This window comes from Ahaetulla prasina, chromosome 3 (assembly GCF_028640845.1).
Source record: "Ahaetulla prasina isolate Xishuangbanna chromosome 3, ASM2864084v1, whole genome shotgun sequence".
NCBI lineage: Eukaryota > Metazoa > Chordata > Lepidosauria > Squamata > Colubridae > Ahaetulla > Ahaetulla prasina.
The window spans coordinates 104,144,975-104,217,063 of NC_080541.1; the positions used below are offsets into that span (position 1 = coordinate 104,144,975).

The window sequence follows — 72,089 nt, forward strand, 5'->3', positions numbered from 1 at the left end:
AATACTGGCGACGAAGGTGGGATTTGCCCATTGTTATAAGATCTGAGCGATTGGCAGAGGGCAAGAACGAGCCGTAGCTGTGGAAAAAAAAAATTTTTTTTCCTCACAACTTTGGGGATACAGCCGGCTGCCTGAAGATGGCCAACATGCTGCCCGTTTTCTCTCCATTCGTCCCATCATCCGATAAATGGGACGAATATATTCAGAGGTTTGAATGTTTCCTACACGCTAATGACCTAGCGGACCTATCGGGCCCGAGAAAACGAGGCTATTTTTTAAGCTCATGTGGCAGCGAGGTTTTCAGTACCGCTCGAGCCCTCGCTGCCCCGCAACAAGTTTTTGACGTGACATGGGAATCCTTACTGGAGAAGCTGAGGGACCATTACTCTCCCGCCCCATCCCGAATCGCCCGACGCCGCGCATTCCGGAACTGCGTCCAAAGAGAAGGAGAGACCGTTAACGCATTCATGGCGTCCCTAAGAGTTGCCGCGCTGCAGTGCGAGTTTCAGGACCTAGATGACATGCTTCTGGACCAATTGGTCTGTGGACTCCGAGACTTGCGCCTTCAACGGCGCCTCCTTGCAAAGAAGGACGTAGATTTGGCCACTGCGATAGCTGAGGCGAGGGCAGCAGAAATGGCCGACGACTCGGCCGCTGTGCTCCAGAAGGGATCCCTGGCAACTGATCGGCCGCTAGGCGTCCACTATGAGGAAACCAGCCGAGACGACTCATCTACGGATGATGTGGACGTTCGCCGTCTAAATCTCCGTCAGGGGCGGCGACGGGACCTCCCTGACAAGCGCCCACCAACACTATGCGTGGGCTGTGGCGGAGACCACCCCCGAGGCGACTGTAGGTTCAAGACAGCTGTGTGCCGCCGCTGCGGTAAAAGGGGGCACTTAGCACGAGTCTGCAGGGCCGCCCTGCCGGCCTACGATGACACCCAAGAGCGAACCAAGGCACGGAAACCACCTGGGAGGCCTTTGCCACACCAACGGGACTGTTTCACTATCTCCCGTTTTGACGATGAAGCCGTCAGTTTCGCTACCACCGCGGCACCCGCCAACAAAATACACCTGACGGTGCGGCTTGAAGGAGCGCCGTGCGATATGGAAGTGGATACCGGATCGTCACGGTCGCTCATCGCCTGGTCCACCTTGAAGCGACTCCTGCCGCAGCTGCAACAAGAATGTCTTCAACCCTGCCCTGTCACCTTGCGAGATTATCAGGGCAGAATGATTCCCACCCTGGGTGTGGGCCGATTCAGGGTAGCCTACCATAAATTTGAAGGCAGCCTGCCACTGATTGTGGTCAGGAGTAACCTGCCATCCCTCCTGGGATTGGACTGGTTTGCTGCCCTGGGGTTAGATGTCATAGGGGTTCACGCCACTCACCTTGACAGAATGTCGGAATTAGCCAGCGAGTTCGCTGACGTGTTTGGAGACAACCTTGGTAAATATAACGGCACTCCGGTATCTCTTCAATTAGACCCCCAGGTGTTGCCTATTCGGCTGAAGCCACGGAGGGTGCCCCTAGCGCTCCGCCCGAGGGTAGATGAGCAATTAGACAAACTGATAGCCCAGGGAGTTTTAGTTCCCATAGACCATTCCAAGTGGGAAACCCCCATTGTAACCCCCCTTAAGCCGGACGGATCCGTACGGATCTGCGCTGACTATAAGGGGACTATTAATAAGGCCCTCCAAGCTAACCCATACCCTGTCCCGGTCGTGCAACATTTACTCCACTCCCTTGGGCAGGGGCGAATTTTTGCTAAGCTGGATTTAGCACAAGCCTATCAGCAGCTCCCGGTGGATGAGGAGACTGCGTTAGCGCAGACCATCGTCACCCATCGGGGGGCGTTTAAGTGCACCCGACTCCAGTTCGGAGTCTGCGTGGCACCGGGGATTTTCCAGGGGCTTATGGAACGCTTGCTCCATGGGCTCCCTGGAGTTGTCCCTTACTTTGATGACGTTCTGGTGTCCGGAAGCGACATGCCAGACCTAGTCTCCAAAGTAAGGGCAGTGCTAACCTGTCTCCGCAAAGCTGGATTGAGGCTTAGAAAGGACAAATGTCAGATAGGGGTACCCCAAGTTGAATTCTTGGGGTTCCTTGTGGATGCCAACGGCATCCATCCAACTCCCTCAAAGGTCGAAGCAATTCAAAATGCTCCAACGCCCACCACTAAATCTGACCTTCAAGCTTTCCTAGGTCTCCTCAACTTCTACGCTATCTTTCTCCCACACAAGGCGACGGTGGCTGAGCCACTACATCGCCTCCTAGACGCCGGTGCCCCCTGGAAATGGACTCAAACCGAAGCAGCTTCTTTTGAAGCTGTCAAACGGCTCCTCACATCTTCCGCCGTTTTAGTGCAGTATGACGAGAAGCTGCCCCTGTCACTCACTTGTGACGCTTCCCCATATGGGGTGGGGGCTGTCCTCAGCCACCTGCTCCCAAATGGGTCTGAGGCCCCCATAGCATTCTACTCCCGTACTCTCTCTCCAGCTGAACGGAATTATAGTCAGCTGGATAGGGAGGCCCTTGCAATTGTGGCGGGAATCAAGCGATTCCACAACTACCTGTATGGCCGTTTCTTTTCCTTGGTCACTGACCATAAGCCTTTACTAGGCCTACTGGCTAGTGACCGCCCCACCCCTCAAATACTGTCACCGCGCATGTCGCGGTGGACGGAGTTCCTTGCCGCGTATTCCTATCAGCTTATACACAAACCCGGCAAGGAGATTAGACACGCTGATGCCCTTAGCCGTTGTCCCCTTCCAACTTCGTTAGAAGACCCTGCCCCTTCTCTGCCAGTGCTCCTGATAGAGGAAGCAAACTCCCCTATCACCGCACTGGACATCTGCAGGGAGTCCGCTAAGGACCCCATATTAGCGCAAATCCTTGATTGGACGCGCCGGGGCTGGCCCAGAGGACCCATAGGACCTGAATTCCTCCCTTATGCCCGCAGACAATGCGAATTGTCTGTTCAAAAGGGATGCTTACTCTGGGGAAACCGGGTGGTGGTTCCCCCAGCCCTCAGAACACCCGTATTAGAATGCCTCCACATGGCCCACCCTGGTATTGGGAGGATGAAGGCCCTGGGTCGCGGCTATGTCTGGTGGCCAAAGCTTGACCATGACATAGAGACCTGGGTTGGCCTATGCCAACTATGCCAAGGCTCCAGAGCAACACCTCCAGCGGCGCCAACCCTGGATTGGGAGACCCCGCGAGGGCCATGGGCGCGAATCCATCTGGATCTCGCTGGGCCGTTCATGGGGCAAACATTTTTAGTGGTGGTGGATGCTTACTCCAAGTGGGTAGAGTTATTCCTAATGCAATCCACCACCTCGGACGCCGTAGTCAGGGTCCTAGACAAACTTTTCACAACGTTCGGACTTCCAGATGTGCTAGTGACGGATAATGGGCCCCAATTCACATCGGCCTCTTTCCTACAGTTCCTGGCATTACGGGGGATCCGGCATGCCCCCACGGCCCCCTTCCATCCGGCGGCTAATGGCCGTGCAGAAAGGGCCGTACGGTCAGCCAAGGAAGCCTTAGGCCGCCTGGGCACTTCACATTGGCAGCAGAAGGTAAACAGGTATCTACTAGCCCAACACACTACCCCGTGCCCGATATCCAAGGTAAGCCCCGCAGAATTACTAATGGGGCGACGATTAAGGACTGTGCTTGATCGATTGCACCCCACTTACATGCCAGAGAAGCCCCAAGAGCCCCGTAGCGGGGCCCGAGCATTTGTTAATGGGGACCCTATATTCGCGCAAAACTTTGAAGGGCGAACAAAGTGGCTACCCGGTTACGTCATTCAATTGACTGGACCATACTCTTATAGGGTCCAGCTCACCGATGGAAGGATTTGGAGGCGACACATCAATCAACTAAGGCGCAGAGAAATAGGCGACGCAAACCAACAGCAACAACATCAGCTGCCTGCGCAGACCGATGAAATTCCACAAATCGAGCTGCCAACGGCGCAGGCTTCGCTTACACCAAACCCATGCGACTTCCCAAACCTCCCTGCCAACTGCCCGTCACCGCGCAACACCGGAGCGTTCTCGGCGGCTGACATACCTGATAATCCATCGGTTCCGGTTCCCGAGAGTCCAGCTCCTCCTCCATCCACGCCTCCTCCGGTAGTTCTTCAGAGCCTGCCTCCAGCTCCTCCCTCGAACGCCCCGACCTCAGGACTGAGGCGCTCGGGGCGGAGTCGACGACGCCCTGCGTATTTAGCCGACTACGCTTGCGCGGTCCGGGGGTTGAGGGGTGTTAAGTCCTCGCCCTTACGACCTGTCTGCCGCAGCCAGGATAGAGGAAATGTTCTGATTGGCTGCGGCGCAGGCAACAAGAAAAGCGGGAAGTGGGAAGCGCGCCTATTGGTTCCTCCCTGACAGCCGGGTTCCTTTAGCTGTCAGTGCGAGCTCTTCTTGTCAGAAGTCTCTGGCAAGCTCGGGAGCTGTTTAGAGTTGTGTGTATTGCCAGTTAATAAAGGTTAGTTGTTTCAGCCTGGCGTCTGTCCATCTGTCGATCTCAGATCTTAATAGTGAGCATTCTGAAAGCATGACTTATGTGCACTGCTTCAATTCTTCCACAGAATCATTTTAAAAGCCTTTCTTCAACATATCTTCTAATATATAATTATGTTGCTTACCCAGAATATATGCATTTTAGTGTATGAATCCTCACGAATTAAGGCAAACATGTGACCCTGCTTAATATTGCAGGATCCAATCTGAGTCTGTCACGGGACCACTGGGGAGAGGGGGGGGAGTCCCTTGAGGATGGGCTCCAGCACCATCCTCAAGGATGGAAGCTTGGAAGAATAAACCTCTGGTTCCAGTGACAGACTCAGATTGGATTCTGTATAAATTCTGTCTGTGATTTTGTGTTTTGCTAAGGGCGGCCCTACAGTTTCCGTTAAAATGTACCGTCTTGCTCCGTGCTTACTGAATGACCCCAAAACAAAATCTGTAAATCAGTTCACAATGTGTGTTACGACAATATCTTCATTAGACAAAACTCAAAGGTCACAAAACTTTTGCAAGCTATTGAGATCCCCCGGACTCTTCATCAGATAAGGGGATTTTTAAAAATGCTAAGCGCAAGGAGAGGAAGGGGAAAACTGCACTGTTGATATCCATACCTAACATGCCTGCTTGGGTAACTTCTGTTCTTCTCTGGAATTATTTCTCCTCCTCTAGATTGCCTTGGTATTGCTTCTCCCCTTCGCACCGAGCGAAAGACATCATGTCAGGTCTGTCGCTGCTGTCTTTTGTATACTTAGGATCCCAGTTCAGATAGAATAAAAAAGTTCGCTTTTGTTTGATGCAGTTCCAGATTTCATTTATTCTTGGCTGGAAATTGCACCTGACCCTCGAGAAACACGGCAAGAACCACATTCCAAAACAGGGAATTTTAATTAAAAATTAAAACGTACATTTATATGTGATTATAATTAAATACAAAAGTTAAATTTTATTTAATGAATACATTTTATTTATTGCCATCCCGCTATCTCTTTGCAAAAACAGCACGATTTGGAAGCTGGGAGAGTTTGCAACTTTCTGAGAACCGCCCATGCGGAGGTAACATGACCCGCGTATTACATTCAAGCCCTAGATTTAAGAAAGCGAAAGCCAACGTTGCGTAGTAGGCTGGGAATTGCCGTCCGCTGGTTTGGCTGCGGGCGATTTTTTCCCCCTTTTTATCAGGCACTGCGCGGGGCAGCTAATCGCAGAACCGGCGAAGGGGTCTTTCTTCCCTCTTGCGTCGCATTGGCTTCTCGGGAAGATTTCGCTACTTACTGCTTACTGCCACCGTCGCCACCACCACCGCCCGAGGCTTGCAACGGGCGACGGATGGGCCGCTTGCGCTGCGTTGGGAATCATGATGCCCGGGGAGACCCCACCTGCGGCCAACACGGCGGCGATCGCGGCGGAGGCGGCCACGGCCTGCGCCAACTGCGAAGCCCTTCAGCAGGTGGAGCTTTTCATCTTTAGCCCCTTTGCCCCTTGCAGACCGTCGTGCTAGGGCGGGGGGGGGGATGTGTTTTTACCGTATTGGGCAGCCCTGTTTTAAGACGGCCTTGTTGAATGAATGTGTTTTAGGGACGGAGCGAAGTAGGCGGGGAGCGAATTGGTCTTGTGAATGGTTCGATTTTCTTGGGCTCTCTTAAAATTCCTAAATATTTTTGCATCCTCCAGCATGGGGTGAGCTGTCCACTTTTGTATTCATCAGGACAGGAGTCTCCAACCTTGGCAACTTTAAGACTTGTGGACTTCAGCTCCCAGAGTTTTGCTGGCTGAGGAACTCTGGGAATTGAAGTTCACAAGACTTAAAGTTGCCAAGGCTGGAGACCCCTGCATCAGGAGACAAGAGTTGGAAGGGACCTTGGAGGTCTTCTAGTCCAACCCTCTGCTCAAGCACGAAACCTTATGCCATTTCAGACAAATGATGGTCCAATCTTTTCTTTAAAATCTCCAGTGTTGGAACATTCACAACTTCTGAAGACAAGTTGTTCCACTGAGCTATTGTTAACTATCAGGAAACTTCTCCTTAGATCTAGTTTCTCTTCTTCATTAATTTCCACCCATTGCTTCTTGTCCTGCCCTCAGGTGCTTTTGGGAACAGCTTGAGTCCCTCTTCTTTGTGGCAGCCCCTGGGATATTGGAACACTGCTATCATGTCACCCCTAGTCCTTCTTTTCATTAAACTAGACATACCCAATTCCAGCAACCGTCCTTTATAAGTTTTAGCCTCCAGTCCCTAATCATCTTTTTTTGCTCTTCTCTGCATTCTTTCTAGAGTCTCAACGTCTTTTTTATATTGTGGCAACTGAAACCAGATGCAGTATTCCAAGTTTGGCCTTGCCAAGGCATTATAAAGTGGTATTAACATTTCATGTGATCTTCATTCTATATCTCTGTTTATGCAGCCTAGAACTATGTTGGCTTTTTTGACAGCACACTTCTGGCTTATATTTAAGTGGTTGTCCACTAGGACTCCAGGATCCCTCTCACAGTTACTATTATTGAGCTAGGTACCACCTACACTATATCTGTGCATTTGTTTTTTCTTGCCAAAATATAAAACCTTTTCTCTACATTGAATTTCATTTTGTTAAATAGGGCCCAGTGTTCAAGTCTATCAAGATCCTTCTGTATCTTAAGCCTCTCTGTATCAATTTTTGATCATTTTCTAATCTCAGGAATACACTGATCGTTGCCCTCATTGGATTGTCAATGTAATTTTGGGGTGATAGTTGCCCTTGCTCAATTGTGCTGAATTTTTTTGCTTAAGTTCCTTGGAAATGTAATTTGCCTTTAAAGCAAAACAAAATTCCACATATTCATTGTTCTAGTATTTTGTAGGTTTTGCCAATTTAGAACTGAGAAATTTAATATGTTTAATTAAATTAAATTAATATCTTATATATGTTATCCAATCTTAGAAACAGAATGTTTATTTCAGCACTATGGTATGAGTTCTGAAGTCGCCCCAGAAAGAAGTATGTGTAATGTAACCAAGGAATACTGTATTTAAATCTCTCCTTTCAATACGATTTTGCTTTCTTGAGAGTAACCCCCTTGCCAGATTTCCATCTGATTTAATATAATGTAAGTGGAGATGTACAGTATCAATGTTAATATTAGAGTCTATAACTTTTACTCATTATGAAACTATTCCTACTGCGTTTAATAATCAATGTATACTTAAAATACTAGAATTCATTTTTTCAAGTGACATTGATGTCCAAATGATCAGGTTGGATTCCATCATAAAGAAGTTTCATGAATTTTACAATAATTGCTGTTGTCTAGGTATTTTGAATACTATTTAGGTTGAAAAAAACACCATAGGAATATGAATCAGAAAAGTGAGCTGATTCATATTCCTAAAGTTTTTTCGTCTTAAAACAGTTTTCAAAATATCCTATCATCTCTTAATTATTTTTTGCTTTTATTTGTTTGTTTTGATGTCTGTTTCTAACCAATAAATTGTTTAGAACCTCAAACATTTCTTTTTAGATGAATAATTTTTTTATCCTTTTTATTGTACTCTTCATTCTTTTTACCTTAGTTTTTGACTTTCTTTCACTTTTCCATGCCATCATAAATTAATGTTCTTTCTTAAAATTATTATTAGTTTGCTTGTGGTGCTATTTATTAATTTTTTTTAATCAATTTAGATCTTCAAGTGAAACTCTGACTCAGCAGAATTCTCTCTCCCTCCCTCTCTCTCTCTTCCCTACAATAAGAGCTTGATAAGGTCCAGGGGCTGATTTAAATTCCTTGTGATCTATGATTTTTTATTTTTTATTTTGCTAAAGTGCTTATTTACTCATGCTACATTTACAAAGCAAGAGTGCATTTTCAGCTTTTCATTCCAGTTAAGGCTTTGTTAGTCTGCTTTCCAAGACATAAAATCTTTATTTTTGTCTACAAGAACAAGATGTTTCAACAAGAATCTAATAAAATTCTACTCTATATATATTATATTATATTATATGTTATATATATTAATTTCTTTAAAGTAGTCTGTAGAAATTGTAGCCATGAACCTGCTAATCTCTCTACAGCACATCATTTATTTTTTTCACATGGTTATTGTATGATGAATGAAAGCAAACTACAAAAACTAATACCATTGGAAGTTTTGCTCAGTATTAGATGACACAAGTGTTCTGTTTATGATGCCTCATTTGCCCAAGCACATTCTATTTTCCTATTAAAATATTTAGGTCAGTTTGGCATATAAACTGAAACAATTGAGTTTATATAGTATCTTTGCACATATTTTTTTTACAAAGTAACAAATCCACTGACTATTGAATAGTCTGTTCTGCTCACAAAACCTTAGGTCAAACAAGTCATAAAACGGAGCTGGTCATTCACCTAACAAGAAAGCATTCTGTTTAAGGGTAATTCTTCCTTGTTACAACCAAGCCTAACCTGGCTATTTAGAAGCTATCTATACCTAAGTATTGGACTTGATTTGTAGTAGAATCCTTATCTATAATTCTTAGAATCTAAGAAATAGACTTCTGGAGTAGGCACCTCTCTGAGCTTTCTCCATTGATTCTGGTGTTTGGATTTACTTCAAAACATTGTATTAGGTGGACGTAAAGCAAAAAAGGTTTCTGTTTACAAGTTGAATTGTGATTTCCCCATTCCAGTAAGTATTATTAGGCATTCAGTACACTGCTTGCACCTTTCCATCGGTGGAATATAGAAAACAGTACAATGACTTGCAAAGTTATACATAGATTAGAGATTTTAGCTTGCACAGAAGTGTGCTTGTGGTAAAAGTGGTTTTAAATCTGACTAGTATTGCCCTTACCAAGTAATTGCCCTTATCATTAGCAGGGAATAATGTATTATTTTGACTGTTAATCCAATCTACAGGTTTTCTGTAGAGGTGTTTCCAAGTTGAAATGATTAGCAGATGATATCACCATTTGAAACCTTGGTACTATTTCAAGTGGGCTCATTAATGGGAACATGAAAGGAGCCCCTAACTGGGCAGGGGATGCCCAGTTAGGGGCTCCTTTCATGTTCCCATTAATGAGCCCATTTGAAGTGGTACTAAGGTTTCAAATAGGCAGGTTGGAAGGAGATGGAGCAGATGACAGGAGTTCACCTCACCACATAGCAGCACTTGGGTCTCGAACATGGGTCTGCGGATTGTCAACCCAGCATTCTAACCACATGAGCCATTGCGCTGTTGATTAGAGCAATAATGGTCAATAAAGTTTGATATTTATGGGTACTTCTTATGATCACTATCCACATGAAAGACTGTAATTTGGAATATCAAAAGAATAAATTCATGAGTTAAGGACAGGATTTAATATGAAAAATGAACAAAAGTAAAATAGATAAAATATAAGAAAATAGATAAGCTGTATAGCTGTGGTATTTAGGGTATTTAGGGAATGATGGTTACTAAATGAAGGTAGTCTAATATAGAATTGAATACATGTAAAGAAGCAAAGTTGTAGGTTTAATTATGAAAGGACTAAAAGTCAGATGGTATGAATTGGTGTCATGGTTGTGGTTAATAGGAAAGGAGAGATTTATAAGATGGCAATAGTTTTATGTTATGCTGTAGTGAATGGTAGCAGTGGAAAATAGACATTTGGGGAAAATTATGCAATATTGTAAATGAATGTGATCAAGGGGAAAAAAGAGAAACAGGAAAAGTGATTGTTCCATTTGGAGAAAAACATAAGAATGTGAATGTAACTGTTGAATATCTGCTTAGAAAAAGGCCTGTTTATTTTGAATATTTATGTTTAAGCATAAATCTGCTTATAGATAGATATTTGTTCTTATTCTTTCTTTCCAGTATTAACATTCAACCCCAATCATAGAGTCCAAATGGATCACAGTCAGTAAAAAGTTAATAATTCAAATAACCACACACAGTTCAAAAATCCATTTCAGATGTCTAATTAAAATAGAACTAAATCCAACAATTCCTCAAACCATAAAGTTAAGGAAACCCCCTTGTACTCTAAATAACTAGCAAAACAAAATCATTTTTACCTTACTACCAAAATGATGGGGTAGTGACTCAAAAAAAACCTGTACCATAATTCTTCTTCTCTTCTTTTTTATTGTGTGTATGGGGACTAATACTTAAGCACTCCACCGTCCCAGGACTATATGTTGGGTGCTTGACAACTGGCTTGCATTTAAAATCAGTTGCACCGTCCCACAGATAAATGACTTCAATTTTTGCCATTTTTATGCCCATTGCATATGTTGGATTTGCTGAACAGCCACATGGTTCACTTAAAGTCCATGTAGTTTGCATTGCATTGTTAAGCAAATTACATGGTGGTGGTGTCATTTTTTTTTTATTAGTTTATAACAGTGGTAGTCAACCTGGTCCCTACCACCCACTAGTGGGCGTTCCAGCTTTCATGGTGGCCAGGAGGGGTTTTGTCCGACACTGAAGCACTTTCCTTTTTTTTAATTTAATTGACTTTTTAAAAAAATTTCATAGCATTATTTAAAAACATTTTCATTAGGTTTCAGAAAATTCCCCGTGACAATTTAAATTTCTGAAAATATACTATTTGTATCGCCCGCGCATAAGTTTAGTTCACGTTACATAAGTGAAAATAAATGGCTCTATAGTGCGACCACAAGCAAAAGAGCCTTGTCCCAGTATAGCTCCCGCATCTCCCGTGGTTAGAAAATTTTACTACTAACAAGATACAAAAGTGGGTGGTAAGTATAAAAAGGTTGACTACCCCGGTTTATAATATAAAATACATAAAAACTAATAAAAAAACCTTTCCAATCATCAAAAAATAGTTGTCATAATAAAGTCAAATCAGATCACTTGCTTAATAACCTACAACAAAATTCTGGGCTCAATTGTGGTTGCAAGTTGAGAACTACCTGAATAAGGACTGGGAGATTAATGTCTACCAGCAACAGCAAAGATGAAATCCAACATCAAACCTGAAATTTATTTTCTGTTGTGGCTTTTATGCTGCCCCAATCAAAAATAACTGAACAATTTCAATGAGATCTAGAAACTCAAAAGCAATAATGTTGAACAATAGGGTGGATAGCATATCAGCTGTATACTCAGCCTGTCCGCACAACCCAATTTCAAATAGATTTACTCACATCCAGTCATGTCAATAACAGGGCACCTGATAACTATCTCCCATTTGTCACAAGTTCTATTAAACCAGGGGTCCCCAACCTTGGCAATTTTAAGCCTGATGGACTTCAACTCCCAGAATTCCCCAGCCAGCTTTGTTGGCTGGGGTATTCTGGGAGTTGAAGTCCTTCCGGTTTAAAGTTGCCAAGGTTGGGGACCCCTGTTTTAAACTATATCCAGTTTGTTGGGTTCAAGACACCAAAATAGCTAACAGCAACCCTGGTCCCTAAACAATGTACACAAGCACTCGCATAACCTATTAACTATTGCTATTTTCCACTCTTCCCCACTGCTGCTACAACTTCTGCTACTCTACCTACTACTCCTTGTGAGTAATGCTAGAGAAAAACATCCTTTTCTGGCTGCTTTAGGCTGTCTTACATTTTTACACACTCCTTCCTCTCTCCCTCTTTCTCTCATTCTATCTCCCACACACACTCAATAATTATTTCATAGCAAAGTTTTTATAATTAACCTTGCCACGCTGTCCTTGGGGAGAGGGTTTAAAGAGAAGGGAAGAAAGCAACATAGGTGCTGCCAATTTTCTGGGCAACCTGTTCTCAGATTACTATAACCTCCACCATCCCAGCATTATGTGATTACCAAAACTGAGACAGATGTCAGATATGGCACTTCTTTATTCTTGCCCAAACAGTTCTCAGTTATACATGCAAAATCTTCGTAATGATCCCTAAGAAAGTATTTTGAACAAGGTCTTATTACACATGAATTCACTAAAAGCAGCCTGAGGCCAAATAAAGGGAATTCAGCTTCCTGTAGTCTAGGAAGCAGTTGCACTAAAAGATGGGATAGGTATCAGCCAGTCTTCTGTAATCTGACTCCTGTCATGTCTCTTTAGTTATAAGCCTTCCCATATCCATATTTCTTTCTGAGCACTCAATCCTCCCCTCTCAACCCAACTGGAGTTGATTACTATGAGAATGAGTGCTTAAGCATGTGTAATAAAGAAGAAATGGGATGAACAGTAAATGGATGCTGAATGACTGAGAATGCTGAATAGAGAAGTGAATAATTAGTGTGAAAGAAGTACATTGAGGTGGCTTGGTAATATAAAGAGAATGAACGAGGATTAAACTACAAAATAAATAGATGAAGAAAGAATTAATGAAAAAACCAAGATGGTTGTGGTGATAGAAGATAATAGCTTTCGAAAGAGCTTACACTTGCTCACACTTGTTCACATATTCATTCACATTTCTTGTATAGCAATTTTTGGGTTTGGTTTACCATGTTATTTTTCTAATACAATCTTACCTATAATGGTGTTAAATCTTTCTAGCTTTTTTTAAAATAAAATTACTGCAGCAGATTAAAACTTATTAAAAATGTCTTGTATAAAGGAGTGTTTCTATCAAATCTTTAGTTTGATTTAAAATATTTTTATATAATAGTTTTTATAAAATAGTTTTTATGAGAGTGCAAACTTAACAGTGATTCGGAAAAACGGTTCAGAATTTGTGCAAGTGCTGCACTTCTTTGCTGTGGATGAAGGCAGACCATCTAGAAAAAAGGTTGTACAAGGTCCAAAGCACTTTATCTAAATCATTTTCAAAGTCTGACAGCTCTAACAAATATTCTTAATAATTTGTTATCCTTTTTTTGCAGAATTTGAATGAATATATTGCTGCATTAATAGCTTTAAAACAAAAAATAATTGATGCTGAGTAAGTACCTTTTCATCTATTTTTGGAAGCATTTATTTATTTTTGTAGTCCTAAACCATTGAATATAATTAGGGACTAGATGGGAGGCTAGGAATATGTGACAGTGCAAATAAATTGGGCATAATGAGCATAAGGAATCTAATATGGAATAATTCATGTTATAATCTGTAAGATTCTGATAGAATACTTTGGGGTATAACTTTAACTCATTTGGGGAGTTCTGTTATGTCCAACACTACTGTGGAAGATAGTGTGGTAAAGATGTCAACCTGATATACTTTGCTACTATGATAATAATGTTTTTCACATGGAATACCTATGATTCAAAAAGTGTTTGGAAACATTTTCACAGGAATATTCTTTGGAAGCCATTTTATACCAACCACTAATTAATTTTCACTGAAATAATTTTCTTCCAAGCACAGCTGATGTGCTGGTTTTCACTTCCTAAGGCCTAAAACATAAGTAGGCAACCTTTTGTCAGCCATGGGGTACAATTCTCTCCTATCAATTATATCTTTGCAAAATGTCTTATTGTGTCTTTTTGACACAATAACATTGTTAGAAGGGGTGGAGCAACTATTTGGGGCACATTTGGCCAGGTGAATGGGTTTAAACATTGGAATGGAAGCAAAATTTCCCTCCCATCCTCACCCTTACTTGGGAGAGAACCCAAGAAACTGCACTGTCAAATACGAGGCATTTTCCTGCCAAATGTTTGCAATATAATCTTGGATGATGGAGAACTGCAGATGAGCCATGGATTTCCAATGGAAGAGGGTGGCAGTGTAAAGGACCACTTTTTTTCTAGTCTAGTGTAGTGTCAAGGGATCTTTATGGAGAGGGCAAGGGATAATAAGATGACAAACCATACATCATGCCACAGATGTTGCAATGTACTGTATTTGCGTTGTATATAAGAGTGGCATGTGCATCATGACATTGCTACATTCATGTCATCTTTTTTGAGACATCCTGTGGACACCATAATCTAGCATTTCAATTTTGCACTGTAAAATGCCAGTAGTTCCTGTCAATTAATGTGTAGAAAGTAACAAGGGATGGCTAAAGATCCAGTGTATTAAGCATGGGAAATCTTTGGCTATGGTTGTCTTCCCGAATGCCTAAGGCTATTAACTCTTAGGCCTGGAAATGTGGCAGTGTGGAATCTTTGTTGGAGTTATGTGCAGAATTATGACTTTTATGGAAATTCAGCCATGCCAGTAATGTCTGTTTAAAGATATCATTCATCGTATTTATATAGTGACCTATCACATGTGACTGATAAAAAAAGTAAAAAACAGTGGTACAAAAACAATCAGAAGTATTTCTATTATGATTAAAAAGCAAGGAGAGGCAACAGATATTAACATCAGTAGAGCTACCTCAGCAATAATGATAAGTAGATAGGTAAGCAGACAGACAGACAGACAGAGGCTATGAGCATAGTATGTGCTCACTTAAGCACATGGGGAGCATTTCTCCCGCAATTGTGTGGCTCACCCCTCTACTGTTTACAGCCCTTGATATACTTACTTGGAAGCAATTTAGTCATCAAGGTGAAACAGATCCACATTTCCACTTTTGGGGATACATTTATAAAACAAAAATGTCTGCTATGAAATCAGATATCGAACATATATTTGCTCAAAAGGAAAAGAGAATGCCTTCCCTTTTCTTCTTCTAAATATAAGAGACCATTTTCTGTAACTACCAGACAATGATATTCAAGGTTTAGATTTTGTTCTCTTGCGTTATTTTTTTCCCCTTTGCCAGTCAGCAATCTGTCTTGTTCGTTTGCCATATGTGTTGCTTGTCATCTTATCCTTCTCTTGTCCTTTTCTTACAGCCAACTACTCGCAGAATACCAGCAAAAGTGCAATGATATCCTTTTCTGCATTAAAAAAACCTTCAATGCCTTGCTTTATCGTTGTAAATTTAAATTGTAGCATTTTCAACAGTGGGGTCGGAAGCTTCTAATAAGTGATGAGCAGTGTTTTGACGAAATACTGAAGTGCATATACTATATATTTTATTCATTCTGACTTCTGAAATCTTCCTGGTGTAATCTGCCTGGGCTTTGATTACCCAGAGTTGCATCAGGCATTAGCAGCTAGATAGGGAGCAGCAGCCGCAACTACTTTAGTAGAAAGCATCTGCCTTGTTTCCATGACAATGAGATTGTGTGGTGTTTGTGTGGGGAAGGGGTATCTGATAATTATTGTACTGCTCTGACTCTTCAGTCATCAAGCTATCTGATGACTTCAGGATTTTTTTTAAAAAAAAAATTGAATGCTGATACTTTTATACCAAATTTAAAATGCATGTCTGCTAGTAAAAAAGTAGGGATTAAGAGAAATAACCTATCCCTTATCCATTCAAAAATCCATGAATCAGTAATAGATATCTGGATATTGGCAAAAATCCCTAAAGGGATTTAAGGATTTTATAAAGAAATGTTGAATCAGTGAACTTCGAATTCCTTCCTTTGGCTTCTAACACTCGTGATCCTTAATTGATTCTGCATTGTCATAGGATTTGATCTCCTTCAGTTTTTCTCGCTCCCATTTCAAAGGTACCTTTAAGATTTTAACACCTTTTAACAACCTTCATTTCTTAATTCAGGTAGTACCCCAAGTTTCTCATTATGTTCTCTCTTTCCTTATTATGGATTCACACTTTCAAGAAATCTGTTCTCTTTTGAGAGGGTTTATTCCCCCCTCTTTTTTTCCCTGCTCTAGCATATGTAGCAAAAATAATCCAGTTTTCTTTAACAAGTCAGCACAGCTTCAGTTTGCTAAAAGGTAAGAATTTATTCTAGTTCAATTTTTCATTGTTTGGAATTGTATGAGTTTCTGGGTATTAATAGTTACTTATAATGTAAGTCTTCCCCAAGCAATATTGCATGACAAAATAGCTTCTGTAGAATTAATCTTTAAATACAATGTAGGATGTTCTGGCTTTATTGCTTCTTTGGGCCTTTGACAAAACAAATGCACAAAACAGAATTTCACTTGAGTTTTAAGTTTTGTTTTTTTTTAATCATGTTTAAAGCCGTACTTACTTTCTGTAAAGTTTCCTTTGTCCATTTCAGAGAAAACAGTACACTTCATCACCAAGTGGAACAAATGTTCCAGAAAATATCACCTCTGAAAAAGTGTCAAGAAGAGCTGGGATCTCTAAAAGCAGAACTAGAAGAGAAAAAGGTAACTTCCTCTTTTTTGAAATAGAGATCCATATTGTTTAGAGGCACTGCATTTTTGTTTGTTTTTTTAAACATTAAAATAAATTATGATTTGTACCTGGAAATTTATGCATAAAGTTTTTGTTAAAAAAATTATTACTTGGAAATTTGCATGCCTTGATACCATAGTAAGTCAAGACTAGGATTTGAAAAGTTAGCTTACACTCATTTGTTGACTAGCAGCTGTAAATTGTAACTCTGTAATTAAGATTGTATATTATTTATAATTATAAAATCTAAAAAAAACAAATGAGGTAGTGTAAGTTGCTGGAGATTTAACACTTCACTGTGCTGTTTCAGCCATAAGTCCATCTTTTATCTCAATGGGCCTTCTTTTCTGATTTGTATCATCTCATGCCTAGTACATTGTGATGAACATACAGGCTAACTAGGAGGACTGTTAGCAGTAAATATTAGTGAGTAGATGGGTGACTTTAGTTGTCGATTTTTACTTCATTAGCAGTTCCAGAAACCTGCTTTTGCCTCATCCTTAAATGTAGCATTAAAATTTCAACCTTTTGGGATGCACATTGACAAACTAATGTGGCTCATCATAGACACAAAATAAAAAAAATGAACATGTTAATGCCTTATGACTGATTATTATACAGTAATGAGAGGTTTTGCAGGGTCATGGTATGAATTAAGAAACACAGATGAATTGTCCAAAAGATCTATGAACACAAAAATTTCCATCTATATGCATATACATATATACATGTATTCATATTGTCTTTTTTTAGAGTTCACTTAAGATATACCAAGAGACTCATCTGGAATACGTTCGAGTAAGAGAAGAAATGGATAAAAGTGACAGTGTGTGAGTCATTATATGGAACTAACTAATGGATGTAGACTGCATTTGCCTTTTTTTTTAATTAAAAAATTCAAATAATCACCCAAGCTCTTCCTGTAATTTTAGAGGCAAAAAGAGGGACAGTGAGAGAGAGAAAGACGGACTTTTGGGTGAGGGCGGTTATTGACTTTCTTGGCAGATTTGATAAGAGGGAAAGAATTGGTTAATATACTTCCACATCAACAAGACCAAAACATAATTTCATTTTTTTATAGGAAAGCAAATGCAATTCCTGTAAAGCGAAGAATACCACTTAGGAAACTACTCCATGTAAAATGGAGCCTTTCTGATGACTCATTCCCTTTTTGGATAGATTGCCTCCTTTTCTGTGATGATAAATAGTGTAACCAAATGGTTTTGCTTGATGAGAGAAGTAGACGTAATTGTGTACCTTTCACTAGTTCAAGCAAACATCTCAAGCTACTTGTCAACCAGGCTAGCAAGTTTTCCCCACAATTTTCCTTCCTGCTTTTCTTGATGAGTTTATTGTATGTTATGAGCAGTCTTTATTACGGATGTGCAAAGTATTTGAAAGGGACCCTCAAGAAAGCCTGCTAACACATGCAAAGTATCTGTCCTTGAAGTATGTTCTTGAGCATGCACAGACAACTCTTCCAGTAGTACCACAGAGATGCAAAGTGAGTATGCATATTCAGGTAGCTCTGGGCAGCTTTTGACATCTTTCAAATGACATGGTTGCCTCACTGTTAAAAGAACAGTTGCTTCACTCACCTTTACAGATTTTGCACAACACCCCCTTTTAATGGTTCCACAATTCCAATTGTTATCTGTAAAGAACACTATGGGCCGCCAACACCTCATAAAGCTAACCAGATTGTGAAATAGACTTAAATCTAAAATGCAACTTTGATCTAAACATAATAGATTACATAAATTAAACAAAAATATATTGAGGAGGTTTTTTGCTCATTTTTCATATATGTATTTTTAAATTTTTGTTTATTTTATACTTTCAGGAAGAAAAAATTAGAAAATAAAGTGAAAAAGCTTGAAGGTAATTTAGTCTTTATCGTTGTGGGGTGATGTTTCATGATTATAACCCAAATGTATAATTGGCAAAAGATATTTAAATATGCAAAAAGAGATGTTGGCCATAAAATTGAACTTACTTCTCAAACTGTCATCTTATTCATCCCTGTAAACTAGGTAAATATATTTTCATGCAAAGCCATGTACTATAATCAGGGCTAAAGCATCCATTTACTAATGTTTATCCATTGTCTTAATTATCAACATTAATTATTATTATTATTTTATTATTATTTATTATATTTGTATACCGCCCATCTCCCGAAGGACTCAGGGCAGTTCACAGTCAAAAACAACAGAAAAACATATAATACATAAAAAAGCTAAAAGAATAGACAGTTAAATTCAATTGATGCTCTAACTTTTAAATACAAATTTAAAACCTCATTTAAACCCTTTTTATAATCCCAAATTTAAAACTACGTTCAAGCTAGTCCTGCTCTTCGAAACAGCAGCGTCTTCAGCTCGCGGCGGAAGGACTTGAGATCGGGGAGTTGACGAAGCCCCAGAGGGAGCTCGTTCCAGAGGGTAGGGGCCCCCACAGAGAAGGCCCTCCTCCTAGAGGTTGCCAGCCGACATTGTTTAGCTGACGGTATCCGGAGGAGGCCCTCTCTGTGAGCGCACTGGTCGGTGAGAGGCTAATGGTGGCAGTAGGCGGTCCCGTAAATATCCGGTCCTAGGCCATGGGCGTTTAAAGGTGATAACAAGTACCTTGAAGTGAACCCGGAAGACCACTGGGAGCCAGTGCAGATTACGCAGGAGGGTGTCACATGGGAGCCAAAGGTGCTCCCTCTATCACCAGCGCAGCCGCATTCTGGACCAGTTGGAGTCTCCGGGTACCCTCAAGGGAGCCCCATGTAGAGAGCATTACAGTAGTCCAGGCGGGATGTAACCAGGGCATGAGCAACTGTGCATAAGGCAGCCCGATCCAGAAAGGCGTAACTGGCGTATCAGGCGAACCTGATGAAAAGCTCCCTGGTGGCGGCTATCATATGATCTTCAAAGACAGCCGTGCATCCAGGAGGCGCCCAGATTACGAGCCTTTCCGTGGGGGCCAATAGTTCGCCCCAATGGTCAGTGATGGAATTAGTTGACTGTACCGGGCCGCGGCATCCACAGCCACTCGGTCTTGGTGGGATTTAGTCTGAGTCTGTTCCTCCCCATCCAAACCCGTACGGCCTCCAGGCACTGGGACATCATTTCAACAGCCTCGTTGGGGTGGTTAGGGGTGGAAATATAGAGCTGAGTATCATCAGCGTATAGATGACAACTCACCCCAAAACCACGGATGATCTCACCCAGCGGCTTCATATAGATGTTGAACAGAAGGGGCGAGAGAACCGAACCCTGCGGCACCCCACATAAGAGGCGCCTTGGGGTCGATCTCTGTCCCCCCGTCAACACCGTCTGCGACCGGTCGGAGAGGTAGGAGGAGAACCACCGATGAACAGTGCCCCTCACTCCAAGTCCCTCGAGTCGGCGCAGCAGGATACCATGATCGATGGTATCAAAAGCCGCTGAGAGATCTAATAGGACCAAGACAGAGGAACAACCTCTGTCCCGAGCCCTCAAGAGATCATCAACCAAGCGACCAAGGCTGTTTCCGTGCTGTGACCAGGCGGAAACCGGACTGGAATGGATCAAGATAGACAGTTTCATCCAGGTACTGGGGCAATTGTCGTGCAACCACACTCTCGACAACCTTTGCCACAAAGCAAAGGTTGGAGACGACGATAATTTGCTAAACTAGCTGGGTCAAGGAAGGCTTCTTGAGGAGGGCCTCACCACCGCCTCTTTCAAGGCGGCAGGAAAACACCCTCCATCAAAGAAGCGTTCACAATTTTCTGTAGCCAGCCTCGTATCACCTCCCGGGTGGCCAAAACCAACCAGGAGGGACACGGGTCCAATAAACATGTGGTCGCATTCAATCTCCCCATTAACCTGTCCATGTCCTCAGGAGTCACAGGATCAAACTCATCCCAGATAATAACATCAAGACCTGTCTCCTCCACCCCGTCTGGATCCACCCAGTCTGTGTCCAACCCCTCCCGAATTTGAGCGATTTTATCAAACAGATATTGTCCAAATTCCTCAGCTTGACCCTTTAAGGGTTCCTCTACCGCTCCCTGATGGAGGAGCGAGCGGGTCACCCTAAACAGGGCGGCTGGGCGGTTATCTGCTGATGCAATGAGGTTGGAAAAATACTCCCATTTTGCCAGCCTCATCGCCACTAGATAGGTCTGAATTTGAGACCTAACTAGTGTCCGGTCAGATTCGGAGCGGCTGACCCTCCAGATACTCTCTAGGCGTCTTTTCCGGAAATAATAAAGGAAAAAGATGGAAAGCTAAAAAACTTTTATATTCTTCTGGGAAAAGAAAGTGGAACATTATCTCACTGCATTGTCTCTCTGGCAAAAAACTGAAACATTGCCATAGACAACTGCAGGGACAAATGCACAATTGTTTGCAACCTAGTTCTTCCTCCTTTATTTTAAATTGAAAAAGTAGATATGAAATAAGGTGGGATTCCCTGTAACCCAGTGTGTCCCAAATCTGGGTAAATTATCCAAAATTAGATAAAAAGTAGGTTTTTTTTAATGACATGAACCAATTATCCAAACACTACAAAAATATTTAAATTAATTTAAAGTGTTTTACCTTCATTGAGCAAAAAAACCCCTTTCTGATAAATGGTTTTGGGTAATAAAGGAAAAAGTTTGGAAAACACGCCTTTAACCTGTATGTGAAGGAATAAATTTAAATGGTCTAGAAGTCATAAAATAAATATTTTTTGTGGAGTTCTTGGTATTCTCTAAACTTGGTTGTTTGCTTGCTGACATTTCATTACCTGATTAACTAACATCATCAGTATAAGTGTGGGATTTGCTCCCTGTTTATACACAGTAACTTACCCTGTCAGTGTCCTGTCTTGCCCTGCCAACAATACCCTAACCAAGGTACAAGCAGGAAAACCACACTCCCGTCAAAACCGGTTGTGATAACCCATTGGGTAGATCAGGTGATACACCCCTTAAAAGATAGGTGGCAGCAGTAGGAATGCCAAGGCAATTGCCTAACAGATAGGGTGAAGCCAAGGTGTGAAGAAGGTTTCTGGGTGATGAGGTTTGAAAATGTCCAGTTGTGTGGTTCAGCCAAGCCACTGTGGTCAGTAATTTCAAATTGGATTATCCGTGGTGATCCAGAACAGAGTCCAAGAATGCAAGAACCTAACTGTTTTTTCTCTGATACATATTTGGAAAGTGTCATTACTTTTACGTGGAAACAGATTGCAATATATGCAGAACTGAATAATTGTTAGTAATTAATTTTCTGTATATGTCAGCAAACATTAACACCAAGTTCTTGATCCATTTACTTGCAATTAAGCTCCTATTCACTGAGTCTCTCAATGCAATTCTATACATACCTGCTTGAAAATTAAGGAGAAAACTAAGACAAATTCCATTTATGCCATTAAGAAGCCACAGGGTGCTTGAGATTGGACATCTAACTTACAATTGCCTTAATACAGGTAGTTCTTGCTAACTGACTGCTCATGCAGCCGTTGTAAGTTATGACTGTGCTGAAAAAGGAAGTTTTATGACCAGTCCTTAAACTTGTGGCCATTGTCATGTCCCCATGGTCAGGTGATTGCAATTCAGGCACTTGGCAACCATCAAAGCTGGTTTCCAACAAGCAAAGTCATTGGGGAAACCAGCAGGAATTCACAGATTATAGCTATATGAGGTTACATTTAATGACTGCAGTGATTTGCTTAATAATCACAGCCAGTAGGTCAGGGCCAGTCACATGGTGTTTGCTTTACGGCCGCATCACTTAACAACGGAGTTGCCAGTCCCAATTGTAATCAGAATATATTTGCATAACTGAGTTATAGTTTAATGAATTTGATTAGACAATGACAAACCTGAATAATTTCTGCAGAAATGTGAATCTGCATATTGCATTTTGAAAATATATAGTGTAATCATTATGACCAATATTTGCATTTTATAGGCTGTCAAGAAACCTTGAGGAAGTACTGATGTATAAGAAATATCATTCTGGATATGCATTTTGCATATTTATCGTATAACTTACTATATGAAAGCAGTTTCTTTCAAATACTCTTATTCACTAGGAATCATTTGGGTTTGTGAGACCACCAGAAAGACAGTCCAAGAACATGAAGTTTTTTTGTTTATACATTTGGAGAAAAGCTGTGGCACTGGTGTCTGCTCTTCATGTTTTACTGTGACTCTAACAAAGCAAAACTGTACACACATCCAGTGTGATGAAATCCTAATGAAATACATATTGGTACAGAGCTCAGTGTTGCAAACCCTGAATAAATATTAGAAGGCTAAACCAAACAGAAAGGTACTAACATCCAAGTGCACTGATAGATTCGTGCCATAATTTTGAAAGCTATCTGTGTTGTTTAATGCATTTTTATTACTTTGTTTCCTTATATGAAGAAGCTGCAGCAAAGCATACTCAGGAATTTAAACAACTGAAAGCAGAGAAGAAAGTACTTGAGAAGGAATTGAAGAAAGCACAGGTAACTTTTTAAAGCAATAATATACATACACAGTTTTCCTTTTAAAAAAAAAAACTAAATTTTGTAGTATTGTTAAGTTGTAAGTAGTCACCCAATACGACAGGGGTATTTAATGTGTTCTAAGATAAGGAATGAATGTTGTCAGGAGTCATTTGAGACATAAGAAGGTCTTGTGCTCTCTTGGGCACAATTCCCACAACTGAAAGACACCTTCCATTGCTCCTCACATTTGTATCAGACATGCGTATTATTTTGATAAGTTTACTAATGCAAAAAGGCATCTAAAACTGCAGAACTGAACTGTTTGATTTATAGCTTCTTTGGTGTGGCAACAGAAATGGCATCTGCAGAAATGATGTTTATTCCAACTAACTGATGACAATGATAATATTTGAAAAATATCCAGGATGCATAGTATCTTTGTGTGCGTAGAGGGGAGAGATTTGCCCCAACCACAGAACATTTGCCTTAACTTTGGATGGGCAAAGAAAGAGGCAAAATACATGTCAATCTAGAGGGAGGTAGTAACAAAGACTACTGTTTAACCATTTAACAATTGTAAGAGTAAATTGTTCTAAATTGTTTCTAATTAGATACTATGCATGTAAAGTAGCATTCTTGAACACGATATTTCTCAGATATATTACGATTATAACTCCCATAACTCCTTCTCAGCATATCTCATTGGCATTCTGATGGAAATTCTGAGAAGTGTATTTCAAAGACATCTGGAAGACTGACAAAGACCAATTTGATGGTTTTAGTAGTGAACAGGAAAACAAAATCAGACATCTTTTTCAGTGTCACTACTGCAGATTGTGTACATCCATTAATTTAAACTGTTTTTCTCCTCTTTTTGGTTAATAGGAAAAGATTGATGGCTTCCCTAACAGAAAGCAAAAGAAAGGTGACTTTTCATGATTTGTATCTCATGTGGGGGAGGAAATATTTTATTTTGATTCACAGTTTAATTTTTAATCTGATATAGCTGGTTCTCTTTCTTCTCAGTGTTGAAAAATGCAGAGACCCAGAGTGAGAATGAGAATTTAGTAGCAAATGTGGACAAAGGTCAGTATATGTAAGTCTTGCATATATTGCTGTTGATTATTCTTCTGTTCTTTGGTAACTGGTATAGTTGGCTTATTCAGTAGAAGGCTCTGATGCTTTGGTATGTATGGATTGTCAGGTTTCAGTCAGGGGTATGACTATATATTTAGGATCTCCAGACACTTAACCCCTTATTTAGGACACAGTTTCTTTATCACAGACATGATGAAACCATACACACAGAGAGATGATTTGCTTAGTTCCCAGAAGCCAAATCTTTCTGATCCACAATGTGAATGCTAGAGCTTTTCCTTCCACATTTCAAAGTCAGTGGTTCTCCTGATGACCCAGTGGAAATCACCTAAACTATGATGATGTAGTGGTTCTCTTCTTGCCTGACCAGGTTCATTTTTTGCAGGAGGACCACAAATCAGAGATTTTCCAAAGGCTGCAAAAGATTTCTTGATGTAATATTTATTCTGTGTTCCACCACAAGTTAAAATTACTGAAACAGTGAGGGTGAGTCCCAAAGGGGCTTTTTCAAGAAGCAACTGGACTTTCTTGTTTTTCTTTGAAGACATTTAGCTTCTCATCCAAGAAGCTTCTTCAGTTTCTTGGATGAGGAAGAAATGTCTTCAATTTCTGAAGAAGCTGCTTGGATGAGAAGCAAAATGTCTTCAGAGAAAAACAAGAAAGTCCAGTTGCCTCTTGAAAAAGCCCTTTCGGGACAATCAATGGATGACTGAGACTCTCCAAAGACATTGAGAGTGAGATGCAGGATAAAGAGGCTGTGTCACTGTTCACCTAAAAGCCAGAGCAAAAATGTACAGATTGTGAAGATATTGAAGAGTTAAAAGCATTGGAACAGAAAGAGGACTCTACTTTTTCCTCATTTTAGGAAAAAACAACAGTGTGATGGTAGAAAACTGGAAGATACAATAAATAACAAGCATGACAAAGGAGCAAATTTCAGAGATTGGTTATGAAGCTAGTGGAGGAATTTGGGAAGGAAAAATGTAAAGAAGTGGCAGATAGGAATTATTTGATATTTTAGGAATGAAATCATTGGTCCTACCAACTTTTCCCACAAAATCTGTTATTTAAGATTATTAACAAGTGATGAGTGGACATCTCTATGCTAAATTTTCTCTTTTTGAATTTAACACAATAAAAAAAATGTCAGCGATGGGCAGCAAGCTTTAGAATTCTTTAAAAATAATAAAACTATTTATAAGGATTCATTTCTTACCATTTATAAGTACAAATCATTAACCTTGAAAGCAAACACATAAAGCTGGTACTTTTTAAAAAATTCTCCCAGGTCATCTACCAAAACAAGTATATTTTATGCATGTGATAACATCTGAGAAGGGAAATAGAAGGAAAATGTGTTCTTTCAAATGCTTTCCTGCTTGGTCAACTTAAAGTGATCTTTTTTTCCTTATCTCAAGTGATATGGTTTCAATTTATGTATTTTTTTTTTATGTGCAGGTAGTATAGAACAAAGTAATTTGAATGCTAAGAAAGATACCAGGTTAACATTTTTATTTTATTTCATTTCTGGGTTCATTATTTAGCTAATGAAGGGACTAGCCGAAATTACAAGGAAATGATGCAATTTAAATTGACGTGCTTGACTTCTTGGTATTGTTTATCATACCAATAGCCTGAATTCTCCAAGGAGGTGCAAAACTCAGGAGACTTGCAGAGAAGGAAAAAGAGCCTTATGACTTAACACTTAAATAAAATCAAAATATATACAGAAATATATATTTATATATACATACGTATAACTGAATTCTGATTCTTTTTTTGTGTTTAAATATTTATTTTGATCTCTATTTTGGACTTATCTAGGATCCCTTAATTAATTATATATTCTGCAAACATAGATCTGTATTCCATGATGCCACTGGAAATCTCTTATTTCTTATTTCTATCTTCATTGCTGATTAAACTGTATAAAAGAAAAACAATATTTTATTTGTGACAATGATTTTTATATCTCCATCAATTATACATGCAAGACAGTTCAGTAGAAAGAACTCAATGGGGTCCAGGATATCTGTGATTTTCCATTCTTTTTGTTAATGTGTTGTACTTTAGGCCTCAGGCTTTGACTTTTTGATGACCAACACCATTTTTTTTCAAACTTTGCTAAAAATTAGCTTTCTGAATTGTGTATATTCTACACATATGCCCCTTGTTTGGTGTATTTACTGTATATCTTAACATTGTGGAGATATGCTTCATGTTTTTGTTTAGAGATGCAACACAATTATCCACCTGAATTTTTCTTTTTATCATTGTCTTGGATTGCATATATGCCATGTCCCAACACATCAAATCACATGTAAACATTATAATGATGTGGATTTCTGTTACAGAAAAAATTAAATTTCTGTTGGAAGAACTCTGGCAGTGTATAGAAAACTCTGCAGGAAAAAAGCAGATCAACAAATGTGAGCATGCAATAGGTGAGATCAAGTACCAGTGCTTTAAAGGAAATTTAATTTTTTTTAAAAAAACTTCTCATATTTTAATATGTAAGTAAGTAACATTCATTCTTTTTTCCCCTCTCTCTAATTACTGGTTTTCCTGCTCCTTCAGAAACACATAGAAAGATAAGTAAGTAATATCCAAATTTATTCATTTATTATTAATTAAAGAAACCTATATAGTTTCCCAACTCACACACAGCTTAGAGTAAGAGATTAAAATGCAATATTCTTCCTATTCACTTATACATTTGTTTTTCTGGGTGTTTTTTTTTTGCCTGTGTCTGTCTGCCCTTCTTCTGTCTTCCCTTCTTTCTTTCCAACCTACTCACCTTTGTGTTTTGTTCTTTCTTTGTATTTGCTGTGAGTCTTTTATTGTGTGCCAGCCTTGTGTATCTGTGTCTGATACCATTGTAATCTGCTCCTCTGTGTTTCTTTGTCTGAAAGAGAAAAGCAGAAATAAACAATCAGACAACATGGCCACCCTCCCTTAAGAATGTGGAATTATGCCAACATACTCTTTGAACATGCCATATATACCCACATGCATACATACCCACATAGATATCAATACTTAAGAAATATCAGCACATACACTCTCTTCCTTGTCATTTCTGGGAGAAACAAACACATTAAGGGATTCTGTCCTACTTGGTTGGAGTTCTTTTGATCTATGGAGACAAAACTCTGGAGTAGAGATAATAATATTGTGATCCTCAGGCTTGATCTTTGTAGAAATGAAATTTTATTTTGTTTATGGCCAAAAATGCCTCTTTGCTCAGAGGAAGGATGTTTTCAGGTGAGTTTGTATACTGCAGTAGCTTTATAGTGTTGGTAGCACCTTAATGTGTGCACATATTAACATGAGACAGGTTCTCCAGGGTGAGAGGAATGGGCAGTCCTTTCATTTTTCTTCACAAGAGTAACTGAAAAATAAAGAGTTTATTTGGAGACATCACAGGAATGTTTCCCTCATAGGTGACACTAATCTAATTTACTAATCTACTCCTATATATAATTCCCTCTTGAAATTCGAAGGGGAAGGAAAGGGAAATGTGTTTTGGCTAACATCTAACAACTGGCACAAATCATTTTGAAAAGTATATTTTTGCTATCCTAAACTTCCAGGGAATGGAAATAAAATACATCAAAGTTTTTTGTTTTTTTTTGGTCTTATAGAAAGAGGGCAAAATCCTGAAAAAGTGAAGAAATCTGAAAAAGCATGGCTATCAGAGCCATCCACAATGCAAACTTCTCCAACATCACTGAAGATACAGGTGGACAAAAAAATTGCTGGAAATAGTCACCTGAGAGAAAACAAATTTATGGAGACTACTAAAATGAACAACGGGAGTATTTCTGATGAAGACAGGTGTCTAGATGGTTTTGCTGAGGCAGATTTTGCAACAAATAGCATGGATCTTCTCAACGAGGAGCAGGAAGAGCTTGGTGAAAGTCTGCGAGATGTTTTGAAATGGATTAGGCCTCTTCCTCCTCTTCTGTCACCCATACAGTTTTCACCTGCTACTACTCCGGTAAGTTCCAAAAGGGGATTAAAATTAAATATTTTACTTATTTAACTTCAGAAATTATGTCAAGACTGTTCTGGTTGGAGGTAATTTTTTGGCCAAAAGTAACTTGAAAAAAACATTGCTGTCTGTGATGATCTTCTAGCCAGCAGTTATTTCTGGTAAAGAAGCTTTATAAATTTCAAGAATGAACTTCTTTCTTGGGGGGAAAAACTGTTTCAAAAATAAGAATTTTAGAATTTAAATAGATACTTTTTTTCTATAGAGATAGTGATGAAATTGATACAACAGAATTAGTGCATGTGGAACAAAATATATTTCAGTTATAACATTTGCAACTATCCAAACAAAATTTGTTGATATGTGACCAGATTGTTCCAGAGAACTCGAGAATGTTCCTTTTCTCTATGGACTCTGCTGAAATTCTTCCATATTATGTTATTCTGGAGGCAGATACTTTCCAAAATAAAATGTTGTTCATCAGAAATGATTTAAAGTATTTTGGACACAATATTCCAGATGAAATAAGCCTGTTTCAGTGCCATATCAGCCCAGAATATTTCTAAGCATTTCTGATATTTAAGCAATATATTTTTCAGGCTATGTTTTGCAATAACTATGTATATTATTAATTAGTACATTAATATTTACATTTTTCTCTTTTAAGGACACTTTATTTGGAGACATCACAGATTCCAGTGATGATGAAATGGAGCAGAATGCACAAACACTTGAAAATATTATAGAAGAATATGATGAGGACAAACCAGCATCTAAAACTTTGCATTTGGCAGAATTTTGCTCACAAGTTTTAAAAAACAGCAGTGTAAAGACTCATCTACAGGAATCACATGAAAGATCAAAAAAATTAGAAAATGAAGAATCGGTGCTGTCATCTGACTCTATGCTCAGAACATCAGATTACCTTCATGGGAACAATACTAAATCAAAGACTGAAGAAAAACACCTAAAAGAAGATTCTGACTTTGAACAAATACACAAAGCCCTTGAAGCAATATCTCCCAGTACAGAGAAACTAAGTGAAAATATGATTAGCAAAATAGAAACAAAAGGGCGAATCTTCATTGGACATGTGCTGGAAGAGACTGATTTCATTCAACAGGAGGAAGAGAAAAGGTTAATTGAAACAAAAGAAGATGACTGGGGTCAAGGACTCAAAGGCAGTGAAGAACAGCAAACCAAAGAACCTATTTCAACTGCTGAAAACACACCTGTGACTTCTAAAAATGTGAAGGATCCTTCTAATGATAAAGAAGAAAGAGTGATAGAAAGTGTTTTTGAGGATCCCCAGACAGAATCTTACTCAGGAAAAGCAAGTCTTCTTTTTGAAAAGCACGTTGAACATATAACAGTAAAAGGACAAAATGCAGCAGCTGAAAGAAATAATGAACCATTAATAGAGGGGGGGGAAAATGTCAGTAATTGTGAATTCCTTTCTGAAACAAATATTAGTGAAAGAATTGAGCAACCAGGCGCCAGCATAACATGTATGGAATCTATTGAAAAAGATATTAATTCTTTGGAAGCATCTAACAAACCTCATTCTGTAGTGGAGATAGGCAACCAACAAAATGGAAGCAAGATAAATGGAAAGAATGAGCAAGTTGATGTATTGAGATCAAATTCAGATATTGTAACATTAATTGAGGATTTGAAGCAATCATATCATGGCGGCGAAATAATTGAGGCCATGAATGATAGGTCCAGAAAAAATGTGTCTGATGGAGTTTCTGAGGGAACAAAGTTAGAAGATACACCAAAGGAGAATCTACAATTAGAATGGTTACTTGATGAAAAAAATTATATTAAATCAATACAAGAGGAGTTAACTTGCAAAAGCAGTACCAACAAGTTACCAACCCAAGCATACACTGCTGAAGACTCTTTGTTGAAATCTGGGGGATTTACTGAAGCAAGTCAAGTATCCCTTGAAGTACACAATGTCACTGAATGTGCTTCTCAAATGGGACAAATTGAAAATGCAAACATTACACCCAAGAACATGTCCAAAGTAGAAAGCATTGGGAGTAGTTTAAACAGTTACATGGAAGTCTTAAATCCGCTAAGAAAAAGGCTTATGGAGCTAAAATATGAATCAAGGAAACTTACTGAAGTGGGAATTATACAATCCCTTAAAGTAGTATTAAGTGAAAAAGATTCACCTAGTTTGATGCATGGGCATTCACAAATTGAAAAAAATAGCTCAATGATTATAAATGAACTACCTGATACAAAAAAGTATGCCATGGAAGAAAAAGGGCTGAATTATTCTTCTTCTGCTTCAAATGAAGTAGCTTCAGGACAGAACGTGAGCAATGATACAATTCAACCGATGCAAAATACATCACAGAGAATAAATGGAGAAATTGAATCAGCCTTGTCTATTATTATGACAGGTGATTCTGAGGCAAATATAGAATCTATGAATGTTGCTTTTCCGTCTCCTGATAAGGAAAATGCTGATCACATTGATCCACATAATTCTGAGGAAAATTGGAAGAATAAAAAGTCAAAAACTATTGAATCAGAGGGAGATAAGTTGAATTTGAGAGATATAAACTGGGATTACCAGAATCCTAGTAATAAGAAAGATAAAATGGATTTTGAACAAGATAAAAATGGTGGCATTTTCAACAAGTCCCAGGCATCAGTCACTCTTAAAAGTTACAGTAAAGACAACTCTGAAATGCTGTCCTCTGATGGATATTGTCCAAACAATATTAACAGCGTAGATACTTCTACAGAAAACAAATTGCTGCTGAATCATATGGAACTTCTTATTCCCAGGGATAAAAATATAGACATGCAGTCAAGAAATGATACTGTAAAAAATATCAGTGAAAAAACAGCTAAGGACACAGATACTTTATTGAGTACTGAAATAAGGTCTAGGGGAATAGATGAAGTAAGTATGTTAGAAAATTCTGTTTCAGTGGGGAAGTCCTCTGTCTCAGATTCATCAGAAGAAGAATTTTATCTGTTAAGAAAAGTGAATTGCACAAAAACATATCCAGGATGTGCAGTGTCCAGAGATATACCTTGTTCAATCAAAAACAGTGAAGCTAGTCTTCCACCCAGTACAACTTCTTCAGATGGTGTCAGACATGAGATGTTGTCTGTGGTCACAATAAAGGAATGCTCAAAAGATAAAAAAGCTGAAGTGGGTAACACTGACTTCTCTGTAAATGAAGTGATTGAAAATGCATGGGAACATTCATATGCAGCAGTATGGCCCTGCACTAATGAGAATACAACCTTAAAAATAGAAGTCTCGTCTGCAATAGAAAAGTTAGAAGAAAAGCAAATGGAAGAAAATGTTCCAACAATTACTTTATTGCCAAGTCAGGATTTATCTAACAAGAAAACGATCTCTGGGAAGTCCTCTATGAATGATCTAGATGTTAATGATGATACAGCTGTACTGCATACAAAATACCCTGTTGATAGGGAAGTCCATTCTGACTTTCATGTAGAAAAATCCAAGGTGGAATTAAAAAGGAGCGTTTCCACTTCAGAATCCAGCTCAGATATAGACCAAAGTTACATCATAGTTTGTCATGATGATGGCAGTGATATATCCCATAACAAGAGTCATGCTATAAATAAAGGAAGCATTGCATCTAAGACCAACAGGACATCCATATCACCTATCTCTGAGTCTCCCAATTCTAATAATAAATTACAAAAAGTGCTTTCAGAAAAATTGGAACCACCGGTTCCTTCTGCAAAGAACAGAGTAGAACAAACATTCAGCTCTTCGGACCTTGTCATAATTAAAGCACAAGAAGAGATTAATGATACTGATGATACCCATCTCCAGACCATATCTATCTATAAGAGAAAAAAGAAAAATCAGCCTATCCTACCGGTTGAAACCATTCTAGCCAATGTAGATATTTCTACACAAACTACGTATTATCCAAAAACTTTAACAAAAATTATGCAAGAGATGGGTCCACCATTACCTCCATTACTTCCACCTTTGCTAGCTACCCCTCCAAGAGCTGTTCAGCACAGTTCCCCTGTAGCATCAATTTCAAGCCAATCTTCCTTACCATCTCCACTTGATGAATTGATTTCTCCTTTACATAAAACCCCACTTCCTCCTCTAACATCAAGAGATCCCAAACACAAGTCTTCTTCATCATCATCACCTTCCACTTTATCACCCTCTGAAATGTCAATAGGTCAGAGAAGTTTATCATCCCCTCTTCAGTTTTGTTCCAACACTCCTAAACATGCCCTTCCTGTTCCAGGTAGACTGCCTTCATGTACATCTAGCAATTCTGTTCCACCTGTGCCTCAGGAAAACTCAGTGAAAATTTTGGACAGTATGTATCCAGAATTATCTGCTCGGGCAAGAACACTCAATATCCTGAAAGGTAACATTCAGTTTAATAGGTCATCTTCTCTAGATGGGAAGGGTAGCCATCAAATCAGTGGCTTTAAAGCAATTGCTTCCCCATCAACTGCTTTTGTGAAAACAAGGATCAGATTTAAATCTGATTCAGAGAAGCTGCTCTCCAATGTGACTGAGACTGGGAAAAGGAAGTTGCCATCTGCGACTGTGTCAAAGGACGTCAAAAGACCATGTTTAGAGAGCAGCAGATCATCAACACTGAACCCCTGCTCAGAAGAGCACTCCGATGGTGACCTACAGTGCATTCCTGATGATGACTCTCCAGACAATGGGAATGCTACTAAGTCAACAGATGACTGTGATTCAGAATCACTTTTGGAAATGGAGAAAACAGAGGATCGTGATACGTTGGCTGTGACTGTAGCATTGGAAAAAGTTTCTGAAGCTTGTTTTGACCTAATGCCTGTTATTCGTAGCCGTGTTCTTGTTGGTAATACATCAAAGGTTCCAATAATGAGAGATGAAGAGAAAGAAGTTGTTTATGAATTTGCTGTTGAAAAGAAGGTCAGCTTTATACATGATTTCATTTATTAAAAAAAATAGTGAAAAAAAAACTTTCTGGAATAATATTTAGAAGAGGCATTTAAGAGCTGTTTTGATGATGTATCATTGATGTCTAATTGTCTAAAGATAAGTATTGCTTCAGTGAATGATACGGAGATTTTTTAAAATCAGTCATAGCTACCATGAATAAGTATTTAGGTCCCAAAGGTGCTTTTTCAAAAGGCAACTGGACTTTGTTTTTCTTTGAAGATGTTTCTTCGAGAAAGCTTCTCAGATGAAAAGCGAAACATCTTCAAGGAAAAAGTCCAGTTGCCTTTTGATAAAGCATCTTTGGGACAACCATGACCTGGATGATTGAGAATCTCCATAGACATAGATGTTTAGGAGTTTTGCCTAAACCATCATTTCTCCTTCTCTTATTACTATCACAGAGAATCTGTGGGTTGAGGTCCTAATCCCAAGATTAGCATTAAATTATCACTTACCTTTTTAAGTACTATAAAATGAAATAGCGATGCTTCCTTGGAAGTGAAGTGATAAATGTCCCCATAAATCCAATGTGCATTAAAGAGTGCTATGCAGAGCAGCTTTCCATCCATGTAAATTTCAGTTAGAGAAAGGAAGTGCTTTGCTTAAAAATCCCTATCCCTCCTTTGAATATTTGTCATCCTTTTTGCAATATCACGTACATCAAAGGTTGGCCTGTCCTATTGTTTGAGATCTACTGGGTAATCTAAAGGTCAAGTACCTTGGTGCGGGTTACTGTTTTAAAGATCTTAATTTGCTTAGTTTAACTTTTAATTTTTGCTGCTATATAGATCTTTAGAATGTATTTTGCATGAATTCCATATTATTTAGGTGGCAGGATTACAATTGGGTGATTAGGCATATGTGAAAGGTTTTCTAGATAATCCCAAAGGTGCTTTTTTCTAAGAGACAGCTGGATTTTCTTTGTTTTTCCTTGAAGACATTTCGCTTCTTATCCAAGAAGCTTCTTCAGAACTGTAATCTAGCTTGGTCTTTTCTGAAAAGCAGTGACTTTCCAATCCGCCAAGCAGAAATCACTTCTAACTGATAATGTTTGGCAATGAATCATCCAGAGCCCCTCTCCGAGGAAGATGGATGGATGGTTAAGAAGTGTGAAATATCAATCAATCAATCTTTTCCATATAATATTTATACAATACTACTAAGATGTGGCCTTCCCCAGAACTATCTCTCTTTTTCCATCCATTATTTATATATCCCACTCATGTCCAGCACAAATTGCATAAGATTCGAGCCAAATCATCCAGAAAGGGCTAAATTTTTATTGTCAAAGATTGGATATAAAAAAAAGAATTAGAAGCTAAAGATCATAGTGGGAATAGGAGATGATACAATAATAGCCCTCTAGGTAGGTGTGGCCAAACTTCTGGGTATCATTTTGAGGGCTTGGGTATTTTTACATGCATTGATCTTGAGCTTGAATCAAGGTTTGCCCAAATTTTTTTCCCCTTTTTGGGAAATCTCGCTCTGATTTCCCAAAAAGAAACAACTTTTCTCAGCTGTTTGCCATGGTTTCTGAGAGCTGCAGGTAAAGGTTTGAAAGGGTCAAACAGTGGCACAATTTGTAAGTAGAACTAGGACACCAGTTGACTTGAGAGGAACCAACTGTTGTTGAACTGCTACTTAACTCAACCTATCAGACTTCCCTGTATAAATAACATATCTTAGTCAATTAACTGTTCAAAAAATGTTTTACAATGGTACTATAAATGTGATAACTGAATTTTTAAAAGTAGCAATTTTCAGAGAGTTATTAACCAATTCCTGAAAGGAAATAATTGATGACCTAAAACTGACTCCAAGAAAAGGATGCAGTTCTTGAGAACTATAGTGAAAATTACAGTACAGTGTCAGATATTTTATGGATTCAGTGCCACCTGACTTTCATGGATGATGTCTTTCCACAAATGGAGGGTTTTAAAGTTGCCTCCAACAATATACAGAATATAACTTTGAACCATTTCATTTAAAATACTTTTTCATCTTTAGTGCCATGAGAAAATGGAAATAGGAAGCACCAATTCCTACCGGTATATTTGAAAATCATGATACTGTAGTTGATAGAAGCAAAAGAAGAGGACTAGCGAATTCTGCTTATTTAAGACCCTTACATACCGGTAATCATAGATAGCTCTCACTCAGTTGACACTGGATCTAAGTAAAAAGGCGGGAAAAAAGTCCAAGCAATAGATTCTTCTGTACTCTATTTAATGAGATACAAAAGGACAGTGCAGTGCTTTTGGATTCAAAGAGGAAAAGATGCTATGGAGCACAGAGGGACATTTATGTAGCATCTGTCAAGAATTCTTTACAGCAGCTGTATCTTCTCAGCATTGAGGCTATTCTTCCTTGTTCTTCTATTAATAAATTGCTGGTTCTGAGGATCATTGTTGCATCTGTTCATTTTACTTTTGTTTTCTCATTATGTTGACACTTTTTGAAACTCAAAAGCAAATATTGTTTTGCTTTTATAGTCCTTGGCTGAGCCAGCTTTACAGACTATTCTAAATAAGCTGAAAAAGCAGAAGACATCCTTGGGCCACAATTATATTCAGTCCCTTTGCAGGATCTATGTTGGAATATGCCATCAGCTTGGAGACTTAGAAAAAGCACGTCTCTTCTGCTACACTCTACTTAAGGAAGGTATAGTATAACTTGCAATTTATATGTTGTCATAAACTACCAAATATCTAGGAGATTCAGAAGCATAACCAATTAGATAACTATTGCAGTTAGAGAGAGAAGATTAAAAAACTCCTGTGAATAACACTCTAATTTTATCCCTCACAAACATTCCGTTTACTGCTTCAGAACATTTGACTGGCATTCACTAAAAACATTCTCAACCCTGAACTATATTTTTCAGGCAGGAACAGTCTGTGATCCTGCTCTAATTGCAAACTATTAGGTTGGAATAATTTCCTATTTTTCTTCTGCTGGATTGTTATGAGAAGCTACTCTTGAGGCCATTCAGAGGTCGAAACTGAAGCACCTGCTTTTATTTATTTTAATTATTTAAGTCTGGGTGAGCAAGCCTTGGCAAGGTTGTTTTTTTAATGTTTAAGCTTTGACTGCCATAGGGATAGTTGCTGGTGACTGCAAAGGATGGAACTAGAATTTTGACCTTTATTAAAATGTTTCATGATCATAGGAGAGAGGATTCAAATAGTTGCAGAGTTTAACTCAATTTATCCCTGATTTTAATAAAACGGGTTTGTCCCCCCCACCCAAAAAATAACAGTTTGATCTGGAATCCTTTAGAGATCACAACCATTGCACTAACGGCTAATGGCTACCCAGTTCTCTTTTAAACTATCAGTTTTATATTATCATTGAAGGTAGGAATGGCTGGCTGCAACAATGTGAGCAGAACCATTTCTCCGAGAGAGAGGATGCACTGCCCCATTTTGTGGCAGACATCTTTTGTATGATTATTATACTATTAAATATTTTTATCCCGCTTTTTATGTGTAACCCAAGATGGCAAATGTACCTAGTACTTCTCCCCCAGTTTTTTTTCTTCACAGCAACAACCCTGTGAGGTAGCTTTTATGCCTAAGGGAGGTCTAGAACTTGCAGTCTCCTGATATTAAGGGGTTTGCCCCTGCTCAATTGGGAAGTCATTTTTCCCCCTTTTACTTTAATTTTTCTTTTTCCCTTCCAGATTTTCCAAGGTCTAACCAGTTGATATTGTTTATTGCAAACATATGGAGTGAAGTGTTCTCCTCTGAAAGTGTGATCAACAAAGCAATCCAGTTAGTAGCTAGACAGCGTGCAAAAGGAGATGTGTTGAAATGCCTGAAAACCTATCTCAATTGGGAAGAGGTACAAATATTTGATGTTTTCTTTGTGTGTAATGAAAGGACAGACTCCACATTGATTTCTTAGTGATTATGTAAGATCGGAACCACATTTGATTTATCTTTTAAGATACAAAGGGCAATGTTGCATACTTCTTTGATAATCTGTTGCTCAAATGCTGGTTTCTAAAAAGTAAAAGAATGGACTTATCCCCCTAAGTTAGAAATGCAGATTTGATCTTGGCCAAAGCAGTTATCTCTATAGTACTTAATTTACTTCTTTTACAGTTTTTTTTGTATTATTGTTGTTTTTACATATTTTCCAAAGGAAACATAAGCATTGTTTATCTGCTGGATCAGAATTCGTACTTCCATATATTTTTCTGTCATAGAAATTTAATTTAAGCTAAATTCATTATTTTTATTGTTTTTTTCCCCTTAGAATGCACCAGTAGATATTAGCATGATGATCTCCAGTCTACTTTGGGCAATACAGTTGTGTCCACAAATGGAATTTCAGCTGAGTGAAAAATATGGAGAAGACCTGAAAGAGAATACATGGCAATATGTGTTTGCTATTGACCTCCTATGCTCATATCAAAAGTGGTGCTGGACCCATGATAATATCATAAGGTATCATGTTTAATTTCATATTTCTATACACAGTACCACCCTAGAGCAGTGTTTTCAAACTTGGCAGCTTTAAAATGTGTTGATTTCAACTCCTGGAATTCCCATTCATTTATCTCCATGGCCATCTTTCCATCTGTGGCAGCCAAGCAGCTAGTCCAGCTGTGGCAGCCAAGATGCCAGCCTTTTTATTGATGTCAAGATGTACAAAGGCTTTGGAAGAATCTTCCCTTTATTGTGTACCTCAGTAATTCACTCCAGAGCTCAAGTGATAATCCCTTCAATTCCTCTTTCCCAATTCTAACAATGGAAGACTATCTACCGTTATTTCCCCCAAACAGTGTGAACATCAGCCAGTGTAACTGGTTGCAGGTTAAAGGAGGGAATGGAATAGAGAGGCTTTCTAACATCTTGGCTCTGTACGGGAGAGAATAGATGCCTAACGACAGTGAGGAAAAACTAAGGTGGGAAAGGCTTATTGTTTCCTGCTAGCATTAGTTGAAGTTCTCTCAAGCAAAAGCTTTTTCTCTTTCAGAAGAATTTGGCAGGCCCTGCTAGCTTTGGACAAGAATGTGCCTATAATTCTCCTTTTTCTCTCATAGCAAAGAGCTGTGGCCAATCATGGATAATTGGATAAAGAACAGGAATGGCAATGGAAGCATTTCCTCCTCTTCTAATATAATCATTGCCACTGTGCTGCGATTGATTGGTGAGTATGTGAGGTTTTCACTGCAGATATCAGGCTCTTCCCCTTTTATCTACACCTCCTTAGGCAAAGTGATGAAATATTGTAATCAGCTGCAGACGATGCTGATTTCTATAACCTTGATACAGCTTCTTAGTATTAAAGAGTAGAGTTAATAGTCTTTTTTTCCCTATCTTTAATAATGACAGGATGGTCAGGTTCCAAAGAGTGAATATATTAGTTTCCCCTCCCCCCCCATTTTTTAGTCACACCGTTCTCCACCTTATTGCTCCATGTCACACCCAAAAAATATATTTATAGTCTGACACTTCCATTCCCCACATAATGCAAAGATGATAGAAGTTTTTCTCATTGAACAGAGGGATATCCAGGATGAGTGAACTCAGCATGCGTGCTCGGATAGAATAGAATAGAATAGAATAGAATAGAATAGAATAGAATAGAATAGAATAGAATAGAATAGAATAGAATAGAATAGAATTTATTGGCCAAGTGTGATTGGACACACAAGGAATTTGTCTTGGTGCATATGCTCTCAGTGTACATAAAAGAAAAGATACCTTCATCAAGGTACAACATTTACAACACAATTGATGATCAATATATCAATATAAATCATAAGGATTGCCAGCAACAAGTTATAGTCATACAGTCATAAGTGGAAAGAGATTGGTGATGGGAACTATGAAACGATTAATAGTAGTGCAGATTCAGTAAATAGTCTGACAGTGTTGAGGGAATTATTTGTTTAGCAGAGTGATGGCCTTCGGGAAAAAACTGTTCTTGTGTCTAGTTGTTCTGGTGTGCAGTGCTCTTGAGGGTAGGAGTTGAAACAGTTTATGTCCAGGATGCGAGGGATCTGCAAATATTTTCACGGCCTTCTTCTTGATTCGTGCAGTATACAGGTCCTCAATGGAAGGCAGGTTGGTAGCAATTATTTTTTCTGCAGTTCTAATTATCCTCTGAAGTCTGTGTTTTTCTTGTTGGGTTGCAGAACTGAACCAGACAGTTATAGAGGTGCAAATGACAGACTCAATAATTCCTCTGTAGAATAGAATAGAATAGAATAGAATAGAATAGAATTTATTGGCCAAATGTGATTGGACACAAGGAATTTGTCTTGGTGCATATGCTCTCAGTGTTTGATACATTTGTAATTTGATACATGATACATGTTCCATTTCTTCCCAACAAAAGTTCCACTTTTTTAAAAAGGCAAACTGAGTGCAAAAAGCCCCTCATTTCTAGAACTCCAGTCTGCCAATTCTTCTTCTTCTTCTTCTTCTTCTTTTTTTTTTTGTCTCCTTTCTTGCCTCTGATTTTCATAGCACCAAAAAGGAAATATGTGCTCAGGAAAACATCCAAGGAGGAAGGCAAAGCAGGTCAGTCATGAGAGGAAAAGAAAGAAAGGAAGAAATAGGCCCCCAATGTGTTATATTGCATAACTGGCACACTATTAAACTAACACACCTGTTTCCCTCCAATTTTCCTTGGTAGACATCAACACTTATGAGCTGTAAACTATCAAGGAAAAAAACCTTGGAAATGGGATTTTTTTTAACAGAATACCATTTCAGCATCTCCCCATGTATGGTACCATGTGGGACCATTCAGTTACATGAGCCCCCAACTGCAACCGACAGGAGTACAACTATGAGGCAGGTTGAGCAAATAATTGAGAAATAAATCTCAGTTACTTCTTTCTTTTGACACTTTGTAGGTTGTCTAGGACAAATAGGTCTGAGAGAAGGATTTTTTCCTGCTGTGGAAAATATCAGTTCTGTTATTGGAGTCTTTCTACAGCACGCGAAAGAAAAAGGTAATAATTCTAAATATTGTATTGTAGATAGCAAAAATGAATTGTCTGTCAGCTATCCTGGTAAGTGATTTTTTTCTTTAAGTAAGGAGAATCAGAAAATGAGTTGATTGGGATATAACAGCAGGGCTACACAAGAATCGCATAGCCTGTCTTGGAGCTAGATTCTCATCTACCCTCTGATGCAAGCAGCAAGGGTGGCAGGTGGCTTCTGTCTAGTTATTTCCTGTTCAGTAATGTTGCTCAGAAAATTATGCCACTGTTACTTGTAACATGAATACGTACAAAATGTTCATTATAAAAAGAGCTACATAGAATTTGGTGGAGGGAGGACACTGTTCAAACTGGTAAAAGACAAGAAAAAGATCACCAGAGAAAATGAAAGAGAAATTGATACACTGGGAGGCATTGGGGTGGGGAAATGGAAAAAAAAATCTTTAAGCAAAATAAGAAATGGAACAATGTTGTAGGGAGGAGAAAAATGGAAAGCTGGATAAATAAATAAATTGACAGAAGATAAAGTGAAAATGCAAATAAGAACAGTGAAGCCAACAGCAGCAGCAAACAGCTAGTTATTCCCAGAAGACTACTTGAGAGTGTTACTCAATCCCACAAGCTTGCTCCAACCAGACAAGACAGTTCAGGCCACCATGTTTCTCTCTGGCACTAAGGAGGGACTCAAAAAAGAAAACCAAAAATAATCTAATTGAAAAGCGTTTTTCTGGAATGCTGACACAGAGGCGATTTAAAGTCAATAACTGATAGTTTAAGCATATTGAGTTATGTTATCCCAGGACACAAAGTGAGACCAAATATATCTGCTGAAACTGGTATGTTTTTAATTAGGAAGCATTCAGCAACAAAGGGAACACAATTGAATGTTGGCTTAGAGAAGAAGGCTTAGAGCAGGAGTCTCCAACCTTGGTCCCTTTAAGACTTGTGGACTTCAACTCCCAGAGTTCCTCAGCCAGTTTTAAAAGAGCCAAGGTTGGAGACCCCTAGTTTATTTAACTTCAGTTTTTGCAAATGGAGTTTCCTACTAGAAGTACAAGTAACCATTTCCAGTTTACTTTTATGCATTCCGATCCATTTGGGATCCTTACTGGCTTTCTTGGTGACAATTTTATTTATCTATTTAAAACATTTATATAGCCATCCATCTTACAACCAACTGGGAATCGCTCCCAACTGAAAGTATACACAACATAAAAACCGTAATAAAACTGTAAAACTGAATACTTTTAAAACAGTAAAAACAACAAAAACCTGTCGCCGAATCATATGGTCTCTTCTCCCAGTGCTTGGGAGAAGAGCCTGGTCATCAAAGCCTTACAGAAGATGTAGCATAATGTCCTTTATACCCCTGCCTTCCCAAATGAAGCTTCATGTGAAAGATTTCATACCAGATTTCATTTCATACCAGGTATTTTGTATGTTTGCGTGTATGTGTGTATACACCCCCATGCTATGGAGATATCCACAGAGTGTACAAAGTTCTGTTTTTGGAACAAGGTGCAACTCCCTATTCCAGGGGTCTCCAACCTTGATCCCTTTAAGACTTGTGGACGTGAACTCCCAGAGTTCCTCAACCAGCTTTGCTGGCTGAGGGAGTCTGGGAGTTGAAGTCCTCAAGTCTTAAAGGGACCAAGGTTGGAGACCCCTGCCCTATTCTTTCCAGCATGTTAAATTCCCAGCATGCATATTAGAGACCCAGTTCTTGGAAGAGAAGTTGGACTTGAAGATCTTGCAAATTACAAGATGTCCATTCTACAGTAAACAAGTAAAAAGGTTGTCCTGAAGCACCTCATTCCACATCAGGCTTGAATGTCCCACAAATCATAGGATAGTCCTATTTTGAACACCTGGTAACAGGATCAATATTATTTTAATAGTTGCATATTTCCCCAGTGATTTGAAATTCCCTTTGGTGAAGGATACTATTTGATTGTTATATTTCCATCTTTTCCAGATGTGGCCTGGGGCGTCCAGCTAGCAGCCGCATATGCACTCTTTGATTTGGGACCTAGCAATCCATCAAAAATCCTGGAGGCCATCCATGCATGGAAAGCAGCAACCACCAACAGCCTTCCCTCTGCTGTTCTACATGGCATAAGTGAAGTCAATAGTCTACTAACATGCACAGAAGAACAGAAGATTGTTCATTAGCATAAGATTTCCAATAGAAAATGGAGGCAGCTCCTCTGAAAGAAGTTTCTTTGAAGCAGAAGAGACTTTGAAGGACAGCGGAAAGTATGAATACTTGCATAAATGTATTCGTAGCAGCTTGGCCAATGTAGCCTGGAATAGGTTATGTTGCAGATGAGTGTGTCCTTATATACTACCGTAGGAGAGAAACGGCAAATCTTTTTTAAGTAAACTGGGTTTGTCTGTTTGTCCATTGATTATGTTTAAGCATGCTAACTTCAGAGAATTGAATAAGTTTTTTTAAAAAGGCTGTTCCTAATTGTGTGAACATTCATCCCACCTCTTTCTTTAAATGGATTCTGTAAATCCCCTGTGTTTCAAAATATTGCATATTTTCTTATTAGAAAATGACACTGGGACAAAAGAGAGATATTTGTGCCATGGGAAGTGATGTACCTCTCAAGTTTAACTACATTAAAATAGATTTGCTTCTACTGTAAATTTCTTAATTTAGACCAAATCATGACTTAAAAAAAAAAAAACTAATGGTAGCCCTCCTGCTTTTAATTATTTAAAGGAGGCATAATGTGTTTCCTGTAATATTTAACATCCACATTATATATAGAATATTGAGATGACTTCTCTGTGAGAATTTGTACATATGTTATATTCAAATAATGTGTTTCACATTTCACGTTGTTCCAGTTTGGGAATTTTATTATCTGTATATAGAAATTGGAAAGAAAGACACTTGCACTGTTCAAGGAAGTTTCACTTATTTTCATTTATATATAAAAATATAAACACTTTTTTTCTAATAAATATGGTTTGTGTCTTTCCTTGCTGCAGTTTTCATGCCAAATGTTGCTAATCCTAACTGCCAAAGCATCATAAAACTACTGTCAAAATTTGAATAGAGAACATTTTCTTCTACCTGCACATAAAAAAGTATTATCTTTTTTTCTTAATAAGTATTTCAGTAATTTATAGTGAGTTACTCAATCTTTGCTTTTCATTGTACTTGAAGCATCTAGCACGGTATTTATGAAAACTAGGAGTTCTTAAGTGTGAGGATTCTTTTAAGATAGATTTTTCTCTTAGAACTATGCAAAGCCTTTCAATTTTGAAATGTTCTGAGCTTCAAGTTCAAGAACGGTTGTTTCTATTTCCCTGAAAATGTTCTTTTGTGGAAGAGTTTGAGTAGAACTTGAAACAAAATTGTTTTGAGCCTACAGCACCTTTGGTATACTTTGAATACTTCCAGTATGATTGGAACAGCTCCTTTCAGCTCAAAACACGCATTTCAAATGTGTTTTCATACTTTTAAATTCTTTTTAAGAATTTAAATGGTGGCAGCCTTCCCTACTTGGCAGTCAATGGGCAGAAGATCTATAGATAAACTTCTCCTCTTCGTGGTCATCAGGGCTCCTGACTTCAAGTTACCCGAGAGAGTTTGTGCAATTTTTTGTTTGCATAAAGAGATGGATGACAAGTGATCTCAGCATGACATCTTGTAGCCATTTCTTTTCCTTCCTTTTTTGTTTTTGCTCTTTAGCAGTCCCTTGTTCAGGCTTGCTTCCATAACATTTCAAAAAGCTTCCCGTAAACCTTTGAGCATCCATCAGAGATTTGCTTCTGCCTTCCCTTCAACCTTTGGCTGCTCAGAGAGAATTTTTTATTTCTATTCCCCACTGATTTGCCACTCATCTGAAGGCAGAAATTCAAGTGCTCTGCTAGAGATCTGGAGGCAAAAAAAAAAAAAAAATCACCAGTGTGTTGATCTCTGAATTCAGTTCTCTTGATTCTGTCTTTTCCTCTTTCCCATCAGCGGATTTTTTATATGACCAAGTGGCAAGAGGTGTTCTTTGCATTTTGCAACTGTAAAATGGAACAATTAATTCTGCAACAACTTTTATGTACGTTGATACAGTTTTGATTTTATTTTATATTCTTACGTTGTTAAGCTGCTTTACAAATGTGAGGTACGCTCGGAGTCATCGACAATTGGAGTGGCCAGTAAAGCCAAACGTAGAAATAAATCACGCCAATGGATCAATGGGTTTTCCCTAAAAATGAATGAATGAATGCCAGTGGATCAATAGTCATCTCATAAAAAGTGACACAACAATAATGGATGTGCTAGGGCATAGCTACATTATCTTACTGGGTACAATTTATGGTCTGTGGGCCATAGAAGGTGCAGGAGTTTATAGCAGTATCACAGAAAGGAGAGACAGATTGATTTTGCAAGTGATGGTAGTTACTTAGAAACTGTTGATAGAGTTTTACAGAGGAATTACTGAGTCTGTAATTTGTACTTCTGTCTCGTTTGGAACAGCAACCGAATGGGCTAGGTACAGACTCCCAGCGGATAGAACTGTAAGACTGTAGAAAAAACAGTTGCAACCAGCCTCCCTTCCATAGAAAACCTGTATAGTCCGCGGGTCAAAAGGAGGGGTGAGCAGACGCCTCACATCCTGGACATAAACTGTTTCAACTCATCTCCTTGGGATGCCACTATAGGCTGTTGCATGCCCAAAACAACTAGACACAAAGTTTTTTTCCCTCGTGACATCACTCTGCTGAACACTCAATTCTCATAGTGCTTTCTAATGTCTATGTATATTTACCCATGTAGTATGGCTGTAGTATTATTTATCCTTCTTAGTTCCCATTTCTCTTGGGATGATTGATGATGATGATTCTGTTGCTTTGCATATACACTGAGACCTTCAGCACCCGAAACAAATTCCTTGTGTGTCAAATAAAGTTTTTGAATTTGAATTCAAAACTCACAGCGCGCATATTCCCCTCCCTGGCTTCTATCAGCTCCAGAGTCATACCCTCTTTGGGCTTAGCCTGAATGGAATAACAACCTCTGAAACAGAATTTCAGCTTCCAGTCTCACTGAATTCAAAAGAAAAATAGAAATGAAGAAGCAACTTAATCCTGAATCGCGAAAGTCAAGAACATAATATAAAGATGCACACTGTAAAGAAAATCCTGGAAACGCCACAAATATGGAAAAATGCAAGGGACCTGGGAAGTGTCAGCAAGAGGGAAGCTCTCTGTACAATGCCTGTAATTGGAATAGGAAGAAGGAAGTAGGTAATCAGCATTATGCTATGATAAGTATTATAACCCACAGGTGATGATGCCATGGTTGGATTTTGATTTAGATATTTCCTTGATCTGTGCGTACAAAGACATTGTGTAATTTAAATCACCTTGTAAAAAGATAGGCAAATAAATAAATAAATTCAACAGTTGTAGTACAAACATTGCTTTCTATTTATTTTTATTTTATTTTATTTATTTGATTTTTATACCGCCCTTCTCCCGAAGGACTCAGGGCGGTGTACAGGCAGAATAAAACGAACAATACAAAATACAATTTAAATGCAATTTAAAAAACTTATTTAAATTAGCCTGAAAATTTAAAAATTTACCATACACTAAAAAACCCCATTTAAAATTAATAAAATTTGACATTTAAAATTCAATTTAAGCCAGCCCCGCGCGGATAAAAAGGTGTGTCTTCAGTTTGCGGCGGAAAGTCCGAAGGTCAGGTATTTGGCGTAAACCTGGGGGAAGCTCGTTCCAGAGTGTGGGAGCCCCCACAGAGAAGGCCCTTCCCCTGGGGGCCGCCAGCCGACATTGTTTGATTTAATAAATTTGATTAAGTAGGTAGCTTGGTAGTATTTCACCTACATTATAGATACAGAAATAAATAATCTCATCAGAATCACTTTACATGTAAATGACAGGTGTTCCCGCTTGATGACCAAATATGACTTCTAGCTGCATGCCTCAGTATGCCAGGGCCCCAATTAGGCAACTGAGACAAAGATTATTATTTAATTTATGATTTAAAATGTTTCAGTTAAAAAGGATTCCCTTTAGAGGAAGGAATCAGGAAACTGACTTGCATTTATCTTTGTAGTTTGCATAACAAAGAGACTTCAAAGTAAAAGTTGATTGGTTTTGGATAAATCATCTGTCCAATTACATCATGAGAAATTAGACATCCAATAATATGTAAACTTAAGGATTAGATGGAATGCTGACTCAAACTTGAGCCAGTCAGGATCGAACTGCTGACAGTCGGCAAAGTGAGCCTGTAATACTGCATTCTAACCACTGCACCACCATGACTCAGGCAATGAATTACATTAAGGTGGACAAATCCTGAGGGTCTCCAACATTGGTCCCTTTAAGACTTGTGGACTTCAACTCTGCTGGCTGAAGAACTCTGGGGGTTGAAGTCCACAAGTCTTAAAGGGACCAAGGTTGGAGACCCCTGTTATATACTATATCCATAATCAAGAGTTGAGCTGCTGGTTGGGCTCAAAGGCAGTAAGAACAGAGAGCTCAGGTTACAAAAACAAAATAATAACGATGTTTTTACAAATCAGCAAGAATTAGTGAAAATACATAGCAGCATTTGTTCAGTCAAAGGCCTTGGTTACAAAAGCTGCATCACACACGCACACACCCGAGCCCCGTTTTGGCTTCCAGGGTGGTGCAGGAGGCCATCCAGGCACAAAACAAGGCAAGGGGGGTTGTCGTGCGCCCACCCCACACCCCACACCCTATGTTGGCTTCCAGAGTGGTGCAGGAAAATAGTTGGGATTTTTGCATGATCATTACTGTGGGGTGAGTTTGAAATGGGGATTTTGCATTATGATTGCTAATAAGTAAGTAGGAACCAAGGGGAATGGAAAAATCCCTATCTGTAGATCAGCGTTTTTCAGTCTGGGCAAGTTTAAGATGTGCGAACTTCATGCTGCCTGGGGAATTCTGGGAATTGAAGTCCATGCACCTTAAAGTTGCCAAAGTTGAGAAGCATGGGTCTACACTAGAGCTTAGTATTTTCCATTCCTGTTTTATTTAGTTTGGTGCAATTAAATAAATCAGTTGTGGTTTCATTAACAAATAGTGGTTAAAGGGATAATAACCATTATTGGATTTTTTGTGAGAAACTGAAATTAAAAGTTGATCTGGGCTTTGATGATTAAATAAGGGATTATGGAAATAATGTAGACAAATGTTAATCTTAAAGTAAGAGTTTGATATATATTTTTATTTATATCTGTACCAAGGAAAGTTGGAAGTCATTCTTTTTCAGTTCTCCTTCTTTTCCTCTTTCTTTCTTACACTTTCACTCTTTTTCTTTCCTGAGCCTTTTATTTTTTCAAATCTGTTTTTTATTAGCTTATCCCTTAGCTTTGTATTTTTTTGATGTATGAAGGATCAAATACTCAGCCATTATAATTCTACATTCCTTATTTACAGAAATCATATCAAAATTTAGAATGAAATCCACTGGGAGCCATCTCATATAAGGCAGGCTCTGAGTCCCTCTAACCAAAAAGTGTTTATCAATACAAGGGAATATTTGTAGCTCACGGTTGAACTGTGGGTTCCTTGGTGCTCTCTGAGCTTGATGGTTTTCTTGCAGATGTTTCATTAGGTAACATCATCAGTACTAGAAGGGAGTGTAGTTTGCTCTTATTTTCATATACTAGTGGCTTACCCTGTCAGTGTTGATCATTTGCTTCACAAAATATGTTTTGATTGGTGCTGGGTTTCTACACCCTCAGACAGAGAAGGGCTATTCTGCATCCCTCCCTCAAATGTTCTTTAAAATACAGAGTTTCCCAGCATTCCTTTAGGAACCTTCAACATCCAAACTGTGGTTACTTATCCTAAAATGAATCCTCTTTACCTGGAGCTTCAAAATTTGCTGTTTGCTGGGGAGGTGGGTAGCTAAAAATCAGTCTACATTTAGTCTACATCTGACTTTGGGGATATTTCTTCATGACCACACAAAAGTGTATTTTCTTTGCAGTTCACACCCCTTGCTCACTGGATCTGGATGTCACCAAGCAAAACCCACATTTTGTAATTAACCCCCACACCCTGTTTTGACTGGCAGAGTGCTGTAGGAAGCTGAGTGCTGCCACGCTCTTTGGCCACACCCACCCAGCCAGTCATTAGGGCAGAGAACTGGTTATTAAATTATTTGAAGCCCACCACTGGTAAAGCGGTATATAAGTCTAAGTGCTATTTCTATTGCTTAGACTGACTGATCCAATTGCTTGACTAAGATGTGATGACAAATGAAATGTCAAAGTAATTGCCAAACTTCTGGTTACTAAAGAACTGTTATATTTCATCAGTAAACAGTACATTCCTATACGCACTGTATAAACTAGTTCACTTCCATGTTTTTCTCTCTAACCTCAGAGCCCCAGAATTTACACTTTGTACCAGCAGATGGCACTTGTAAGCTGTGTTCATGGCTTTTGAGGGAGGAAAAGGGTCTTCGTATTGAAAAAACCCAGCACAGGAAATTTAGCCAAAGGTGAGCTCATCTGATTTGTTAAGGATGCGGTGTGAGAAAGAATTGAGAAATTCAGGTACGTAGCCTCATGAAAGATGCAAAAGAGAGTTGGAAAAGAGAGTTGAAATGGTTACCAACCGGAAGAAACTATGCTTTAAGGAAGATTTGAGCCAAATTGTTAAAAAAAAAAGGGGGGGGGAAAGAAATTTAACTGATTAAAATAGAGACATCAATTTTACAGGCGGGAAATAAGACACACATATACACCCAAATGTGGCAAGGGAGAATGCTGCTTGGATCTGTGTTTTAAGATACTATATTTTGATTACTTGGATTTGACACTGCTCTCTGAGGGTGAAGAGGTATCAGCTGGAATAGTTTTGTTGAAAAAGCCATTCTGTTCCAAGGTCATTCATGAATTTAATGGCTGAGAGAGGATTTAACTCTTGGTTGTCTATTGTCAAGTCTATCATTCTAACCAATTTATTACCAATGAACCATATTTTACTGCCTTTCAGTCTATAAGGGTGTTCCAATACTATGACTTTGCAATACACTGCAGCAGAACATTGCTCTAGTGCTTGAAACTGAAAATGATGATACATTGCTATGCTTGAAACTGAAAGCCATCTCATCCCCGGTGAGATCTTTTTATGATTTATGCACAGGTTTATTGTGTCCATCGTTTGTGCCTATTGCTGGACTGGGAGGGCCATTCTGATAGTCATCTCTCAATTGGGCTAGTGTAACGCATGCTACATAGGACAGCCCTTGGTGATCACTTGAAAGCAATAACTACTACAGAAAACAGTGTTCCTCAGACATGGGTGTGTCATAGAACACACAACTATCACAACTACTTCACAAATTGTATTGGCTACTTGTTAGCTTCCAAGTGCAATTCATGTTGCCAATTATCACTTCAAAAGCCCTTTGTGGCATAAGGTCTGGCTAACAGAGGGACCAGGACATGGTGGCTCAGGGGCTAGGACGTTGAGCTTGTTGATCAAAAGGTCGGCAGCTCAGCGGTTCGAATCCCTAGTGCTGCTGTATAACGGGGTGAGCTCCTGTTACTTGTCCCAGCTTCTGCCAACCTAGCAGTTTCAAAAGCATGTAAAAATGCAAGTAGAAAAAATAGGGACCATCTTTGGTGGGAAGGTAACAGCGTTCCATGCACCTTTGGTGTCTAGTCATGCCAGCCACATGACCATGGAGACGTCTTCAGACAGCGTTGGCTCTTCGGCTTTGAAACGGAGATGAGCACCGCCCCCTAGAGTCAGCAACGTATGTGCGAGGGGAACCTTTACCTTTACCTTTAACAGAGGGACCATCATGCTGGCTGGGGAATTCTGGGAGTTAAGTTCACACATCTTAAAGTTGCCAAATTTGAAAAATACGCAAATCCAATCTATTTGGACACAGCCATCCTTCCTGCACTTGGAAGGAGTTACAATCTTCCTTGTTAGATACAAGTAGCACCTCTGTTAACTGATTTCTCCAATTATTGCATCGTTTGCTTGCTTCCTTAGTAGTTGGTGGGTGAACTTTAAATTTTAATTAATTCAGTTACACATTATTGAAGAACAGTGGAGAAAATATTTGATTAAGAGGGTTCCATTGTTATGACGCCGCCCCACCCCCCAAAAAAAAACATATTGGGAGGAAATGAAAGAAGGTTATCCCAAAGGTGCTTTTTCAAGAGGCAACTGGACTTTCTGGTTCTTCTTTGAAGATGTTTCACTTCTCATCCAAGAAGCTGATGAAGAAAAAAAGCACCTTTGGGATAACCATGACTGGGATGACTGAGACTCTCCATAGACATTTAGGAAGAAGATTCTATTTCAAAAAATCAAAATGGCTGCTTAGAAAAAAGGAACTGAAAAGGCATAGCAAGCCATGCACCATTGGGGGCAACAATTTCATGGAGAAGCTGGCAATGAAATTGTAAATGAATTAAGAGAAGTCAAATTCTTATTTAGCAAATATTGCAAAACATGGAAAATTGGAAAACACTGAAATGCAATACTTGAAACGTGACATTTGAGATGCAATTAAATGTTGGCATTGTCAAGCTTCTCTAAGAAGAGAATTAAATCTTTATCTCAATTATAGAGAAAATAACTGGAGAAGCAACACTGGCTAAAAACTATATCTCAAGTAAGACGTATCGGCAGATCCCTGCACTGGGCTGATTAAAAATATATTATATGAAAGGAAACATATATTGCAATTGGTTTCCAAGGTCTCCGATAGTTTTCCATCACAAAAGCAGTGACCCTCAAAAACAGCTCCTGAAATTGGTGAGTTTGAAACCATAATTAGCAGGTCTCTGATTCTTTGTTCACTGTTTCAATACCATCAAAAATGTTCTAAAGAATAAAGTGAAGGAGCCGCATTCTGACTTCCTATTTCTCTTTCAACTGCAAATCAGTCTCTCTTTGCTGAATACCAGAACAGATGGTGAAGATTTTGTTTAAGCTGCTCATTATAATAATGTATGTTGCCAAGTTATCATTGGGGTTTGCCCCTTTGGAAGATACCAGAAAGAAATCTAATCAATCAAGCCTTTAGCTAAAATATGTGGCATGTTTACAGGTTATGTTTATGTGGCATTTAATTGATTTTTTTAATGTGAAAAACATGAACAAAACCAGATTTGGGCTCACTGGACTTTCAGTAAATCCTACCACAATGCCAGGAGCTTTCATGATACTTGAAGCGGTACCAGGCCTTCACTGAGACTATGGGTAGTGATGCAATAAGATAACATTGAGGAGATTCAGGGCAACAATTTCCTAAGATGACAACCAGAAACATCAAGAAGACCTTGAAAACTATCATGTCCAACCTCAGGCTGTCATTTATTTATTATTTATTTATTTAATCATATTTATATACCGCCCTATCTCCCAAGGGACTCAGGGCGGTTTACAGGCACTAAAAACAGATAAATAGAATATAAATACAATATAAAACATTTAAAAAACTTATTCTAAAGCCCGTCCAATTAAAAATAGAAATAAAACCCAATTTAAAACCCAAAATTTAAAATCTAGCTCAGTCCTGCACAATTAAATAAGTATGTTTTAAGCCCGCGGCGGAAGGTCCGAAGGTCCGAAAGCTGACGAAGTCCGGGGGGTAGATCGTTCCAGAGGGTGGGAGCCCCCACAGAGAAGGCCCTTCCCCTGGGTGTCGCCAGACGACATTGCCTCGCTGACGGCACCCTGAGGAGACCCTCTCTGTGAGAGCGCACGGGACGGTGGGAGGTATTCGGTCGCAGTAGGCGGTCCCGTAAATAACCCGGCCCAATGCCATGGAGCGCTTTAAAGGTGGTCACCAAAACCTTGAAGCGCACCCGGAAGGCCACAGGAAGCCAGTGCAGTCTGCGCAGGATAGGTGTCATATGGGAGCCACGAGGGGCTCCATCTATCACCCGCGCAGCTGCATTCTGGACTAACTGTAGCCTCCGGATGCCCCTCAAGGGGAGCCCCATGTAGAGAGCATTGCAGTAATCCAGGCGAGACGTCACGAGTGCGTGAGTAACCGTGGATAGGGTCTCAGTCCCTCCTCTATTCTGACTGAAGGTTAATTGTCTATATATGAAGGTTTGGAATAAAGAAAACTCTAGCTCATGTAATGTATTCAGACCGCTCTAATGATTAAGACAACTGTCCCATAACTGAAGCCTATGGGTAGTCCTCGACTTACAACAGTTCATTTAGTGACTGTTCAAAGTTACAACTTTGAAAAAAGTGACTTATGACTATTGTTCACACTTACAACCATTGCAGCATCCCCTTGGTCATGTGACCAAAATTCAGATGCTTGGCAACTGGTTCATATTTATGACAATTGCAATGTCCTGGGTAGATGTGATTGCGAGCTTTTGACAAGCAAAGTCAATGAGGAAGGCAGAATCATTTCACAACCAGGTTACTAACCAGGTTACTAACTAACTAACTTTCTTACTAACAAGAAAGGTCATAAAATGGGGGCAAACTCACTTAACAAATTTTTCACTTAGCAACATAAATATTGGGCTCAATTGTGGTCATAAGTCGAGGACTATCTGTATTGGATTTAATTCTATCTTTGTAGATAGTAGAAAGCATTTAAAGACTGCTGTCTTGGTTCCAAGGCTCCCTTCCCTCCCTTCAAATTCCTACTAGTTCCATTGATTCTAGGACTTGTTTGCCATATAATTGTTCTAATTTTTCATTATGCTTCATCCAAAATTTATCAAAGGCAAATAAAAACATTGCTGTGTTGGTTCTTATCAAAATATTACAGATTAGTTGGACAATATTTTCATCAACACCAAAATAAAGCTAAAGCTACCTTTGACTGGAGCTTATAAAACTTTTGGGCTGCAGTACAGAATTAGTTTGCTGTTTCCTTTTTCAAGAAAGTTGTGTTGACTACCCAATCTACTCTACAACTAAGGAATTCCTTGGTAGCTTCTAACCTACAAACCAACCAAGTTCAACCTTGCATAGTTTTCAAACCAGCCAAAGTCAGCCTGGTGCAGCCATCTGCTGAGGCAGGATCAACAAAATCCTTATGCAATAATTTGTCACTTTATAGTATTTTGATTGAGCCTTAAAAAAACCTCAATAGTTCTATGTTGAATTTTATTAGGGACTTCCAGAACTATGGTGCTATTAAGGCACCACAACATCACTGGGGTGGGGGAGGTGGGGGATGTCAATACAAACAGGGCTGCTTCCCAGCTTCCCTGAGAATTCACCACTATTACTGTGGTTTAGATATTCCAAACAAATTTTACAGGAAACTCAAATCTATCACATACAACCAATGTGGCTCTACTTAAATTCTCTGAGGTCTACAGTCTTGCATAGGTCAAGCTTAGCACATGCCAAGAGGAGTTTCTGGTTGTGATGTCTTTCTTGGATGGTTTGCACAATCTGGCCAATTCTCTAACGGGTTAAGGAGCAACAATGACCCTGAAAGTAATGCTGAAAGAAGCATAAGGTCCTGGTAGGATCGCCGTCACTAGTAAGGCTGAAATGAGAGGAATGATAGGGTAGCTGAGGCTTCTCTTTTCAGACATGAAGGAAACCAAGCCACATAGGACTGGATGGGTCAGAACCAGAGGTGGTATTCAGCAGGTTCTGAACAGTTCTGGAGAACCGGTAGTGGAAATGTTGAGTAGTTCAGAGAACTGGTAAATACCACCTCTGACTGGCCCTGCCCCATCTATTCTCTGACTCCCAAGGACCAGCTGATCGGGAGGAAATGGGAATTTTGCAGTAACCTTCCCCTGGAGTCGGGAGGGAATGGAGATTTTATAGTATCCTTCCCCTGCCACGCCCACCAAGCCACACCCACCAAGCCATGCCATGCCCACCAAGCCACGCCCACAGCAATGGTAGTAAAAAAAAATTGAATCCCACCACTGGTCAGAACCCCTGATTATTCTTTTCAGGAATATTTACATCGAACAAGAATCTATTGTATTTTTATTTTATTGTGCTTTCAGAATAGTAACAGGAAAAAAAGAAAGATAATAACACACAAAGCTAATTATGATGCAAGTACATACATTCTCAAAGAAAAAAAACAATGCATAAAAAGGGGTTATTGAAAAATATAAGATATATAAATATTTTAAAATACTTTAAGAAAAACAAAAAGAAGAGAAGAAGAAAAGAGAAACAAAGTATATCATTATAATTCTCATCGATTGCAATTCTATGTATACATAGCTAATGTAAATATTCAAGTGTATATTTTTAACCCATTCTAAACAAATGAGTTTCATATTTCATTAAATAATGAAATATTTACAAATAGCTTACAAATACTGTAAGCTATTTGTATATAACAAATTTGGAGAAACACAATGGATCTGAATAAGGAAGGGAGGTGAATGAAGAATATCTATTACTGCCATATCTTTTTAATTTATATATGTTACAAGAATGGCAAATGAATGGCTGAAATATTAACACACTGGGATATGCAAAAACATTGCTGGCTGAAAGAAAAAAATGCTTTAGAGAAACTCATTAGGAAAATAAGACACAAAGTAAAAAACCTGGATTAATATAGAATATTAAGAAGAAAAGGAAATGTCAACCAACCTGATTAATCAGCTTAACATTTCACAGCAAGGAAGCAAGGAAATGAAGTGTTAATAGCGATGTTTTCTGGGGCACAAAGAACCATCTGGAAAAATGAAAAGATAAATCCTAAGGAAGAAGGCAACCAGAGACAAGATCCTGAAGGAAAAGGACAATTTCAAAGGCAGCAAAGCTCAGAAAAGTTAGAGCAATGGTCCTTTCAGTGGAAATTTACAACTGTGAAAACTGGACAGTGAAGAAAGGGCAAGAGAAAGAAGATAGATGCTTTTGAATTATATATTTGGAGACAGTAACAGTTGCATGAACTTGAAAGAAGAACACATCGTTCAATCCTGGAGAAAATAAAGTCTGACTATTCTCTTTGGGAATGGGATGGACTCAGTAAGGGATGGACTCAGAAAAAGGCAGGGTTGAAGTAAATAGAAAAAGATATTATAAAGCAGGGGTCTCCAACTTTGATCCCTTTAAGACTTGTGGACTTCAACTCCCAAAATCCCTCAGCCAGCAAAGCTGGCTGAGGAACCTTGGGAGTTGAAGTCCACAAGTCTTAAAAGGACCAAGGTTGGAGACTCCTGGTTATAAAGGAAAGGTGGATGGATAAGACCAAAGATATTGCTTGAATGTCTTATAAAAGCCGTACATTATTGCAGGGCTCTTCAGGGGTAGTGAGCATTCACAGTCACCAGAGCTAAAGACAATTCAAACATGACCTTCAGAAAATTATTCACATTCTCTACAGACAAGTTTTTTTTTTTTTACTTTAATAGTATACTGGGTAGATGAGTCCATGAAGGACAAGGGCAGTGATGGTGTAGAGAAACAAATTATATCAAGGTATGGAGCTTCCCTCTTTTTTTGACATTAATTGCAGCAGACTAGCATAACCAAGCTATGCTTATTTCTCAATGACATGCAGAAGGGCCCCGTGAGATTAGCTGTAGTATCCATGACCATTTAAAATCACAGTTTAGAAATTGTGCTGTTGCTCCTTAACAATATTGTCCAAACTTTGTACATTGGCTGGAAGTAATGGGAATTACACCAAATAGAGCTGTGATGGCGAACCTATGGCACATGTGCCAGAGGTGTCACGCAGAGCCCCCTCTGCTGGCACACGCACTGTCGCCCCAGGTCAGATCTTGGTGGCGTTTCTTTTGTGAGCTTCTGTTTCCCTGCAAATGACGAAACAGAAACTCACGAAAGAAAAAGATCTTGGGATGGCCTGCCTCCTGCTGGCCAGCTAGTCTTCAGGTCTCGTCTGCGCATGGATGCGTGCATGCATTTGCGCATGTCCATGCATGTGCATGTCCATGCATGTGTGTGTTCACGCATGCACTTTTAGTTTGGGCATGTGCACACACGCAGTTTGGGCACTCGGTGTCTAAAAGGTTCGCCATCACTGAAATAGAGGAAGAAAGACAAACTGCTAGAAAGTTTCCATTCTTCAGATCTGACATTCTTTAGACCATTTGGATTTTGGATTTCTTTATAGAACAGTTAGATGCTGGGGCATAGGGTTAATATTGGTGAGGAATCTCACCATTTTTGCTTATTCTAAAGCATATTTGAAGCAATTAAAGAAATTAATAATTGGCTTCTGGGTGGTGCCACCTTTCTCGCTGGGTGCTAATTTATGGCACTCCGCATTGAATATGGTAAAAGCCGGATTTAACAACTGATCCCGGCTTCATTTCTCTCTCTGGTTGAAAGAGAGAGACAGAGCAAGGGGGAGGAATTGGGTAGATTCCCTAGGGCTTTGTTTTGTAATACAAAGTCCTGAACGGTCGAATCCTTATTTACCCCTCCCCACCTCCAGTATTCTCTGCGCCCTGAAAAGCAGGAAAAGAGGAAGGTGTCCACTTCTGCTAGCAATTGATTTCTTTTTGTGGATACGAAAAGCAGGCGGAACGAGTGTGAGGAACAATTATTGGTTTGCAAGTATTTTTGATTTTCTGACTTCCGCCCCCCCTTCAGTTTTGTTTTAGAGAAACTGAAAGCAGAGCGATACATCAAAGGGAGCTTTGCTGTTGAATCGAAACTGAATGGAGATTTTATCTTATTGTGTTTGACTGTGGACTGTTGGATTATATTACGCTGTTTAAGTACTTTACAAGGGGATTCTCAGCAGGAATTTTGTTATGGAGGTTCTTTCAGAAGAATGGATTCGTGACTTTATACAGGACTACACAGAAAGTATGTATTTAATTATTCAAAAATACGAATTGATAAAAAATGGGGACGTTTTGGATGAGAGTTTGGAGCAAATTAACCAGTGCAATTATTCGGAAAATGGAATGGAGGACATACAAATAAAAGTGGATAAATATGAAGATTTGATCGTGAAGAAACAAGGTGATCTAAAGAAGTTTTCTTTAAATAGTTTGGATGAGCTGCCTGAATTTGTGCTACAGGAGATTGTCCTCAAATGGAAAAGACTCACAAGCTTAATGTTTCCCAAGAGTTCTCTTTTGGACTGATGGAATATACGGCAGTAATTTTGGATTTCTGGACATAAGGAATTACTAGGAAATATTGTGATTGACTTTTAAAAGGAGCAACGAAGGAAAGACAGAGATTAATGCACCAAAAAATGGCAAGAGACAAAAGTATTATTTTGAAACAAGGTTTTTAAAATATTAATAGACAAAATATTAGTGTCCCGAAAGACAATTTGTGATTATAAGAGACTAGATATTTGGATATACTGGATTTTGATGAGGAAGGACTAAAGTTGAATAGATATTGTAATTAATTAAATAATATTGTAATTTTCTATTGAAATTTTATAAATTTTATAATCTGTTGTATTGAATTTTAAATAGAATATTCTTGAAAGATCTTATGTAAGAAAGACTTGGGGAAATTATATGGTTATATGGTTATAGAAGCTATAAGGAGATATTCTCTGAACTGGATTGGATTTTTATGCTTTAGCTGGTTTTAAAATATTTTAGGATTAATTTGTTCTACTGATTTATATATTTTATTACTGTTTATTGTTAATTTTTTGAAGGATTTGGTTATGTAAGGAGGAAGTCAGAGCTAGAGAGGGAGAATTGGTATAATAGTTTTGGGAAAAAATTTTTTTAGCATATGTTTGTTTTATTTTTAACTATACCTTGTGTTTGTTCCGGGAAGCCAGGGGGGAGGGGGGAGGGGGTTTGTGAAGGGAGAGGGGTTGGGGGGAAAGGGGGAAAAAAAATTTTTGTAAAACTTTTTGAATAAAAAAAAAAAAGAAATTAATAATTGAAGCAGTAGGAATATTCCACTAATTTTAAAAGTATACTACATAGAGCAGTCTTTGAATTGTTCTTCAGTTTCGGCAGCTAAGCAACCTGAGTCCTACTGTGTATGATATATCAGCAATGATAATAATCTGCTGTTTGGTTTTGCTGATCTTTACACACTGGAGACCTCTGATAATAAATTTTCTTTCCCTATTTGTGTCTGTGCTAGTCTCTCTTTGCCAAGGACAAACCAACAACATTAATAAAACAAATGTGCTCATAGCCACTCTTCATCTTAATTTTTCCACCACATAAATCGTTCTAGAAGGCAGATTTTCCATAATTTTGTTTCTTCTTTCCATTAGGGTGGGCATGTGTCCAACTTTTTCAGAGGGCAGTTCTCTAGCTCAAGGACAATCAGTGAATAGCCTTCTATCTGAAGGTATTCTTGGCAGGAAAACCTCCCTGATTCAAGTCCCAGTTTAAATTTAAATCTAAAGACTGTGGTTTAGAGGAAAAAATAGTGAAAGGGAGGCTGAAACCAGACTCACATACTGCTCAAACAAATGATAATATTTGGTACAATTTATATCTTCTGATGATAACTTTACTATTATTAAACAACAACATCTATTCATTCCAGGGCCTTGGGAATGACTTAATAGGTGGACAAAAATGCCAAATATAATCTAAGCATCTGGTTGGCTGCGCAACCAACCGCAATAATAATAACATCATGTTTATGATGTTCCATTCCAATCAGCTCTGAGAGAAAAGGCCATTGAGTGTGCCAGTAAAATCACAGAATTTCACTTTAAGACTTGTGGACTTCAACTCCCAGAATTCCTCAGCCAGCTTTGCTGGCTGAGGTATTCTGGGAGTTCAAGTCCACAAGTCTTAAAGTTGCCAAGGTTGGAGACCCCTGACTTAAGCGCAAGGTGAAAGCTACAAAGTTCCACAGGCATCTTAACTAACAAACCCCCAGACTGAGAAACACTAAACTTGTCAACACAAAAAGCAAAGATTGTTATCACCTCATTCATCATTTGCAACCTCTTGTGGAAACCTCTGAGCAGGATCTCCTTCAAAGGCCATGCGGGGACATAATTATAATTGTGTACATGAGATGAAATTCCCTAGTTTCAGCAAAAACATTAGAGACCATTCTGCTCTATAGGATTTGTATTGTTTCTCTAGACTAGAAAGAAAACTCACTGCATTATCTCCAAAGAGTGAGGCCCTAGTGGATCTTTGTAACAACTTTTAAAGCAAATAAATGTTATGTCTTGGGGGTAAACACCGACAATTTGGACTATTGATGTAAAGTGTCCAAATATTTATTGCATCAGTCATTAATAATAATTCACACTGTCAGACTATTTACTGAATCTGCACTACTATTAATCGTTTCATAGTTCCCATCACCAATCTCTTTCCACTTATGACTGTATGACTATAACTTGTTGCTGGCAATCCTTATGATTTATATTGATATATTGACCATCAATTGTGTTGTAAATGTTGTACCTTGATGAACGTATCTTTTCTTTTATGTACACTGAGAGCATATGCACCAAGACAAATTCCTTGTGTGTCCAATCACACTTGGCCAATAAAATTCTATTCTATTCTATTATTAATTGGTAAGAATATGTTTATTTTTTCCCTTTTATATTGCAGATTACATACAATTATTACCCAATAACTGCTATTTTTTCTGTGCACTCACTTACACTTCATTGTAATAGAATTAGTGACTATTATTATAAGTAAATTTATTTATTTACTAGATAGACATATCAATTTATGAAATCCTAATAAATAAGTTTCTTGGCTAATTTTGATGATAAAACTTCATTAATTATAATGAATTTAAAAAACAGTAAAAGCAATTCATATATGTGTGTGTGTATGTCTACGTATATGTGTGTGTGTTTTATATTTGTAAATGATCACACATTTATAGGTATATATTGATTTTAACTTTGATTTCATTCCTGTGATGTGAATTTTGGTTTCTTCTGCAATATTTTAGTTACAGTATTTTAAATCTACTTTATTGAAATGATTTGTTCTAGTTTCTGGCCTTTGACAGTAATAAACTTGATTTGATTTGATTTATTGAAATGGGAACTTTAATTTGCATTATATTAATAAAGGAGAAAATTTGCAGCTCAGTGTTGAAAGGAGAGGTCCTTGGTGCTCCTCAGCTTAATTGTTTTCTTGCAGACGTTTCATTACCCAAACTAGGTAACATCATCAGTGTTAGTCCCCATTAGCCCTGATGATGTTACCTAGTTTGGGTAATGAATGGGTCTGCCATAAAACAACCAAGCTCAGAGAGCATCAAGGACCTCTAATTTGCATTATAGTTGGATCATTTCCACAGATGACACCTTGGAAGATTTTCGGTCATGAAAGATATCCTTTAAATGTTCCAAACTCACCAAGGAAAAAAAAACATCAATAGTCTGGTAGTTGCTTTTTGCTTTTGCTTTTACACCACAGTTGTCTAAAATAACTGGCCTAGAGCAGGCTGAGGCCAGATATGTTGAGGAAAATGAGCAGTATTGTTTTTTTTTGCTGCACTATGTAGCTCTGAATGTACTTCTTTGAAAAAAAAAATTGAATCTTTAAGCTCGACCTTTCCTCTGGTCCTTTTATTTCCAAAGTATACCCTATGCAAAAATAAGAGTATTGTGTTAATCACAAAAATGTTATTAAGAAAATTTCATATCCATGGCAACAGCATTTTCCAGTCCGCTTATCTATTCCCTCAATACTCAACCTTCAAGCTTCTTTTTTACAGAATGTAACTTTTTTATATAATACAGGAATGTTACTCAGTAACTTGAAGTCATACCTTTGACAAACATTTTTTAATAGAATAGAATTTTTATTGGCCAAGTGTGATTGGACACACAAGGAATTTGTCTCGGTGCATATGCTCTCAGTGTACATAAAAGAAAAGATACCTTCATCAATCAAGGTACAACACTTAATGATAGTCATAGAGTACAAATTTAACACTTAATGATACAACACTTAATGATAGTCATAGGCTACAATTAAGCAATCAGGAAACAATATCAGTATCAATCGTAAGGATGCAAGCAACAAAGTTACAGTCATAAGTGGAAGGAGATGGGTGATGGGACCGATGAAAAGATTCATAGTAGTGCAGATTTAATAAATAGTTTGACAGTGTTCAGGGAATTATTTGTTTAGCAGAGTGATGGTAAACCGCCCTGAGTCCTTCGGGAGATAGGGCGGTATATAAATATGATTAATAAATAAATAAATAAATAAAATGGTGTTCGGGAAAGAATTGTTCTTGTGTCTAGTTGCTCTGTTGTGCAGTGCTCTATAGCGTCGTTTTGAGTGTAGGAGTTGAAACAGTTTATGTCCAGGATGTGAGGGGTCTGTAAATATTTTCACAGCCCTCTTTTTGACTCGTGCAGTATACAAGTCTTCAATGGAAGGCAGGTTGGTAGTAATTGTTTTTTCCTGCAGTTCTAATTATCCTCTGAAGTCTCTATCTGTCTTGTTGGGTTGCAGAACCGAACCAGACAGTTATAGAGGTGCAAATAACAGACTCAATAATTCCTCTGTAGAACTGGATCAGCAGCTCCTTGGGCAGTTTGAGCTTTCTGAGTTGGCGCAGAAAGAACATTCTTTGTTGTCCTTTTTTGATGATGTTTTTGATGTTAGCTGTCCATTTTAGATATGGTTGAACCTAGAAATTTGAAGGTTTCTACTGTTGATACTGTGTTGTCTAGTACTGTAAGAGGTGGAAGTATGGAAGGGTTTCTCCTAAAGTCTGCCACCATTTCTATGATTTTGAGTGTGTTCAGTTCCAGATTGTTCTGGTCACACCACGAGGCTAGTTGTTCAACCTCCCGTCTGCATGTGGATTCATCTTTGTCTCGAATGAGACCGATCACTGTTGTGTCATCTGCGAACTTCAGTAGTTGAACAGATGGATCATTAGAGATGCAGTCATTGGTATACAGAGAGAAGAGAAGTGGGGAGAGCACACAGCCTTAGGGGGCCCCTGTGCTAATTGTACAGGTATCTGATGTGATTCTGCTTAGCTTCACCTGCTGCTTCCTGTCTGTTAGGAAGCTTACGATCCATTTACAAGTGTGTTCAGGTACCTGTAGCTGGTTTAGTTTAGTTAGAAGAGTGTCTAGAATTATGGTATTAAATGCTGAACTAAAGTCTACAAAGAGGACCCTTGCATAGGTCTTTGGAGATTCAAGATGTTGTAGGATGTAGTGCAGAGCCATATTAACAGCATCATCTGTTGATCTATTTGCTCGGTATGCAAACTGCAAGGGGTCTAACAGCAGATCCATGATGGTTTTCAAGTGGGACAGCACTAGCCTTTCAAAGGTTTTCATGACTACAGATGTTAGAGCAGCTGGTCTGTAGTCATTCAGTTCCTTGATGGTGGGCTTCTTCGGCACTGGGATGATAGTTGAAGCAAGAAGTAACATAGCACATCTCTAGTGATTTATTGAAGATACGGGTGAAGATGGGGGCCAGTTGGTCAGCACAGACTTTTAAGCAAGAAGGAGTTATCTTGTCTGGGCCTGGAGCTTTTCCTGGCTTTTGTCTGTGAAATAGGTCTTGCATTTCCTTTTTTGTGATCACTAGGGGTTGTGAACCCAATGGGATGGGGTCAGTTGTAGAAGGCTTAGCTGTTGTTGGTGTGTCTGAGATGGGGGTTGTGGAGATAGGTGGCTGTAGTTTCCATTCAAACCTGCAGTAAAACATGTGTTGTGTCTCGGCCAATCTCACCTCAGCCTTCTTATCTTCTTATCTGCTTCCGAACACGGAGGAATGTTCTAGTATGCCTCCCGGCCCCAGCCCTGGCTCCATGCCCAGACAGGCTGAAGAGGAAGAAATACCTCCAGCCCCCAGCTCTGGCTCCATGCCCAGGCAAACGGAGCAACTAGACCCCTCCCTCTCCTCCACAGCATGTGAGCCTGAGGGAGGTCTATTACCAACAGCTGCCGACTGGAGTGACCCTCGCGTCAGAAGACTTGATAGGCGGAGGCAACAGAAGGAAGAAGGGGCAGGCCTGGATAAGTGCTGAGTCATGGAGCCACACCCCATGGCCTATATAAAGGATCTGCTTTCTGGCATTCTCTGAATCAGTCAAAGTCTAAACATATCTTGCTGAAGTCACTTTCTGGTCTCCTGCCTGCCCTGAGGACTTTGCTAGGACTTTGGCAGAGCTGCAGAGGCACACCTGATTCGGATTTCCCTGACCCGGCCGTCAGCGGAGGAGTGGGACACGACAACATGTTCAGGTCATCTGCCAGTTGATTTCCTTCAGCCTGGGAAGGAGGTTTGCTGTAGCCGGTGATATTTTTAAGAGTTTTCCACATGTTTGCTGGTTCATTTGTTGAGAACTGATACTTTAATTTTTCAGAGTAGCTTCTTTTTGCTGCTCTGATCTCCTTTGTTAATACATTTCTGGCCTGATTGTACAGCATTTTATCACCTTTTCTGTAGGCTTCCTCTTTGGACTGACGTAACTGCTTAAGTTTAGCTGTGAACCAAGGTTTGTTGTTGCTGTATATTCGCAAGTTCTTTGTCAGTACATATAGGTCTTCACAAAGCTGACATATGATGTTACAGTATCTGTGACTTCATCCAGGTCTGCAGAAGTATCTTCAAAAATATTCCAATCAGTGCAGTCAAAGCAAGCCTGCAGCTTTAATTTTGCCTCCTCAGTCCAGGTCTTCATTGATTTAATTGTTGGTTTTGTGGTTTTAAGTCTTTGCCTGTAAACAGGTACAAGGTGAATCATGCAATGATCAGAGTGTCCTACAGCTGTTTGTGGTAAAGACCAATAGGCATCTTTTAGTGTTGTGCAGTAAAAAAAGTAAATAGCTCAATTCATTTGACTCCTCAATTTTTACTGTAGCTATCCATCAAAGATGGAATCTAGTATCATATCTTGATCAGCTAAAAATGTACTATTCTTTAAAAAGGTAATTAATCTCTTCCCAAGGATCATAGCAATGGCTGTTACAGGTTATATTATTCAAATTCATGGACATTTTTTCAGATCAGTTCACACACACAGATGAGATTATAAATTTATAGACCATGTTTTGATTGGGTTGATTTTAGCTTGGAACCAGTTTGGCATAGTGGTTAAGGCTTCAAGCTAGAAATTGGAGACCAAGAATTTTAGTTCTGACTTAACTTAGTTACCTTGGGCCAGTCACTCTCTCTCAAACCTAGGAAAAAGGCAATAGTGAACCATTTCTCAAGAAAACTCCAAAGAATTATCCACAAACCAAGCCATTCTGGTTTATAATTTGTGGTTAGCTCAGGAATGAAGATCAGTAGATGGGAATAAAAATAAAACAGAAAACCTGTTTTCTCGCTGATATTTTTTTCAAGACTTCCCTGTCAAGCACCAACCTCCATGGAATGAAAAGAGCTCTTTCTAGATCTTTGAGTGACCATTTTCATGGGGACATTGATTTTTGTCCAAGGCTGCATACGCTTAGTTCTAGTGCTAGTACCTCTAATACTACCTTTGGCTTAATGCTATGCATTAATTAGGCTGCTATGGCTTGTTCAACAACCTGTGGTTGAAACAGATGCCTCGATTATGAGTTGAGTGGATCCACAGACAGTAGTTTAGACTTTAACAAGTCTGTGTAATTCCTGTAACATAATACATTAACTTGGGGTTAAGTCATATATAACTATGGCATTATCTGATAACATTAATAACTGTTTTTCCCTTCTTTGAATGCAATAGAAGTAATTCTCACATTCAGGCATAAATCAAACATGACACAGTATGGAAAAGATCTTTGATCTATATCTGAGCCCAAAGCAACCTTGGGAATCACCTCAGGGGTTTTTTCTCTCTCTTCTCAAGAATTAGTGTGTTTTTTTCCAGCAGATACAGAAGTAACATTAGTGGATCACCATCCAGAGAGGAAAAGATAAATCAGGCTTTCCTCTCCTGCCCTTCCACTTTTCCAATTTCATTTAGGCAATTTCTGAAATCCAGAAAACTGCTTGTTATTCGGTTTCATTTAAGCATTGGTTGTAGCAGGATGGAGCCCTACCAGGTACTCAATGGCAATATTTATAGTTACAAAATTAGTTAACAACATTGTCTGAACTTGCAGCTGAGATACTAGAACAACTTGTTAAATCCTTTGCAACTAAAAAAAAAAAAAAAAGCTATTCATTAGGTAAAAGAATTTAAACCAAGATAGACAACATATTGCAAAATGTTGAGGTATTCTGTCTCTGGGATGTGTGTGTGTGTGTGTTTGTGTGTGAGAGAGAGAGAGAGGGAGGGAGGGAGGGAGGGAGGGAGGGAGGGAGGGGGAGGACAGACAGACATAAATAGATCCATGTAGGCATGAACTGAGAATTGGAACTGGTCAAAGATTTTGAAAAGTGGGTAAAAGCTGATACAAGTAACCCTTGCTTAGCAAGCACAGTTGGGACTGACGACTCAGTCATTAAGAAAAGCAATTTCTGGATGAAACTGCAACTGTGCTTATGATCTTTACTTCATTTTTCCTTTGCTTTACAGACCTGCAAAAGTCATAAATCTGAGGATTGGTCACAAAGTTACTTTTTCATCCCTGTTGCAACTGCCAACAGTTGCTAAACGAGACAGTTGCTAAGCAAAAGCTACCTGTACATGCAGACTGAGTTAGTCAATGTTAGATTGAAATTAATATTCAGAATTTGGCTAATGTTAAACCTCTCATTTGAATTTCATTTCTTTATTATACTTAAAGGATTTTAAATATAAAAAGTTTAAGTATTTGAGCCATGGAGGCACAGTGGTTAGAATGCAGTACTGCAGTCTAATTCTGCTGCCTGCTGGCTTGCTGCTATTTGGCAGTTCGAATCTCACCAGGCTCAAGGTTGACTCAGCCTTCCATCCTTCTGTGGTCGATAAAATGAGGACCCAGAGTGTTGGGGGCAATATGCTAACACCGTAAAACTGCTTAGAGAGTCTTGTAAAGCACTGTGAAGCGGTAAATAAATCTAAGTGCTGTTGCTATTTATGCTCAACTGTGATATGAAGGTGTTGGACTAGGACTGGGGACATCCAGCCATGGTAAATCATGGAAGTTTGTAGAGATAAAAAGTAAGCCCCCTGAGTTCCTGTAGAAAAGTTGGGATAATGTTGAAAAAGAAAGACTTCGCATAATGTCCAGCTGTCAGACCTCCCATCATATCTACTGGAGGGGGGAGGAGAGAAAAAAGAGACAGAAATTGTTCCTTTTCCAGCTGAGTTAGTGTCATGGCTGTGCTTCCTATCCTTCTCATAAACCAGACAAAAAATGCAAATTGACATTTTGATTCTGAAATCTAAATACAGACTTTGAAATGAAAGGCTTCAAATTTCATTTTAAATTATATGTCTCAAAAGAATAGAATAGAATAGAATAGAATAGAATAGAATAGAATAGAATAGAATAGAATAGAATAGAATAGAATAGAATTTTTATTGGCCAAGTGTGATTGGACACACAAGGAATTTTTCTTGGTGCATATGCTCTCAGTGTACATAAAAGAAAATATACCTTCATCAAGGTACAACATTTACAACACTTAATGATGGTCATAGGGTACAAATTTAACACTTAATGATACAACACTTAATGATAATTATAGGATACAAATAAGCAATCAGGAAACAATCAATATCAATATAAATCATAAGGATTACCAGCAACAGTCTTCGGAGAAGGGCGGGATATAAATTCAAAAAAACAAAAAACAAAAACAAAGTTACAGTCATACAGTCATAAGTGGAAAGAGATTGGTGATGGGAATGATGAGAAGATTAATAGTGCAGACTTAGTAAATAGTTTGACAGTGTTGAGGGAATTATTTGTTTAGCAGAGTGATGGCGTTCGGGAAAAAACTGTTCTGTTTTTTGTTTTTAGTTGTTCTGATGTTTTTGTTTTTAGTTGTTCTGATGTGCAGTGCTCTATAGCGTTGTTTTGAGGGTAGGAGTTGAAACAACTTTAAGTAAGATTTCATAATAATTGGTGTTTTGTTCATAAAATGTCTATGCCTACTTTCAAAAATATCTAAAATCTCATCTTCTGAAGCAGATCAAGATTCCTTCCTTCTTTCCTGTTAATTAATAATTTTGATTTCTCTCCATGATTGCAGTGATCTGCTTGAAGTAAGAAGAAGCAATGACTACCAATATTTGCCGTAGCTACCACTTTTATCAAGATAAAAGAGAAGAGAGAAAAAATAAGTTTCATATTACAGATAGTGGTTTTTAATATATATAAGACAGAGGTGGTATTCAGCAGGTTCTGACCAGTTCTGGAGAACCGGTAGCGGAAATTTGGAGTAGTTCGGAGAACCAATAAATACCATCTCTGACTGGCCCTGTCCCCATCTATTCTCTGCCTCCCGAGTCTCAGCTGATCAGGAGGAAATGGGGATTGCAGTAACCTTCCCTGGAGTGGGGAGAGAATGGAGATTTTACAATATCCTTCCCTTGCCACGCCCACCAAGCCACGCCAACAGAACCGGTAGTAAAAAAATTGGAATCCCACCACTGATATAAGACAGAAAGGAAGGAGAAAACTTGGAAGCAACCATGCATCCAAACTTAGACTGTTTAAAATATAAAATGAATATCCAAGTTTGCTATCTATTAAGTGTGAAAAATGTTTTTTTTTATTCAGTCTAGTACTACTGTATATTAATTGTTAATTGCTGTTAAAAGCTAGATTGTTTGTTTGTGTGCCTTCATGTCAATTTTTATTCCTGGCATTGCCTGAAAAGTCCCTGCAGTTTTCTTGGCAAGTTTTGAATTGTTTTGCCATTGTCTCCTTCCAAAGGCTGACGGAGAGGGATTGGCCAAGATCATCCAGCTGGCTTTATGCCTAGGGCAGAATTAGAACTGACCATCTCTCTGTTTCTAGCCTCAGGCTTTAATCATGCACTCTAATACAAACTGGCTCTCTAATACATACTATTTTCGTATCCTGAAATAAAATAACATACATTATAAAATGCCTCATGTTCAATAAATTTTCTAATATTAAAACATTCAGGGAACATATAAAAAGCATTTAATATAAGCATTCCCAGGACACCAGATTTGTTTCAGGTCTGTACTATATTACTAGAGCCAAGAACGCCATTTATTCAAATTTTGCATTTTGTTAGAGTTGGAAAAATGGGAATTGCCTATAAAACCTACTGATGTGTCAAACAATAGTAATGAGACAAGATGTGAACTGTTGCCAAGCAGCAGTAACATTTCCATCTGTTCAAGATACTGTGAATCAATATTTCCATGGGACAGAGAAGGGAACAAGGTCCATTAAATTGTTGGGGGTTTCAGTAGGTGAAAAGAAAATTCATGTTGTTCTTCCTTCATCCAAATAAAGCACACAATGTTCCACAATGCTGTTTATTTCCCCCAAAAAAGTGACTGCTTATATTTAATGTCAACCAGGCTTGCACAGTTTATAAGCCATAGCAATTCAGGAAGAAGATAAAGTTGGATTTTGAAACCCAACATTCAATACATGACTGGAGACAGGAGATGAATACATGTCCAGTATTCCCCTACCAGGGATGCAGTGGCTCAGTGGCTAAAACGCAGTTCGAATCCCTAGTGCCGCATAATGGGGTGAGCTCCCGTTACTTGTCCCAGCTTCTGCCAACCTAGCAGTTCAAAAGCACGTAAAAAATGTAAGTAGAAAAATAGGGACCACCTTTAGTGGGAAGGTAACAGCGTTCAGTGCGCCTTTGGCGTTTAGTCATGCCGGCCACATGACCACGGAGATGTCTTCGGACAGCGCTGGCTCTTCGGCTTTGAAACAGAGATGAGCACCGCCCCCTAGAGTCAGGAACAACTAGCACATATGTGCAATGGGAACCTTTACCTTTACCTTTATTCCCCTACCACCAGGATTATCCAAATGATGGTGTTACCTACAATAGCATTCATTTGAGCCCACATCCATCCTGTCCATTGGAGGTCAGATTACTGTGAATCAGGCAGGGGTGAAATGCTCTTGGTTCGGACTGGATCACCCAATCCGGTAGCGATGGTGGCGGGTGGTTCAGAGAACCGGTAGCAAAAATCTCTGTGTGTGTCCCCCCTGCCTCAGCTGAGCCGCGCAATCATCAGAGGTTGTTTTTTTTTTAACTTTTAAAAGCATTTTTTCTTCGGCTGAAAAAATGCTTTTAAAAGTAAAAAAAAAAAGCCTCTGATGATCGCGCAGCTCAGCTGGGATCCTCAGAACCCTTTAAAAGCTTTTTTCCCTCTGGCGATCCCAGATGAGTTGCCTGATCATCACAGGCTTTTAAAAGCATTTTTTACAATGTCTTCGGCTGAAGAGGTTGTAGAAAAAATGCTTTTAAAAGAAAAAAAAGTTGCCCATGCCCACCCAGTCACATTACACCTCCCACCAAGCCACGCCCACAGAACCAGTAGTAACAAATTTTACATTTCACTCCTGATCAGAGGCTACCCTTAACTGCTTGGAGAGCCATGATGAATGGAGCAATGATACCTATTGAATGAAGGTGATTTTTTAAAACTGCTATTTGGGGGGGTGGGGTTGTTATTTTATGTTTGAGTTCATTTTGTTTTGCAGAGTGAAAGTGAAGGGGAAGAGGCAGCTAAGCTTTTTGTAGGACTTGCATTGCAATGTTTCCTCCCTCATACCTGAAATGGTGTCTCCAGGTTTTAGGAGTCAGAGGAAGCCCTGGGGCCCACCTCCAGCCCAGGCAGAGTTTTTGCCCACTGCAACTTCTCTCATTTCTCTTATGTTCAAAACCACTTTATGGTGGTGAGGTGTCCTCCAGCTAGCCATGTTCATGACAAGAAAGTCAAGCTCTTCCCCAAGGAAATGTGTTGAGCATCATCAGGGCAGTAGACTCAGACTGCATCTCATTCCTGTTGGTGACTTGAATAAAAGTTCAAAATGTAAGACTGCTCCAAAGTCTGAAAAGGTAATGGCATGCAGAGAGAGGAAAGACAGTTCCAGACTTCATAACGCCAACAGAAGCAATGCAACATTCCCACCACTGTGCACAAACCTACAGAGGTCTCTGCAGAGTGTGGTTAAAAAAAATGTCAGGATGCTGGCCGTAATGGTGCAATCAAAGGTCCACTGTTTTATGTGCATAGATGCAGTTTCTCGGCTGCCTTCATGGTTCCCATGTTGACTTTTTGGACCACACCCTATCCATATCCCTGGAAACAAACAAGACGACAAGGTTCATGATTTATAACTACCCTGTGAGCTCATTCATTTCTGTCCTCAGCTGTCAGGTTCCAAAAACCATGAAAGATACAACATGATTCTTCTAATTCTAAGCAGAATTCTTTATTGTTCCTCATCCGTAGACAGAATCTTGACAAACTAAAGCAAACTAACGCCTCCATGAAGCATGTGCTCTGGGAACTGTTATGTAGTAGGAGCCACCTTCCCCCTTTTTCTCTCACATAAACTATCTGAAAGGTGTGGTCTCTTGCTCCTCTGAAATGCACCCCCTCCCTCATGGATTATATTTCATCACATCAGTTTGGCAGTTGGATGGGAGGAATGGATAAATTGCTCCCTCTGTTGGCTACACATTAATATACAAGAGATACATCATATCTTCTATCAAAAACAAAGAAGGATGTTTATATTCCAGTAATCTATGGGGATTTTGGGATGTGGTGGCTCAGTGACTAATATGCTCAGCTTGTTGATCGAAAGGTCGGCAGTTCAGCAGTTTGAATAGCTAGTGCCGCATAATGGGGTAAGCTCCCGTTACTTGTCCCAGCTTCTGCCAACCTAGCAGTTCGAAAGCACGTAAAAAATGCAAGTAGAAAGGTGGTGGGAAGGTAACAGCGTTCCATGTGCCTTTGGTGTTTAGTCATGCCAGCCACATGACCATGGAGACATCTTCGGACAGCGCTGGCTCTTCAGCTTTGAAATGGAGATGAACACCGCCCCCTAGAGTCAGGAACAACTAGCACATATGTGCGAGGGGAACCTTTACCTTTACCTTAATTTATGGGGAAATTCCAGCACGAAAGAGGATCGGCTGATGAGATCTTGCAACAAGGCTTTTGGGTGGCAGCACCTTCTTTTGATTGATTGATTTATAGACTGCTTGACTTTGACTGGCTCACAATGTGCTGAACCATAAATCACAGTACAAATCAAAGCAAGTTGGGGACCAATTGCAATTGCCTCCCAAAGGACTGAGGTGAGTTTCCTCCCTGATAAAAGTTAGGCATGCAGTAAAAATTTTGTCATGCTCTGTTGTTTTCTCAGTGTCAAAACCAAACAATAAGATTTGAGGGAAGTAAGTCATATCTCTAAAACCTGTGAATGTCTGGTTGTGAAAAAGAGTTGTTAAAGATGGCCAAATGGCTTTGCCCAAGTTTAGCACCCCCACCTAGATAGGAGAATTGTGTTAATTTAGAAATATCATGTCTGAGCTGCAAAATCTGATTATCACTAGATGGCAACAAAGATATAAATAATGCCATCTGGTGATTCTCCAAATATTTTACAGCCCAGATTCATTAAGTCTGATAAATCAAAATCAAAATCATACGAGTGGTAGGAGCTGGGTAGAACAACGCACATTACTAAAAGGGTTGTGACTTTGCAGTCATATAATTAACACACTTAAAATCATAACTTCTATGAATTATCTTGATAACAAGCTGTTCGTCTATTTCTCTCTGGGATTCATATGATGCAGTTTATTAAACCTGCACTGAGAAATAGATTCCATTGGTTTTTAAGAATCAGATGACATGCAGTAATTAAGACGTCTGTCTGAACATGCTGGTCATTTAAGAGAAAGACAACTTGGTGGCCCCACGCCTCCCAATTGTTTATGTTGCTTGGTTTCAATGGACTTTTGGCAGAGTAAATGTTTTGCAAAATTGCAGGCTTGTGGATTTAATGGCATAAAAATATTACTTTGCAAGATTATGGAGGAATAAAAATAATCTAAGCAGCTGGAAAGCAATGAGAGAAGCATTAAATTAAAGGAGATTTGAGGGTGGGTTTTTTTGTGGTGTTTTTTTTTGTAATTTCTGAAATATATTTCTGCCTAAGAAATGCTTTTGGCAGTAAGCAAGCAGATTATTAAG

General features: G+C 39.0%; 1 protein-coding gene across 1 annotated transcript; it reads left to right on the forward strand.

The window, feature by feature from the left end:
• Positions 1–5,750: 5,750 nt before the first annotated feature.
• Positions 5,751–43,070, forward strand: ICE1 (interactor of little elongation complex ELL subunit 1). The gene is made up of 20 exons (XM_058176545.1): positions 5,751–5,991; positions 13,321–13,379; positions 15,229–15,263; positions 16,165–16,183; positions 16,474–16,585; positions 17,367–17,443; positions 18,457–18,494; positions 23,008–23,090; positions 23,958–23,997; positions 24,099–24,158; positions 26,525–26,614; positions 26,748–26,765; positions 27,815–28,170; positions 28,832–33,109; positions 35,632–35,800; positions 36,822–36,982; positions 37,400–37,590; positions 38,190–38,296; positions 40,014–40,112; positions 42,079–43,070. The coding sequence occupies exons 1-20, from the start codon at positions 5,899–5,901 to the stop codon at positions 42,273–42,275; spliced, it is 6,282 nt and encodes a 2,093-aa protein (XP_058032528.1). The 5' UTR covers positions 5,751–5,898; the 3' UTR covers positions 42,276–43,070.
• The last annotated feature ends 29,019 nt before the right edge of the window (positions 43,071–72,089 follow it).

Bases quoted from the DNA above. Each gene is read 5' to 3' on its own strand.
- ICE1 (XM_058176545.1), top strand. From the start codon at position 5,899: ATGATGCCCGGGGAGACCCCACCTGCGGCCAACACGGCGGCGATCGCG. The intron at 18,495-23,007 runs GTAATTTAGTCT...CCTTATATGAAG, and splicing joins TAAAGTGAAAAAGCTTGAAG to AAGCTGCAGCAAAGCATACT. The intron at 40,113-42,078 runs GTAATAATTCTA...CATCTTTTCCAG, and splicing joins ACAGCACGCGAAAGAAAAAG to ATGTGGCCTGGGGCGTCCAG.